The 72089-nt window shown below is 49.2% G+C and overlaps 1 protein-coding gene across 1 annotated transcript; it reads left to right on the forward strand.

Annotated features, from left to right (window-relative positions):
* Positions 1–10459: 10459 nt before the first annotated feature.
* LOC140406311 (lysophosphatidic acid receptor 6-like) lies at positions 10460–51358 on the forward strand. Its single transcript, XM_072494425.1, has 2 exons — positions 10460–10525; positions 50303–51358. The coding sequence occupies exon 2, from the start codon at positions 50357–50359 to the stop codon at positions 51356–51358; it is 1002 nt and encodes a 333-aa protein (XP_072350526.1). The 5' UTR covers positions 10460–10525; positions 50303–50356.
* Positions 51359–72089: the final 20731 nt, after the last annotated feature.

Genomic DNA, 72089 nt, shown 5'->3' on the forward strand with positions numbered 1-72089 from the left:
CGCTCACCTCCTCGTCCGCCAACAGCCCCACCTCCAAACGCCACAGCGGGCGCTGGTCCCTCTCCTCCCCCATCTCCAAGTCCACCCAATGCGGGGCGTGGTCCAAAATGGCTATTGCCGAATACTCGGTATCCTCTACTCTCGCTATCAGCGCCCTACTCAAAATAAAAAAGTCGATTCGAGAATAAGCCTTATGGACATGTGAGCAGAATGAAAATTCCCTAGCCCCCGGCCTTGCAAATCTCCAAGGGTCCACGCCTCCCATTTGGTCCATAAATCCCCTCAGCACTCTAGCCGCCGCCGGCTTCCTATCCGTCCTAAACCTGGAGCGATCCAGTGCAGGATCCAACACGTGTTAAAGTCTCCCCCCATTATCAGGCCCCCCACTTCCAAGTCTGGGATCCGACCCAACATACGCCGCATAAAACCCGCATCGTCCTAGTTCGGAGCATACACATTGACCAGTACCACCCTCTCTCCTGCAACTTACCACTTACCATTATGTACCTGCCGCCATTATCTGCCACAATGCTCGATGCCTCGAATGACACCTACTTTCCCACCAAGATCGCCACCCCTCGATTTTTGGCATCTAGCCCCGAGTGAAACACCTGACCTACCCACCCTTTCCTCAGTCTTACCTTGTCTGCCACCTTCAGGTGTGTCTCCTGGAGCATAACCACATCCGCCTTGAGCCCCTTCAGGTGCGCGAACACGCGGGCCCGCTTAACCGGCCCATTCAGTCCCCCTTACATTCCAGGTTATCAGCCGGATCAGGGGACTACCCGCACCCCTCCCCCGCCGACTAGCCATGACCCCTCCTCGGCCAGCCACGCGCCCGCACCCCACACCCGGCCCGTTCCCCACAGCAGCATACCCCCGTCTCGACCCACCCCACTCGCTCCAGCTCCTCCCTGATCTTAGCAGCAGCAACTCGATTCCCCCCCCCCACCCCCCCACGGGCCTGGCTAGGACCCATCCTAGCTGGTTTACTCCCCCCATTGCACTTCCGAAAGTCAGCTGACTCCTGCTGACCCCGGCCACTCCCGCCTCCCCTTCGACTCCTCCCATTGTGTGGCACACCCCTCCTCTCCCGCTCCCCATTCACAGGCTCTCCCCCTCCGTTCTAAGCGCCGGAAACAATCCTCGCTTCCCCGCCCCGGTCCCCCCCCCCCCACCCCCCCACTCCCCCACCCCCCACCCCCCCCCAGTCTTCGGCGCGGGAAAAAAATCCCCGCTCTCCACCTACCAGGCCCCGCCACCAACCAAAACAGTACCCAACCCGCCCCATCCACCCTCCCCAACCCGAAAGAGAAAAACACAGAGAAAAACAAACCCAAAACAATGCAGAGGCCCCCCCCCCCGAACCAGAAATAGGCATAACATATCCACCGCAGTCCACAATCGCCCATCCCGACCCCCAGTCTGTGTCCAGCTTCTCGGCCTGAACAAAGGCCCACGCCTCTTCCGGAGACTCAAAATAATGGTGCCGGTCCTTGTAGGCAACCCACAGTCTCGTCGACTGCAACATGCCAAACTTCACCCCCTTCCTGTGCAGCACCGCCTTCGCTCGATTGTACCCGGCCCTCCTCTTCGCCACCTCTGCACTCCAGTCCTGATATATCCGAACCTCTGCGTTCTCCCCACCTGCTGCTCCTCTCCTTCTTGGCCCACCTGAGCACTCCCGATCGACGAACCGATGGAACCGCACCAGCACCGCCCGCGGAGGCTCGTTAGCCTTGGGCCTCCTCGCCAACACTCTATGGGCCCCTTCCAGCTCCAGGGGCCCCTGGAAGGACCCCGCTTCCATCAGCAAGTTTAACACGGTGACCACATAGGCCCCCACGTCCGGCCCGTCCAGCCCCTCCGGGAGGCCCAGAATCCGCAGATTCTTCCGCCTCGACCGATTTTCCATCTCCTCGAACCGCTCCTGCCATTTCTTGTGGAGCGCCTCGTGCGCCTCCACCTTTACCGCCAGGACTAAGATCTCGTCCTTATTGTCAGAGATCTTTTGTTGTGCCCCTCGGATCGCCACCCCTTGGGCCGTCTGTGTCTCCAGCAGCTTATCAATAGAAGCCTTCATCGGCTCTAGCAGGTCCGTTTTAATCTCTCTGAGGCAACGCTGGATACCCTCCTGTTGCTCCTCCGCCCACTGCCTCCACGCTGCCTGGTCTCCGCCCGCCGCCATTTTGTCCTTCTTCCCTCCCTTCTTCTGGTCCACCACCACCTTTTTTGTCACCCCGCTCCTAGTTAAAGCCATATACTGACGGGGAGCTATTATTAACTCCTTCCCACACCGGGAAACGTCAAAAAACTGCCCTTGGGGGCCAGAAAAGAGTACAAAAGTCCGTTTTTGTGGGAGCCGCCGAATGTGCGACTTAGCTCCGCATAGCCGCAACCGGAAGTCTCGAGAGGGAATCCTTTTGGCAGTGTTCGCTTCACCAATCTGCCCCAAAATGTCTGTGGAAACTCCTGAAAAAGGTCTAAGTGTCCGTTCCAGACGGGAGCTGCCGAATGCGCGACCTACTCCTCCATGGCCGCCACCGGAAGCCTCGTCCCCGCTTCTTCAGTGGCCTTGGTGAGATCTTTTCACAGTTGTTCCCTCTGCAGTTAGAATTCAACTTTGATAAAGGCCCTCAGGTCAGTTTGCAGCTTTAAGCTTGCCCTTCCCCCGCATGCATGCTGGAAGAGGCTCTGTTTATCCTGCAGTTACAGCCAAATCTTTTACTGTTTCTGCCGGGTCTGGTAGCCAAAAGACATAACATTCCTGGGCGACACTGTCAGGGGAATGTTGCAGTCTTCCTGCCACACCGGGAAATGTCAAACTAATGCCGTTGGGGCCCTGTAAAAGAGCCCAAAAGTCCGTTCCAAGCGGGAGCTACCGAATATGCGACTTAGCTCTGCATAGCCGCACCCGGAAGTCTCGTATAGAACCTTAGTTAGGCCACACTTGGAGTATAGTGTTCAATTCTGGTCGCCACACTACCAGAAGGATGTGGAAGCTTTAGAGAGGGTGCAGAAGAGATTTACCAGAATGTTGCCTGGTATGGAGGGCATTAGCTCTGAGGAGCGGTTGAATAAACTCGGTTTGTTCTCACTGGAATGACGGAGGTTGAGGGGTGACCTGATAGAGGTCTACAAAATTATGAGGGGCATAGACAGAGTGGATAGTCAGAGGCTTTTCCCCAGGGTAGAGGGGTCAATTACTAGGGGGCATAGGTTTAAGGTGCGAGGGGCAAGGTTTAGAGTAGATGTACGAGGCAAGTTTTTTAAACAGAGTGTAGTGGGTGCCTGGAACTCGCTACCAGAGGAGGTGGTGGAAGCAGGGACGATAGTGACATTTAAAGGGCATCTTGACAAATACATGAATAGGGTGGGAATAGAGGGATACGAACCCAGGAAGTGTAGAAGATTGTAGTTTAGTTGGGCAGCATGGTCGGCACGGGCTTGGAGGGCCGAAGGGCCTGTTCCTGTGCTGTACTTTTCTTTGTTCTTTGTTCTTTATTCTGTGGGGTGTAAGGTTAGGAACGCGTCCTGGAGTTTAGTTTGACTTATTTTCAATGAGTAGGATAACACTTCGATGCAAGTGATTGAATAATGCCCAAGATCAGGGCAGCACGGTGGCTCAGTGGTTAGCATTGCTGCCTCACGGTGCCGAGGTCCCAGGTTTGATCCCGGCTCTGGGTCACTGTCTGTGTGGAGTTTGCACATTCTCCCCGTGTTTGCGTGGGTTTCACCCCACAACCCAAAAGATGTGCAGGGTAGGTGGATTGGCCACGCTAAATTGCCCCTTAATTGGAAAAAACGAATTGGGTACTCTAAATTTATTTATTTTTTAAATTAAAAAAAATAATGCCCAAGATCAGAAAGGCTGCTGTGTAGAAAACAGATGGACAATCCAGCCTTCTCTCAGCTCTTTTTCTTGATTAGCTCACAACATCTTGGGATTTTACCTTGGTGTTCAATGTAATTTGAGTCAGTTCCAGCAGAGGGAGCTCTGATACTGTTATAAATAAACACAACAGCTTTTTAAAAATTGTACCTCTAACAAATGTTCGGAAGGGTTGGAAGAGGGGGGGGGGGAGGGGGAGGGGGTCGGTGCAGGCACAAATACCCCTGACATAGGGCAAGGCTTTAAGCTGTTTTGTTACAGGAAGAGAGAGAGAAAGAGGGGTGGAGGAGTCCCAGGTTTAGGAAGGAAATTCCAAAGAGCGAGAACTCAGTGACTGACACCACAGCCAGAAATTCAGGCTGATATGAAAAGAGGAAGAATAAAAGGGATGAGAGTTTGTGGGGTCGAGAAAGAGAAGGAGCTAAGACAGAGACGGAGAAGGGGGCTATGAATAGACTTGAGCACAAGGCTGAAAATTTTAAATACAATTCACTGGGGGCCAAAGGGGCTAAACTAGGTTAAGGAAGGAGAGATGTGATGAGGGGTCTGAGTGTGGTGTAGGATTAGGATATTAGCCGCAGAGTTGTGAATGATCTGAAATTTATGGAAGGTAGAGAATAAGAATACATCCTAAAGAGAAATCAGTCAAATGTCTGAAGAGACAAAGGTGTGGTTGAGGATCTTGGAGGTGGAAGTGTAGAATCCCAAGTTTCTTTACCCGTCCGTCTGGCCTCAATAAAAGTCGAGATGGATTTGCAGGTACAGCATTAGTTATTTTATTTAGCTTGCAAGCGTTCCTCAATTCTCAGGAGCACGAAGCACATTGTGCTCCATGCACTTCTGGAATCAAGTGAGGATATGGAACAAAGGAATCTGTACTGATACATTCAAATGGCATCAAGTTTCACATACACGATGCCCATAGGTCATCCTATATCCCTCCTGACCTTTTGATCTATTCTGATTGGCTCACTTCCAATCCCTTCCTCTGGCCCCTATTACCCAGCATCCTTTTCTCCTGCTTTGGTGGACACACCTCTTCTTGTTTTTCCATGCGGTCTGAAATCCTTTGTCTGTGAACTCACCAGAATTAAACTGGCCTACCTCTACATTACATTAACTAATATCTCTAAAGTAACTATTTTATATCACATTCGTCAGAAGTAGCCGGTCTTTGAGATGAGCATGGTGTAGGGTTGGAAATACAGCTTGAGGTCAAGTGGGACATTGAGATGGTGAGCAATCTGATGCAGCCTGAGACAGTGGTCAGCAGAGGAGATGGAGTTGATGGCAAAGACACAGGGTTTATGGCAGGAGCAAAATCCAATGTCTTTGGTCTTTGCAATATCAGGTGCGTCAGATTATTGCAAACCAGAATATTGGAGCATCAGTATGACAATATGCAGATAATGGTGGGTTGGAGAGAACTGCTGGAGCTGGCTGACATCAGCATAAGTGTGGAAAACTCAATTCCTGCGCAGAAAGTTTGACAGTGAAATTGTGATGTTACTGACCTATTAATCCAATAGCTCAGTTGGCTGGACCGCTGGTTTGTGATGCAGAGCGAGGCCAGCCGCGCGGGTTCAAGCCCGGTGCCGGCTGAGGTTATCAATGAAGACCCTCCCTCCTCAACCTTGCCCCCTCATCTGAAGTGTGGTGATCCTCGGGTTACATCACCGCCAGTCAACTCTCCCCCTCAAAGGGGAAAGCAGCCTCTGGTCATCTGGGAACATGGCGACTTTCATCCGGAAAACTGTGAATTCAAGATCCAATGCGATGGTGGCTTAAGTGGTTGAATTCAATGTTAAATCGCTGGAACTGAAAAGATGGAATCAGTAAAAAGTAACCAGATTGTTGTACAAATGCAACTGTTTCATCGATGCCCTGTGGGAAGAAAAATCTGTCATGGTCACCTGGTCTGGTCCCAATGACTCTGGTCCTGTGTCAATGTGGTTGACTTTGGTTGACTGTCCTCTGAAATTGCTCAACAAACCACTAAGTTGCATCACTGTATTCTGTGGGCAATGTGGGATGGGGAATAAATTTCAACAACAGCCACATCGTTAGAATGCACTAAAATGATGATGCCAGTGTAAAAATGAAGAAGTTTTGGACGAGCACATGGGGAACTCCAGAAATGTTGTGGAGAGAAGACATTACTAGAAAGGTTGTGACAAAATGATGACCAGCATTGAAATCATTTCTGCATTTTAACATCTCCATTTGTTTGATTTATTCCTTGGGTTAGAAAATACATTTTTTTAATATTTAAAATATTTATCATAATTGTTTCATGAGGGGTTGGCAACAACTTCCATTTAAATAGTGGATTTAACAAGGCACTTAATGAGAACAATAGGAATAACAGCATTTTTGGCATATTTTTTGAGAGCTCAGGTGGAATTTTCTCATTTTTTGGGTAGAGTGGAGAAATGGGCAGGATAGATGATGTTGAAAGCTGCCAGCCACAAAGGCCGCATCCTCCATCATATTTTAAGAGTCATAGAACGCTAACTGTTAAGGGGCAGGTCCCACGGCATCACGCTTGCAGGGCGCGCTCTGATAGAGCCCCTCACCACAGAACCTTCCCCCATTACGGAACCCACCCCCCCCCAACCACCACCACGGAATTCCACCACCATGGAACACCTCCCCCAAGGTCTGCCAGCACTGCCCCGAGCACTGCTGCCAGGAGAAGTGCCAGAGGGCAGTGCCAGGGGCAGTGCCCAGGCACTGCCAGGGTGCTTCCCAGGCAGGACACACTTCCCCTAGGGGGCTGCAGTTACTCTCGCAACTCTGGCGGGTTCTGCCAGCCAGGTGCACATCTTAGGGCGGCCTGTCGTGATTCGCATCGGCGAACGCGAATGGACAATCTAACGATGAGGGGACTAGCAGGCTTGAAGACCTGATAATTATATTATACAATTAAAATATATTCAAATGGGGTTCCCAACAATGAATGTCACGATTCCCATTATGTAATTGACAGAGGGTGGGGGGCAGGGTGGGGGTGGGGGGGGGGGGGTGGGGTGGTCAATCAGAACATTAAATCCCGCAGCATAAACCAAATGCGTTTACATAAGCTTCACAGATTTTTAAAACTTCAATTCTTTCTCAAAGTTGCAAAGCCAATGCACAGCGCGGACAGGGCCAGCTCTTAATCCATTTCCTGGCTTGCTCCAAAAAACAATTCAAATTCATATTTAATCCAATTCCTGGTCCCCACAAGGGAGATATTCTACATACAAGCTGACAAGAGTAGGCATTACATCAGATCTCGGATTTCATCCTGCACTTGATCTTAGCCAAAAGGCGGAGCTTGACAGGATTTATGAAGCCTTTCACCATAAGTACAAAAATGCAATACGTGATAGCAGGCAGTGGTAGCAGTCGCATTTACTGGGGAACACCAGCCCTCAACCTTCAGTAGACTGTGGCACATGTCTCCCACGTGAAAAAATTCTTCATTGGACTCTGACTTTGAGAGGCTGGAATCCATGTGAACCGATATTCCTATGGCCATTGTACAGTAAACCTCCTTTTCTCTGTCCATACCCCTCCTTTTGTTTTATAAATTTTTTAATTGAATTTTACATTTGTACACTATACAGGTGATGATTGAAACGGTTATTATTTACAACTTACATGCTTTTCCTTTTTTGGCACTCCCTCTCCCCCCACCTTGTGTCTCTCCCGCCTCCCCCATTTCTGCTATTCAGGTTCTGTCCTAGACCCATTCCTCCGCCATGGGTGCTATTATCTATCCTTCATTTTGTTTTTGTTCTTATGGCTTTGTGGGGGGCCCTCTGTCCCCTCTTTGGTCTCTCCCTGGGTGCCCCCTGGTGTTTCCTTGGGTCCCTCCCTCACTGCCCTCACCACCACCTACCACCCCCCCCCCTTCTCCCCCCTCCCCACCTCTCGCTTTGTTCCTGTCTTCTTTGTGTGGCCCTATTGGTTCCTATTCCCACCGCTTCCTATCCATTATTGGCTTCAAACAGGTCATGTAACAGGCTGTTGAATTGTCCCCATGCTTTGTGGAAGCCATCATCTGAACCTCAGATTGTGTATGTGATCTTCTCCAGATGGAGAAATTCCGACAGGTCTGCCAGCCAGTCTGCAGCTGTGGGTGGTGCTGCTGATCGCCAGCTGAGCAGGATTCTCCGGCAGGCGATTAAGGAAGCAAAAGCCTGGGCGTCGGCCCTCTCCCCCATATGAAGTTGTGGCTGGTCCTTTACTGTGTGAATGCAGAGTGGGATCTTGCAGACACTCCTTTTGCGGATTTTGAACTAACCTTCTGAGTTAATCCCGACTTGAGTTTGCTGTGGAATTATTAGTAAAACTGGATCACACAAGAATGGAGGGTGCAATGAGATGCATAAGTAATCATGCAATATAGTGATAGACAAGACCTCCAACCAGCAGGTGGCAGTATGGAAAAACCACATGACACTGTTACCTCAGGGAGCCTGGGCATAGTCTTCGTAGTGGATAGTCACAATTTGTAGTAGCTCTTATGTTATTTGTAATAGTTGGTAGTTTTTGAAAATATTCTCATGGTTATCTAACCCACGTAATTTTTGAATAATAACACTTTAACTAGTCAAGAGCTAGACTTTCTCTAGTGCACTTATTCTGACCGCCAAGCACCAGAACGTAACAGGCGGGTTGGGAAAAGGATACTTCATCACTTATTCTTTAAAATAAACTAGTCCAAAACACCTTCCATTTTTGGATATGTGATAAAAGGAAACAGTGCTGTTTGAACTAACCCCCCTCTCCAGTCCATAACTCTAGGCTGGGAAATAGGAGACTGCCTGGCATGGAAAGCAAGGAATAGTCAATCCTCGAGGTAACAGAGGCGTGGATGAGAGTTTCAGCTTATGAGCTGAGAGAAGCTTGGAGTCACAGAGGTGGAGGCAAGTATCATGGTGATGGTGTGGATAGGTGGACAGAAATTCAACGCAAGGTCAAATCATCCTTAAGGAGATGGAAATGGTGAGGAAATGGTGAGGAATTACCATACCAATGAGAAACTGAGAAATGTCAGGAATGAGAATGACTAAACATGAAAGTGGATGGACATCCACATACTCTGTGCCAATGTGTTACCCAGCTGCTGTGTCCATCTGGTGGTAATTGGTTCCAGTTGGGCGGGGGGAGGGGGTTCTCCCGCACCAGCTGAGAATTCTGAATTCTCCCTCTGTGTACCCGAACAGGCACCGGAATGTGGCGACTCGGGGCTTTTCACAGTAACTTCATTGCAGTGTTCATGTAAGCCTACATGTGACAAAAAAAAGATTATTATTAAAAGGTGCAGGCACCCACACAATCCAAATCTTGGTACAGCGGAAGTAAGTCCTCCGGTAGAGTGCAGGCATCTCGTTTAGCCAGCAGTCTCATTTTGCTGAACTTCCGTAGCACTTCTTGAAACCAAATAAGGAAATAGGAATGAAACAGCTTACAATTATATAGTGTTGAGGACTTTCCAAAGTGCTTTACACTTAATGAAGTCTTTTGAATTGTGGCTACAGTTAAATTTATGTTGAGTTTTTCATTTCCTTTCACATAAATCACTTTGATGAGGATCACTTCCCTTTTTGGCGCTAGTTAAGTACTTTGTTCTGCAGTCACAACTTAATCGAATATGGATACATTTTGGTTTCCAGTGTTAAAGATAAGTGGTTCAAAAGATGTGGTACGTCGGTGGCGCAAAAGTAAGTTGAATCTTTACAAGAATTATAACCCTGGAGATATTTTAACAATGATTTAATTGACACAGAAATAACAAATAAAACTATCAAAAAACTCGCACATGTGTGTTACAGTATTGTATCAATCTCTGCTGAGAGCACAGTTAAGATATTACTGTGCTGCATTAACACTTTAACAAAAATACTTTTGTTAACCCTCATATACTGGATATTCAACTGGACCTACTGAAATAAACTAGAACAGATACTCAATTGATCAGATCATGAAATTAAAATATTTTATGATTTGTATTTTGCATTTGAAAGAAGCCAATCAGCAAGAAAGTTAATGAACTAGAAGTTAAATCAATGCAACATTCAAATTTCAATCGCTCGCAAGACTGGGGCACATGAATGCTGATTACACTCTAGTTTATTACTTGGGGTTACATTTAATGGACAGATCTGATACAGCTGCTGCATTTCAAAATAGTATGGAACTCTTGAGTTATGTCCAGACAGATCTTTCTCCTACTGCAGTCCTCACAGATTGCAAAAAGCAGCACAGGTAAAAACCCAGATGCACAAGATGGACTTTGATTCAGTTGGCCTGGCTTGTTTGAATGAAGTGATCGTAGGACCTTTGTAAGTGTCAGTACTCATGAAGAGATGAGTGCAAATATTTGATCGGAGGGACTTTCAACTAAGAGACATGTTTACACTATTTTTCGAAAGAAAAGGAATGAGGGCCATGATTAGCCTTGCAGTTTGTTGGTTCCAGTGAGGTACGGTTCCAAGCCTTGTAGTGCTAATTAATTGTTATATTCTGTACTTGCTCGCACAGCTGAATGACAATTCCGTTAACTGCATTTCCTGGGGTTCTTTCGCACAGGCTTGTTGACTTTGCTGGCATTATGACAGATAACTACAAAAACCCTATGCTGTAAGTACTGTTTTATTTTTGCCTTTACAGCTACAGGAGCATATCCAGTTCTAAGTTTGTGATGCGTTAATGGTATGCATCTAAAGGGATGATTTCAAGTATTCATGATTTCCATCAAGCACCTAAATCTGTTGTTTTAGAGGACTCCCATCCTTTTGCCGAAAATAATAAGCGTAAACCATTTCCCTGTATCGTTACAATATCACAAACGAATAAGAATCTCAACCCAGTTTGCATGCTGTTGTTTAGTGTCAGGAAAACAGAGGTAGTTTTAGATGAGCAATATTCGTAATGTTAAATATTAGAAATAAGGTATAGTTTTAAGCGGCAGGGTCCCAGGGTCGATTCCCGGCATAGGCCACTGTATGTGCGGAGTTTGCACGTTCTCCCTGTGTCTGCGTGGGTTTCCGCCGGGTGCTCCGGTTTCCTCCCACAAGTCCCGAAAGATGTGCTTGTTAATTAATTTGGACATTCTGAATTCTCCTTCAGTGTTCCCGAACAGTAGCCGAAGGGTGGCGACTAGGAGATTTTCACAGTAACTTCATTGCAGTGTTAATGTTAGCCTATTTGTGACTCAATATCACGAAGATTATTATTATTAATTTAGTGTTGCAGTGTAAGGAAATGTAAACCCATAATTAGATTAATGCCAGAAGTAAGTGTGGGGTTTTGGTCAGCTCAAACGGTGCTTCTATTGTGCTTGGAGAGCATGAAAGGTAAACAAGCTGGGAGAAGTGGAAAGTCGTTGCGAAGTAACCAGGGGCACCTCTCAGTTGGGAAGGCATTTTGCGTTTAGTTTTAACTGGATTTATAGCAATTGGCGCTATGTAGTGAGAGAGAAGGCAGCTCTTACAGACCTGCTGGAAGCAAGAAAGAGCAGTTAGTTCTAGAAGCCAGGGAATGGAAAACAAAAGCCAGGAATATTGAAGTAAAGAGAATCAAAGAAGAACTGCATTTGGAGCAGATTCCTGCTTATGGAAGTCATAGTCAGACCTGGGAACAAAGAGAAAACAAAGAAATGTACAGCACAGGAACAGGCCCTTCGGCCCTCCAAGCCAGTGCCGACCATGCTGCCCGACTAAACTACAATCTTCTACACTTCCTGGGTCCGTATCCCTCTATTCCCATCCTATTCATGTATTTGTCAAGATGCCCCTTAAATGTCACTATCGTCCCTGCTTCCACCACCTCCTCCGGTAGCGAGTTCCAGGCACCCACTACCCTCTGCGTAAAAAACTTGCCTCGTACACCTACTCTAAACCTTGCCCCTCTCACCTTAAACCTATGCCCCCTAGTAATTGACCCCTCTACCCTGGGGAAAAGCCTCTGACTATCCACTCTGTCTATGCCCCTCATAATTTTGTAGACCTCTATCAGGTCGCCCCTCAACCTCCTTCGTTCCATTGAGAACAAACCGAGTTTATTCAACCGCTCCTCATAGCTAATGCCCTCCATACCAGGCAACATTCTGGTAAATCTCTTCTGCACCCTCTCTAAAGCCTCCACATCCTTCTGGTAGTGTGGCGACCAGAATTGAACACTATACTCCAAGTGTGGCCTAACTAAGATTCTATACAGCTGTAACATGACTTGCCAATTCTTATACTCAATGCCCCGGCCAATGAAGGCAAGCATGCCGTATGCCTTCTTGACCACCTTCTCCATCTGTGTTGCCCCTTTCAATGACCTGTGGACCTGTACTCCTAGATCTCTTTGACTTTCAATGCTCTTGAGGGTTCTACCATTCACTGTATATTCCCTACCTGCATTAGACCTTCCAAAATGCCTTACCTCACATTTGTCCGGATTAAACTCCATCTGCCATCTCTCCGCCCAAGTCTCCAAACAATCTAAATCCTGCTGTATCCTCTAACAGTCCTCATCGCTATCCGCAATTCCACCAAGCTTTGTGTCGTCTGCAAACTTACGAATCAGACCAGTTACATTTTCCTCCAAATCATTTATATATACTACAAAGAGCAAAGGTCCCAGCACTGATCCCTGTGGAACACCACTGGTCACAGCCCTCCAATTAGAAAAGCGTCCTTCCATTGCTACTCTCTGCCTTCTATGACCTAGCCAGTTCTGTATCCACCTTGCCAGCTCACCCCTGATCCCGTGTGACTTCACCTTTTGTACTAGTCTACCATGAGGGACCTTGTCAAAGGCCTTACTGAAGTCCATATAGACAACATCCACTGCCCTACCTGCATCAATCATCTTAGTGACCTCCTCAAAAAACTCTATCAAGTTAGTGAGACACGACCTCCCCTTCACAAAACCATGCTGCCTCTCACTAATACGTCCATTTGCTTCCAAATGGGAGTAGATCCTGTCTTGAAGAATTCTCTCCAGTAATTTCCCTACCACTGAAGTAAGGCTCACCGGCCTGTAGTTCCCAGGATTATCCTTGCTACCCTTCTTAAACAGAGGAACAACATTGGCTATTCTCCAGTCCTCCGGGACATCCCCTGAAGACAGTGAGGATCCAAAGATTTCTGTCAAGGCCTCAGCAATTTCCTCTCCAGCCTCCTTCAGTATTCTGGGGTAGATCCCATCAGGCCCTGGGGACTTATCTACCTTAATATTTTTTATGACACCCAACACCTCGTCTTTTTGGATCTCAATGTGACCCAGGCTATCTACACACCCTTCTCCAGACTCAACATCTACCAATTTCTTCTCTTTGGTGAATACTGATGCAAAGTATTCATTTAGTACCTCGCCCATTTCCTCTGGCTCCACACATAGATTCCCTTGCCTATCCTTCAGTGGGCCAACCCTTTCCCTGGCTACCCTCTTGCTTTTTATGTACGTGTAAAAAGCCTTGGGATTTTCCTTAACCCTATTTGCCAATGACTTTTCGTGACCCCTTCTAGCCCTCCTGACTCCTTGCTTAAGTTCCTTCCTACTTTCCTTATATTCCACGCAGGCTTCGTCTGTTCCCAGCCTTTTAGCCCTGACAGATGCCTCCTTTTTCTTTTTGACGAGGCCTACAATATCTCTCGTTATCCAAGGTTCCCGAAAATTGCCGTATTTATCCTTCTTCTCACAGGAACATGCCGGTCCTGAATTCCTTTCAACTGCCACTTGAAAGCCTCCCACATGTCAGATGTTGATTTGCCCTCAAACATCCGCCCCCAATCTATGTTCTTCAGTTCCCGCCTAATATTGTTATAATTAGCCTTCCCCCAATTTAGCACATTCATCCTAGGACCACTCTTATCCTTGTCCACCAGTACTTTAAAACTTACTGAATTGTGGTCACTGTTACCGAAATGCTCCCCTACTGAAACATCTACCACCTGGCCGGGCTCATTCCCCAATACCAGGTCCAGTACCGCCCCTTCCCTAGTTGGACTGTCTACATATTGTTTTAAGAAGCCCTCCTGGATGCTCCTTACAAACTCCGCCCCGTCTAAGCCCCTGGCACTAAGTGAGTCCCAGTCAATATTGGGGAAGTTGAAGTCTCCCATCACCACAACCCTGTTGTTTTTACTCTTTTCCAAAATCTGTCTACCTATCTGCTCCTCTATCTCCCGCTGGCTGTTGGGAGGCCTGTAGTAAACCCCCAACATTGTGACTGCGCCCTTCTTATTCCTGATCTCTACCCATATAGCCTCACTGCCCTCTGAGGTGTCCTCCTGCAGTACAGCTGTGATATTCTCCCGAACCAGTAGCGCAACTCCGCCTCCCCTTTTACATCCCCCTCTATCCCGCCTGAAACATCTAAATCCTGGAACGTTTAGCTGCTAATCCTGCCCTTCCCTCAACCAGGTCTCTGTAATGGCAACAACATCATAGTTCCAAGTACTAATCCAAGCTCTAAGTTCATCTGCCTTACCCGTAATACTTCTTGCATTAAAACATATGCACTTCAGGCCACCAGACCCGCTGTGTTCAGCAACTTCTCCCTGTCTGCTCTGCCTCAGAGCCCCACTGTCCCTATTCCCTAGTTCTCCCTCAATGCTCTCACCTTCTGACCTATTGCTCCCGTGCCCACCCCCCTGCCATACTAGTTTAAACCCTCCCGTGTGACACTAGCAAACCTCGCGGCCAGGATATTTATGCCTCTCCGGTTTAGATGCAACCCGTCCTTCTTATGTAGGTCACACCTGCCCCGGAAGATCTCCCAGTAGTCCAGATAATGGAAACCCTCCCTCCTACACCAGCTGTTTAGCCACGTGTTTAGCTGCTCTATCTTCCTATTTCTAGCCTCACTGGCACGTGGCCCAGGGAGTAATCCCGAGATTACAACCCTAGAGGTCCTGTCTTTTAACTTTCTGCCTAGCTCCCTGAACTCCTGCTGCAGGACCTCATGCCCCTTCCTGCCTATGTCATTAGTACCAATATGTACAACGACCTCTGCCTGTTTGCCCTCCCCCTTCAGGATGCCCTCTACCCGTTTGCAGACATCCTGGACCCTGGCACCAGGGAGGCAACATACCATCCTGGAGTCTCTTTCACGTCCACAGAAGCGCCTATCTGTGCCCCTGACTATAGAGTCCCCTATTACTATTGCTTTTCTGCGCTTTGACCCTCCGTTCTGAACATCAGAGCCAGCCGTGGTGCCACTGCTCTGGCTGCTGCTGTTTTCCCCTGATAGGCTATCCCCCCCGACAGTATCCAAAGGGGTGTATACCTGTTCGAGAGGGGAACAACCACAGGGGATTCCTGCACTGACTGCCTGCCCTTTCTGGTGGTCACCCATTTCTCTGCCTGCACCTTGGGTGTGACCACATTTACATAACAGCGATCTATGACGCTTTCCACCACCTGCATGCTCCTAAGTGCATCCAATTGCTGCTCCAACCGAACCATGCGGTTCATGAGGAGCTCCAGTTGGGTGCACGTTCTGCAGATGAAGCCATCTGGGATGCTGGAAGCCTCCTGGACCTGCCACATCTCACAGTCAGAGCACTGCACCCCTCTAACTGACATTGCATCAATTAATTAAAATTAAAATTTAAAAAAAAAAAAATGTTTTTAATGTATTTTTTTTTAAATTTCAAAGTTACTGCTAACTATCTGTTTCCTAGCACTAGATTTCTAATAGAAATGTGAAAGCTAAATATAGTACTCTCCGATCTCTGGCTTAGATACCCCTCTAAATTATAATTAAGTAATTATGTTTAATTAGTTTACCAATGCTTAATTTTTTTAATTTAGTGTAGATTCCCAACCAGCCACTCAGGTCACAGCTTTTCTGTGATGTCACTTCAGTTTCCCCCGACACACACAATTTGAAAAAGGTATAAAAGTAAAAATGAATAAAAATCACTTACTTACCTTCTTACCTTCTGAGTGTCTTAGATGTTCTCAGGTTCTCCCCCTGACAGAGACTGCTCCTCCCCCTCCGAACCTTGACCTGCACAATGCTAATAATATAATATAATAATAATATAATATGGCACTTACCTCACACCAATGGGTCTTATTATTAGGTTAGAGGAGGAGGGCGGGTGGGAGCCACTACACGTGTAGTGTCTCGTGTTTCCTCTCCACCAGAATTTATTGGTTGGGGGGGGGGGGGTCTTCCCAGAAGTCCGCGGGTCGAAAAAAATAAAACAGAAAAGAAGTGTTTTTTTAAAAGGATACACTTACCTCCCTGAAATCACTTGCGCACCGCTCCCGCTGAAATCGACTGGCCTGCTCCTGTGAAGGTAAGAGTTTTTAAAGGATACACTTACCTCCCAGAAATCACTTGCGCACCACTCCCGCTGAAATCGACTACCCTGCTCCTGTGAAGGTAAGAGTTTTTAAAGGATACACTTACCTCCCAGAAATCACTTGCGCACCGCTCCCGCTGAAATCGACTGGCCTGCTCCTGTGAAGGTAAGAGTTTTTAAAGGATACACTTACCTCCCAGAAATCACTTGCGCACCGCTCCCGCTGAAATCGACTGGCCTGCTCCGGTGAAGGTAAGAGTTTTTAAAGGATACACTTACCTCCCAGAAATCACTTGCGCACCGCTCCCGCTGAAATCGACTGGCCTGCTCCTGTGAAGGTAAGAGTTTTTAAAGGATACACTTACCTCCCAGAAATCACTTGCGCGCCGCTCCCGCTGAAATCGACTCTAGAAGAGAAGAGTTGATGGGGTTGGTTGCAGCCAAGCCACATACCTGAAGCAATCATAAGGTTCGGTGTTATATCGGAATCAAACTTTTCGGGAGCGATTTTCAGCCCATGTTAGCTGTCAATGAGAACGGCAACATGGGTGCAAAATACAGCGAGAATCGGAAAACACTCAGCGGTGAGATCGTGTTTTCTGGTTTTCCAGACCCTTGCTGGTGAGGTAACAAGAATCCTGCCACAGAAGGCCGGTGTTATATTTCTTTGTTGCCGCAAAGAGTACAGGTCTGGAGGTGCCCACACTCCGAATTCTTGTAAAACAGGCTGAGAGATGTTGCTCATACAATCAAGGTGATGATCTGTCCAAAACCCGCGCAAAGACTCATGACACATCACGTGATGCAAAACCAGCAAGAATGTCTTCTGGGATACACAGCACCCCTCCCTCGTTACTTCATTATTGCAATGACAACGATTAACATTCATACAACAGATCGCCTTATGTATTATTTCTATACATATAAGACAGTCTCCATGGTGGATGTTTGTCGCTTTCAGTGTTCTTGAACTTGGCTCCTTGCCACCTCAGAAGTGTCCTCATTCCTTTCTGTAGATGGTACTTCATGAGTAGTTCTTTCAGTATCTGTCACTATAGGCATTAGAAAGTCCTCAGAAACAGAATGTAAACTCGCTCAGTTTCTAGTCTCTGTTCCAAAGTATAGCTCTCTAGATCTTCAAAAGGTAGAACCCTTGATAAGTTTGTACAAACTTACTGATTAAGTAACGATCAGCATGTCGTCAGCAAAATCTTTCATCGTCTGTCTGTATGGTGGTTATTGGACCTGTCTTTTCTCGGAAGGTAACTGGTACCCATTTCTCATTGGTGGTAATTCCTAGCTAACTCCCTCTCTCCCTGATTGAATACTATTTTTTAGAGATTCTCTCCCTCCGAGCAATTTGTGTTGTTGTCATTTGACAATCTCTGAAGTATCAGATGGAGTTAACAAATAAAACTGTGTTTGTAGTTTCCTCTTGAACAGCAGCATTGCCGATGAACTTTGCGTGGTAGCATGTACAGTGTTCCAATAAGATATTCAAAATTTGTTTACTCTTCTTGATAACATTTCCAGGTCCTTCGATGCTTTCATGATTGTACAAAACGTGCAGCCAATCCATTTGTTGCTGGATGATATGGAGCTGACTTGACTTGATAGGGTGTATATTATTCCCTTTCGAGTAGTCCTCAAACTGAAGTAAACTGGGTATCATTATCATGTCCAGTGTTCCGACTCTTGCAAACACTTCTTCTTGTTTCTTAATTGTCTGCTCAGTCATCGTTAACTTCGCTAAAGCGACTTCTAACCATATCGCGTGTGCGTCCACAATCACTAAGAACATGTGCCCGTCTAATGGGCCAGCATAATCGATGTGTATTCTCTGCCATGGCTGTGTCGGCCATTTTCCTGGATGTAATGGTTGTAATGATAATAATCATCCTTATTAGTGTCACAAGTAGGCTTACATTAACACTGCAATGAAGTTACTATGAAAATCCCCCAGTTGCCACACTCAGGTGCCTTTTCGTATACACTGAAGGAGAATTCAGGATATCCAATTCAGCTAACGAGCATGTCTTTAGACCTGTGGGGGGAAACCGGAACACCCAGAGGAAGTTGACACAGACATTGGGAGAACGTGCAGACTCCGCACAGACAGTGATCCAAGCCGGGAATCGAACCTGGGTCCCTGGCGCTGTGAAGCCACAGTGCTGATGGCATGTTCCTTAGTTTCACACGCGATTGGCATTGCCCAACATTCTCTTCAACTTCAGTATCTAATCCTGGCCATCAAAAATAACAGTGAGCCAATTCCTTCATCCTTACCAGATCAGGATGTCCCTCGTGCAGTTGGTCAAGCACTCTACTGTGCAAGCATGGAGGAATAATCGCACAATAGAATTCCACTGTCAACTCAAGTCTTCATATGATGTAGGGTTTGAGGTCTGGACTTTTCCTATCAACGTCTGACAGCGCTCCTTTTGGACCAAGTTCATCTGCCTCGCCATCACTGGATTGGTTCTTGCATATCTTTGGATTGCAATTAAGTCACAGGTTACACTATTCAAGAGCGAGATAAACAAAATGTTGACTAACTTTCTTCTGGTCATGCTTGACTTATAACAGCATACGTGATGAAGCATCAGCATTTGCATGCTGCTTGGACTTGTGATATTGGATATTGTTGAAAGTTTCTTTATCTAGCTGAGCATAATTTATTTCTGTGGTAGTAAGAGTGCGTGAAGCAAATTCTATCGGCCATTCCACTGCTGAAGCCATAATGTGTGAGATGAGTGCACCAACCTCATAGAGTGAGGCATTGCAAGCAAGTTGCAACTTCAGCTTGCAATTACAACGAACCAACAGCTCTGACTTCAGTAAAGCTTCTTTCCCTTTGTTGTATGCATTCTCACATTCTTCTGACCAGCGCCATGCCTGTTTGATTCATAGCAAAGTGCGTAAGGGCTTCAATCCTATTGCTAACCATCATAATTGTTCAATCAATAGAAACGACCTTAATTGTGTCACATTTTGAGGACGTGGTGCTTCTAAGATTGCTGACATCTTCTTTGGTTCCTTGTGCAAGCCATCGTTGTCAATAATATGACCAAGGTAATTTATGGCCGACTTGAAAAAGTCATACTTTTCCTTCTTAAATTTTAGGTTATGGCTTTGTAAACGCTTAGTGGCAGCTCCCAAATTCTCTAATTGTTCTGGTTCACTCGAAACGGTGATGAGTATGTCATCTAAATAACATTGCATTCCATTAAACCCACTTCGAATTTAGTCTATGGATCTTTTAAAAAGAGCTACTCCGCAAGGAAGTCTTCTGTAATGAAACAGACCTTTGTGCGTTATGATGGTGAGTTGTAGCTGTCATTTGGCAGCCGCATTCATCTGCAGATATGCCCGCGAAACCTCAAATTTGCTGAATTTCCAGAAATTCTAGCAAACAAGTCTTCAATCAACGGCAGTGGATAATGATCTATGCCCAAAACTGGGTTAATAGAAGCTTTAAATTCTCCACAAATTGTCACTGAGCCATTAATGCAGGAACTATTGTTACCCAATGACTTGTAGCAACAGGTTCAATGACTCCTGTTCATACCAATCTTTCTAGTTATTCTTCACCTTTAGGCCCGATGGTGTACGGTATAGTTGTAGCTTTGAGACATTTGGATGTGCATTCTGGCTTGATTTTTCGGTACCTCAACTGCAGTGAACCTTTGAAAACTTTTTATGCCAATCAAGCTCTGCCAAATAGAGCAGGGAAGTTTCCATGGGCTGGTTTAGCACAGGGCTAAATCGCTGGCTTTTAAAGCAGACCAAGGCAGGCCAGCAGCGAGGGTTCAATTCCCATACCAGCCTCCCTGAACAGGTGCCGGAATGTGGTGACTAGGGGCTTTTCACAGTAACTTCATTTGAAGCCTACTTGTGACAATAAGCAATTTTCATTTCATTTCACAATGTGAAGAGGCAAGTTCACTGTCTGTCCATTTGCTTCTACTTTCACCATAATGCATCCTTTTAATGGTACAACCTCTTCGGTGCACATCTTTAGGATCACATTTGGTGGTTTTCAAGGCAGATGCCTCAGCTTTTGATGATAAATTGCTCGGGTATTAATGGTACTGCTGCGCCCCTATCCACTTCCATTTTAATTTCATGCTATTCAAGTTTTGGATATGTCCAATAACGTTGCTGATCTCCCTGCATTGACAAAGCACCCACCTTAAGCTCTTGCAGTAGCTCAGTTTCATTGTCTTTTGAGTGATCTTGAGAAAATCATCCACAAATTTGTAGACATGATCAAATTGTTTGACTGTGCTTTCCTTCTCTCACTTTCTTGGTGTAGAAAGGTTTTTCTGAGCCCAACGTCCTTGGCAATGTGGCCCTTCTTGCCACAGTACGTGGATGTGATCGATTTACTCCAGCATTCCTCCTGTTGTGTGTCCAACCTGTGTACAATGGTGACATGGTTGCACCTTTGCCGCCTTGTTCCATGAGGTATCCATTTTGTGGATCTTCGCTCCAGCCCCTGGGCGGGATTCTCCGGGAATTGGCGGGGCGGGCCATACCGGTGCCAAGGAGTGGTGTGAACCACTCCGGCGTCGGGCCGCCAAGAAGGTGCGGAATCCTCTGCACCTCCGGGGGCTAGGCCGGCGCTGGAGTGGTTGGCGCCGTGCCAACAAGCGCCGAATGGCCACCGCTGGCCAGCGCGAGTTGGCGCATGTGCAGGATCGACAGCGTGTTCTGGCACATGCGCAGATCCGCTGGCGTGTTTCCTGAACATGCATGGGGGGTTTCTTCTCCGCGCCGGCCATCGCGGAGCTTTGCAGAGGCCGGCTCGGAGGGAAAGAGTGCCCCCACGGCACAGGCCCGCCCACAGATTGATGGGCCCCGATCGCGGGCCTGGCCACCGTGGGGGCCCCCCGGGGTCGGATCCCCCCGCGCCTCCACCGAGGACTCCGCAGGCCGCCCTCAAAGCCAGGTCCTGCCGGTATGGACCTGGTCTAATGCACGCCGGCGGGACTGGCCAAAAACGGGTGGCCGCTCAGCCCATCGTGGCCCGGAGAATCCTGCCCCCTATCGGGATTGAAGACGTATGCTGTTATAAGTCAAGCATGACCAGAAGAAAGTTAGTCAACATTTTGTTTATCTCGCTCTTGAATAGTGTAACCTGTGACTTAATTGCAATCCAAAGATATGCAAAACGACGCCGGTGAATTTGGCAGCCGTCGTCGGAGTGGCGGGGCGGGATTCATGCCGCCCCCCGGCGATTCTCCAACCCGGCGGGGGGGGGGGGGGGGGTTGTCTGAGAATCCTGCCCCTATCGGTGAAGCTTCTCTTGTTGCCAGCTCCATAGATGTGTCAACCTCCACAGCAGCTTTCAGAGTTACATCACTTACAGTTCGCAGTTCCTCTGAAGAGCATCACTGCAGAGTCCACAAACGAGCCTACCATGAAGAGTATCATCAAGTATTGTACCAAATTCACAATATCTAGCTAACCTTCTTAAGGATGCTACAAACTAGTAGCACCAAAACCTTTCTGCATTTAATAACGGTTTATAAGATAAATGTCCCTCTAAGTTTTTCAGTAATTCACTGAAGGACTTGTCTCCTGGTTTTGCAGGGTAATGAAGCAGCCTAAATTGTTTACAGGCAACTGAGCTGAGATATGTTGCGACCTTTAGGTCCTGCAGTGTCTGATTAGCAATTGGAAACAATTGGAATCTTTCCTCATATGAATTCCATGTTTCATAATCCTCATCAAATGCGTCCAAGGCGCATGTTTTTCTCACCATTTAGCGTATTCCTCCTTTCCCACTGTGTTGAACATTATGACATAAACAATCCCTTGAACAAGCAACTAGAAAATCTCTCCACTTTTTGCCTGGCTATTTTTTGACTTTTTCCCCCCCCCCAAGTAGTGGCCCTTGCAGAGTCGGCAGACTTTGAAATCCCCATTCCCCACAGTCTGTTTAGATTTGCCATGTGTGTGGCCCCAGCAGCCCAGACCCCACTCACTTCAATGCAAGCAAGCCTTCCCCAACTGTCGGTCTTCCTGCTCACAGTTGCTGTTGAAATTTGTTTATACCTTCTGCCTCGGCGACAGTGCTTTGCCCAACGTCTGTTTGTGTGTGAGTCCGGTCCCGAGATTCCTCTATTGCTCCCGATGCCGCCCCACAATTAGTTGTTGAAAATCTTCTTTCGAGCAAATTTTTTTTTGCCATCATCAGTCCTCATCGCCAGTTTTATCTTCTGTTATATTTCTTTGTTACCGCAAAGAGAAAAGCTATGGAGATGCCCACACTCTGGATTCCTGTAACACACGATGAGAGGTTTATTAAGAGATGATGCTCATACAATCAAGACGGTGATCTGTGCAAAGTCCCGCAAACACTCACTACACATCATGTGACGCATAACCAGCAGTAGTGTATTCCCTCATACATAGCAGTCGGGAGCCTCATTTAAGTACATTAGCATCTTATTAGCGAGTCCTCCCGGCGGGAATTTCCCCCTTACTGAATATTCATTAGGTGTTGGTGTAATAACAGCTGTATAAAAACAAACACCTGACATCTCGCCTTCAAAGGGGCAATCGGAGGTGAGTGCTCAGGTTGTCATCACCTTCCTGGTGCCAATTGCAGAGGGGACATGGAGAGGATGTGGGGGATCCAGATAAGTGAAACTCTGGGTCTGGGGGAAGGGGGGGGGGGGCATTCAGTTGCAGCATCTCGGGGGAAGGATTGCTCTCAGGCCTTAGCGACCCTTCATTCTGTGAGCCTCTAATTTAATGGGGTCTGTCTGGCGACTGGTTTGCAGCATCACCTCCCATGTCCTCCTTGCTGTGATAGCACCACTGAGGGATTTCCCTTCCAGAGTGGCAGCTGGAAGGTGGGTGGGAGCAGATGATCAGGGTCAGCATGTGAGGTCAATGATTGGAGTCCAATGAGATGCCAGGCTGCCCGGACAGAGTGAGGGACTCTGAAAAAGAGTGATTCACAGACTCATGAGGGCTGCAGAACCGCCCGGAGGGGAGGACAGGGGGGGGGGGGGGATGAGTGGGGTAAGAATGATCCCCGTACTCAGGCAGCACTGTGAAGCCAGAGGCCATGAGATGTCTGGAAGCTCAAAGCCGCTGCTTATGGAGGCCAGGCTGTCAGGGGTTAAAGTATGGATGCCTGCCTGTTCAAATCGGAAGGCTTGGTCAAATTGCAGCCCTTGAGAGCTGGGGGATTTGGCGGTGCCATTTAAGGATGAAGTTGACATGCTAATTTCAAGGTTCACATGCATCACCGTACCACCATCCACCCGGACCATCCCTGCATGCGGTTGTGACACTGCAGCGCGCGGTCCTGTCCTCTGCCCGGGGGCATGTTGATGGCGGCCCAGGGGGAAGGGGGCAGACTCACCTGGGGCTGAGGTAAGACCACCCCTCACACACACACTTGCGCTCAACGTACATGACAACCCCCGCACGCTTTGGACAGAGCACAAAGGCAGATTCTGTAGGTGCAACATTGACTTTAATAACGAAAGGAGTTCATGCACGTGCCCTAGCCCCTAAAACTCATCTGTGCCCTGCACCCGTGCCAACTTACTCAGTGTCTAATTGTTTGGCCTTACGGGCCCTTTGACTACGCCTAGGTGGTTCCCCAGACGGTACAGCAGAACTGGAGGTGGACTCCTGTGATTCCTGCCCTCTGACACGGGATCCCTTTGGCGGCCGTTTCCTTGGGCGTCCTGGCCTAGATGAGCCAGGCTGCGGCACGGGTGACTGGGATGGCGAGCTGCCAGCCTTTCCTGCCCGTTGCCCACCCGATGCACCTTGGACGGAAGGGGGGGAGCCCGAGGTGTTGAGGTGTTCCGGGACCTCCCCTACAATGGGACCCGGAACGGGCCCCAGCACCTCCTCCTCCCTCGGGGTGCCCGATGGCCCCCAGGCCTCTACATGGGTGGAGGATGCGAACAGACTGGCCATCCGACGCCCCCCCGACATCTGCCGCTGCCAGTCCTGGAGGCCTGTGCTGGTATCGACAGGGGTCTGCAGGTTTGCAGCCATGGAGCTCAGGGGGTTGGCAATCCCTGTCTGTGACTGTGCGATGCCGACTCTCACATGGGCAATGGCGCCAATGCCTCAGCGATGGCCTGCTGAGACTGGGCCATGGCCTGCTGAGACTGGGCCATGGCCTGCAGAGATTGGGCTACGGACTGCTGAGACTGGGCCATGGCCTGCAGAGACTGGGCCATGGCCTTCAGAGACTGTGCCACGGAGTTGAGCCCCTCTGCCATCTGCCGCTGGCGCTGGCTCATGGCCTCCTGTGAGAGGGCAGCCATGTCCTGGGCCACAGACGCCGCCTGCACGGAAAGCCCCAGGCTTCGCAAACCGCTCCCCATGTCTGACACCGTCGCACCCATTGCCTCCACCGCGGACGCCACCCGTGCGGTGTCGGCCTGGGTGGCACGCATGACCGGCACCACTGCCAGCTCCTGGACGCGGGTGGACTCCTCCACCTACGACTGCAGCTGCCGCAAGCTGGCCGTCACCCTCTTCGCTCGTCTCAGGTTCGGTGGTTGCATCGGACCTATGGGTGGGTGTGGTAACTCCAGGAACCCGGGATCCATCTGGGCGGCTGATGTTCGCATGCGCCGGGCTGCCCTCCCACCGCCCGGCCCCTCTGCTGCTCCTACCTCCACCTGCTGTACCAGGACGGCTGTGTTGTGACCACCAGTGAGTGTACCAGACGCCTCATCACTAAAGTGCCCAACCGAGGTGAGCGTCTCTGCGATGGTGGAGGGTGTTGGTGACAGCAGTGGCGTTGTGTCGTGCGCATCGTCCGACTCTGAGTCCGTGGCACTTTGGGGTGGGGGTTCGTCTCCGCCCATCCAATCTGTGTCACTGTCATGTATTTCAGTTTCCTGGGTAGGGGTGTCCTGGGTAGTGGTGTCCTGGCTCGGCTGTGACGGGGGCCTGTGGCTGCCCCTCTCGTCACTGGGTGGCACACGCCTGCATCGCCGCACCCGCATGAGACGGGGGCGTCGTCTCCCTGTTGCTCCAGGTCACTCCGTCTCCCGTGGCCTCCGAGGGGCATCATGCGGGCGGTCTGCATCTGCGGGGATGGGTGCCTCGACGTTTGCTCCTGTGATACACAATGAAGCATGCATGGTTAGACACGCAGGCTGTGATCAGGTGATATGGGGGAGGGGGGATATGGGGGAGGGGGGATATGGGGGATATGGGAGAGGGGGTACGGGCTGTCGGTGGCTCACTTGCTGGTGGGCCCCCGACCTCTGCATCAGCAACCTCCCGGTCCTCAGGTCCGCCGGCCAGTTCCAGGGCCCTTTCCTCATTTTCGGTCAGTGGCCTCTCATCAGGTGGGCCTCCTCCAGTCCTCACATGCTCCTGGTGTTGTGTGCGCGCTTCTCCTGTGGGGGGTGGTGGCAGGAGTAAAAGGCAACAGTGTTAGACAGGTATATGAATGCACGCCATCGGTTGCGCGTGTATTGCAAAGGTTAAGGTTCGGGCTGGATTCACTTGGGGATATGGGGGATAGGGGGGAGGGGGGATATGGGGGATATGGAAGAGGGGGGATATGGGGGCTGGGTGATATGGGGAGGGGGGATATGGGGGAGGGGGATATGGGGAGGGGGATATGGTGAATGGGGAGGGGGGATATGGGGAGGGGGGATAGGGGGGAGGGGGATATGGGGGATGGGGGATATGAGGGGGGATATGGGGGAGGGGGGATATGGGGAGGGGGGATATGGGGAAGGGGGGATATGGGGGATATGGGGAAGGGGGATATGAGGGAGGGGGATGTGGGGGAGGGGGATATGGGGGAGGGGGGATATGGGGGAGGGGGGATATGGGGGATATGGGAGAGGGGGGATATGGGGAGGGGGATATGGGGGATATGGAGGATATGGGGGTGGGGGATATGGGGGAGGGGGGATATGGATATCGGGCAGGGAGGGGGGACTCACCCTGGCTGCCCTGACGAGGTCGTTTACCTTCTTGTGGCACTGGGTGCCTGTCCGTGGTGTCAGGGCCACAGCGCTGATGGCCTCTGCCACCTCCCTCCACAGACGCCGGCTGTGGCGTGGGGCAACTCTGCGGCCGTGTCCGGGATGCAGGACCTCCCTCCTCTGCTCCACTGCATCCAGGAGCGCCTCAATGTCGCGGGACTGGAACCTCGGGGATGAGCGGCGGGCGGCCACCCGGTCGGGTCTTCTGGTCGGGTGGGGGAGCAGCGCGTCTTATGAGCCGCCACGCCGTGCGGCGTGAACCACGTGAGCCTCCTCCAGTCCTTTGGGGCAGCACGACGCTGGAGTGGTTCCCGCCACTCCATCCCGCCGGTCCCCCCCATCCCGCCGGGTAGGGGAGAATCCCGGCCCTTATATTTCATTAGTGAATTTGTTTCTGAGACGGTCTACCATTATAGCGATGAACTCATTGTGGGTTTGGTGCGTTAAAGTGTTGGTCTCCTTAAGCGACGATATTGATAACTTTTCAAATGCTCTTTGAGAATCTTCTCAAATTCACTGAGATATTCAAGGCAGGTTAAAAAATTACCTCTTTAATTTGACAATGATGACTTATCATGTACTCTTAGAAGACAGCAGTTTGACTGTGGCTACAACACATCTCAGCAATTCCTCCAATAAGAACACTCCTTTTCACACTGAACCGCTACCACAGAATCAATTCTTCCAGATAAATAACGGGCGGGATTCTCCACTCCCGCGCCGAAGTGCCCACGCCGTCGTGAACGCCCTGATACCGACCCCCCCAGGCCCCGACAATGGGCTAGGATCGGGGCCGCGTCATCTACACGCGCCAGGCCTTGTCGCTGCGTAAAGGCGGCACCGCATAGATGACGCGGCCGGCGCCGCATAACTGGCATCACCCGCGCATGCGCGGGTCGGCCGGCGCCAACCCGCGCATGCGTGGTTGCCGTCCTCTCTGAGTCCGCCCCGCAAAAGATGGCAGATGGATCTTGCGGGGCCGCGGAAGGAAGGAGGTCCTCCTTCATAGAGGACGGCCCGACGATGGTGTGCACCGATCGTGGGCCATGCCACATTTGAGGTACCCCCAGTGTAGGATCCCTCCCCCCCCCCGGCAGGCCGCCCCCCCCAGCGCTCCCGCGCTGTTCCCGACGGCAGCGACCAGGTGTGGACGGCGCCGGGGGGAACCCGCCGTTTTGGCCTGGCCGCTCGGCCCATCCGGGCCTGAGAATAGCGGGGGTGCCGGAGAGTCGCCATTTTGGGTGTCTCCGGCAATTCCCCGGCCTGCAGCCCGCGGAACGCAACGGGGCCGTTCCCGCCGCTTGGGAGAATTGCGGGAGGGCGTCGGACCGTCATCCCGGGAAATATTGGCGGCCCAGGCGATTCTCCCAACCGGCGCGGGAGTGAAGAATCTCGCCCAAAATGTTTGAACAAACTCACAGATAGTTTTAATTTGAGCTCTGGAAGTTTCAAGATCAGTACTATCTCTCCCAACATCTCTCCAGTTAGAGCACCCAGCGGTGAATACCTGTTTCCCTTTAATACGGTCAGGGAGTATTTTGGAAACATAACAGTAGTCTGCCTTCGATGTTTCGGGAAATAAGTCAACCAATTTCTAATTTCCATCATCCCATTTCTCTTCACCCTCAGAAAATGGGACTCATGAAGATTTCTAACCAGCTTTCGCCTCCAACCTCAAACCTTTTTCTCAAATTTCCCATGATACCTTTGTTTTCTGGTTTATTTAGTACAAAATATTCTATCATACCCAGTGGAACATATTTTGGCGTTAAGGCAATGTGTTCAGGGAAGATTTCTCCCCTCATTTCAACAGAATATCTTGTAGTTCTGTTACCATTTCAGAGCCCAGGTTCGCCCTCTTTCCTCTCCTTCAATTTTCTGTGTTTTTGACAGCCAGATTGATAGTGTTGCTTCATATTGAGAAAGAAACTGACCTTGATTTTAGGCAGACAATAAAATGTCTGAAAGTGCAGGCCTTTCCTCAGTTAGGTTCATGCTTTACAAAAATGGGATTCATCTTTTTATTATGAGGATGAGATTCTGATCATGGAATTCAAACAACACTCACTCGATTCTCCTCCTGCCTATTCCTCCCTCGCAAATTCACAAAATCACCCTCCCCGTGGACCCTGCAACCCCATCAGAAGCTTTCCCTCCATGCAACCCGACCCTCAAACGCTCTCCCTCCCTGCAAAGCTGCAACCCAACCCCCTCACACACTCTCCCTTCCTCCCACACCCTCACACTCTTTCCCTCCTCCGCCATCCCCTCACAGACTCCCCTCACTCCTCACACCCTCCCATTCTCACTCACCTCACTCGCCTGGGAGCTTCAAGTTAGCCTGCCTCATCCACGTTGTGTCTTCGCTATGGCCGCCATGGCCGCCGAGCCTCTCCCTCACCTCGGGGTGTTGTTGTATGCCTGTTGCTCGCCTGGGGGGGGTGGGGGGTTCTACTGTGCTGCGAGCGCAAACACAACGTTCAGTTCCTCGTGGCTGAAGTGTCATAGAATCAGGGAATCAGAGAATTTACAGTGTAGAAGGAGGCCATTCGGCCCATCGAGTCTACACCGGCATCCTACAGAAGCCCACACCTCCGCCCTAGCCCTGTAACCCAGTAACCCCATCCCACCTTTTTGGATATTAAGGCTAATTTAGCATGGCCAATCCACCTAACCTGCACATCTTTGGACTGTGGGAGGAAACCGGAGCACCCGGGAAGGAAACCCACACAGACACAGGGAGAACGTGCAGACTCCACACAGTGACCCAAGCCAGGAATCGAACCTGGGACCCTGGAACTGTGAAGCAACTGTGCTAATCACTGTGCTACCGTGTTGCCCTCTCACAGTGAAGGTGTGATGGGTGTGTGTGAAGGGGCGCAGCTGGCGACGAGAAAAAATGTGGGAAAATTCCACCTTTCATGATTATTAAATGTTCTTTTTCTTGTTAAATTAGCTGTCTTGTAACTCTGATACTCCACGTTGCTTGAAATAAAGTAGAAGTTACATTCCTTTGAGTCAGGGTTCCATTCTGGAATCTTCCTGTCCAGTAATAACACCAAATGGGATTATTAGCAAATGTATGATGGCAATAAAGTTACTTCTATCTCAATGGTCTGGTCTCCTGAATGCAAAATGCGTGGCCTCTTTTGCTTCATAATCGACCACATCAGCTGCCTGTCCTGAAACACCGGTTAAAACAGCTTCGTGCTGGGTGAAATTGGAGTGTCAACATCACAACAGCCTCCTGAAAATGGTCCTACAGAAACACCACAGGAAATATGAAAGCACGGTGGCACAGTGCTTAGCACTACTGCCTCACAGCGCCAGGGTCCCGGGTTTAATTCCGGCATTGGGTAACTGTGTGGAGTTTGCACGTTCTCCCGTGTCTGCATGGGTTTCCTCCGGGTGCTCCGGTTTCCACCCACAGTCCAAAGATGTGCAGATGAAGTAATTGGCCATGCTAAATTGCCCCTTAAGGTGGGGTCATAGGATGGGGGGATTGGGCCTGGGTAGGGTGTTCATTTGAAGAGTTGGTACAGACTCGATGGGCCGAATTGTCTCTTTCTGCACTGGAGGCTGTAGGGGTTCTATTTATGATTCAATGAAGTTGGGTGATCCTGCTTGTATAAGGCTTGTACAAGGCGAGGGGCTTTTCACAGTAACTTCATTGAAGCCTACTTGTGATAATAAGTGATTATTATTATTACAAGGCCTTGAAGTCCACTCAAACCAGAATATGGAAGCAGATCTAATTGAAGAGGCAGCAGGTGTAAGCCTCAGACACATACTGGACACAGACCACTTTATGCAGATCTTTACAACTAGGTGTTTATTTCGGGACCAACTCTGTAACTGAGTCACAATTGGCCACTTGTGTTCCCCCATAGTCCACCCACACAACACCATTTCATATATAAGAGCACCAGGCAACACCGCAGCTCACATTCAAGACTCGCACTTGGTTACAACGTATGAATAACTGCGAAGCCATAAGCAAAGACTCGAGTCAAGAAAGCTGTTCTGCTGTTGATGCAGGCTTTTTTTACAGTGAGTCATTAGCTGAAAGGTGATGATCTGTATCAATTAGATATTGAATGTTGACATTTGCTGTGAAAGTGAACTACAAGATGAACTAAAGCTTTATCAAATGATGCCCGGCATGAGCGTGCTGAAGTGGGAAGTAATATGAGGACAGGTCTGAACGTATTCATTAACATTGCTACAAAAGCAGTGCAATAAAGCCCTTTCATTTAGATTTACTAAATTGAAGCAAATTGGCAGTACAGAATAATATTGAGATATACATTTCAATTGTTAATGTGTGTAATACGGCTTCCTATTTGTTTGTCAATAAGTTTTCAGATTCAACGTACTTCAGGGTCACTCACTATTTTCCAACTCTGGTTACGGGCGTTTGTGTAAAGTTATTCAAATATGTTAATTATCTGCAAAATAACTTTTCAATTTCTATTCATTGGGTGTGGGTGTCACCGGCTGGTCCTGTATTTACTACCCATCCCTAATTGCCCTTGAACTTCGTGACTTGCGAGGCCATTTCGGTGTCAATTGAATTGCTGTGGGTCTGGAGTCACATGTAGGCCTGACCAGACAAGGGTGGTAGATTTCCATCCCTAAAGGGCAACCTGATGAGTTTTTAAGACAATTGACAGTGGTTTCATGGTCGTCATTAGACTCTTAATTACAGATTTTTATTGAAATCAGATTTCACTATCTACTGCGGTGAGGTTGGAACCTGTGCTCCTCAGGCAGTGCCCCATGGTCTCTGAATTGTAACTGATCCAGTGACAATGCCAGGTTGCCCACTGTCTCCCCCTCTGTTCTGGTTCAACTTTTTGCACTGTGTCCTTCAATGATTTGGATATTGACCTTGGGAGGAATGACATTATGGTGACCATAAAACCATTATCGATTGTTGTAAAAACCCGTGTGGTTCATTAATATTAATGTCGTCCTTACCTGGTCTGTCCTACATGTGATCCCAGACAGCAATGTGGTTGACTCTTAAATGTCCTCAGGGATGGGCAACAAATGTTGGCCCAGCCAGCGAAGCCCAGATCCGATGAACGAATAAAGGAAGTGTTGTCTGGATTTGCAGACCATACCAGAATGGGAAGCTGATTAAATGATTGAAGGCAAGAGGGATATTGAGATCGAAGGTTGGGCAGGCTAGCAAGAAATAGATGGAATTTAACATCAGCAAAATGAGACGCCCCATTTTGGTCCAAAAATATAAAAGTAACTGTACTTTGAAGGGAAGCTTTGATGATGGTGATGAGCAGAGGGATTTGGAAGTTCCAATTCACAAAACGTTAAAACTAGCAGCTGGTAGAAAAGATTATTTTAAAAATGCAAAATGGTTTGTTTTATTGGAAGAGGTATAGAACATGAAGGTTGAGAAATGATAGTAAATCTATATAAGATCTTTGTTCAGAGTTGGTCTCAACACAATTGGAGGAAAGTTGAGACGAGGATACAATTCCAAATCACCGAGTTGTTGTCTGGCATCAACAAATACTTTCATTCTAACAGAAAAGGTTACCTGATAGAGGCATTTCAAACAATGGAGGGATCAGACACGTAGAAATAAACTATTTCACTGGTGGAGAGTCTAGAATGAGAGAAGAAAGATAGGCTTGCGTTTATATAGCGTCTTTCATTGCCAATGGATGTCGCCAAGGTCTTTACAGTAGTGTGGTCACTGTTGTAAAGGTGGAAAGGTGGCTGCTAATTTGCACTCAGTACAGCAATGTGACAAATGACCAGATAATCTGCTCTCTGTCATGTTGAATGAGGAATGAAATTTGGGACGAGGACACTGGAGGCAACTTCTCTCTTCTTCTTTGTAATAGTACCGTGATAGCTTTTACATTCACCTGAGAAGGAAAATCGAGCCTCGGTTTAATATTCCATCTGAAAAGTGGCACCTCTAACACTGCAGCGCTCCCTCAGTAGTGCACTATAGTATCAGCCTTAATTTTCGTGCTCAAGCCCTGCAGGGTACATGAACCGGGAACCTTGTGATTCAGAGAAAAGAGTGGGGCAACAGATTGAAAAAACAAATGTAAGAGATTTAGGAAAGTGAGAAGGAGACACCACTATACGTAGAGAATTACGAGGTTGTACTTATAATGGTGGTTGGAGCAGAGACCATGGCTTGGATATTTACACCCACGTCGGGAGTGTAGATTCATAACATTTCCCGTCTCCGGAAAACCGACCCGGGTAAAAGTGGCCAAGAGTTGGAATTTTCGTTTTGGGGGAGCAGGATGAAATACGAGTTGGCTGTGCCTCTCCACATCCCAGAACAAGTGCACCAGCTAGCAGGAGCGGAGGCAGGCTGGCCGGAAGGACTGCCTCAGGGTTCTGGCACTGTCAAAAAGCCCTCTAATCCTCCCCTCTCACCCCCACCACACTTGCTCCCCAAGTCCTCCCCATACCAACCTGTGCCACGTCATTCCCTGTACCCACCATCCATAGCCCCTCATGTGTTCCATGCCACCTCAGGCTTCCCCCATACCCTCAATGCCACCTCATTCCCGTATCCACCCACCCCTTAAAACCCATCCCCATCATGTCAAACAATGCCCCCGGTATCCACAGCAGACAAACATTTTAACACTCAAGACATTTTCTTCCAAACATTTAAAGGGTGGGACTTGTAAATGCCTCAACAACTCCCTGTGACAATTAGTCTTGACCTGCCTTCTTGACAGTCTGACAGATCCTCCTGACAGTACTGAAATCTACCTTTAGCAAGTTTCAATGAGCTTGACAGTAATGCATTGAAGTACTTTTTATACGCATTTATCCCTACTTTTAACAATTCCAAATGACACCTGACATAGAAATATAAGAAATAGGAGCAGGAGTAGGTCACCTGGACCTTTGACCTTGCTCCACCATTCAATATGATCATGGCTGATGCCCGATCTCAACACCATACTCCCGTGCTCTACACATACACCTTGGGGTCTTTAACAACAATCCTGCTTTCCCAGGAATCAGTCTAGTGAACCTTCACTGCACTCCCTCTATGGCCAGTATATCCTTTCTTAGATCAGGAGACCAAAACTTTTTTTTTTAAATATGTTTTATTGAAATTTTTTCGATCAAAATTTTTTTCCCCTTACAGAACAAACATAACAGTAAAGAAAGTTTAACAATAAACAAATGGCTAATCAACATGGTAATCTAATCATTTACCATAAGCTAAAACTTCCACCCCCCCCCCCTTCCCCCTGGGTTGCTGCTGCTGGTCATCTGTCTTCCTTCTAACGTTCCTCTAGGTAGTCGTGGAATGGCTGCCACCGCCTGGTGAACCCTTGAGCCGATCCTCTCAGGGCAAACTTTATCTGCTCCAGTTTTATGAACCTCGCCATATCGTTTACCCAGGCCTCCAGTCCGGGGGGTTTCGCCTCCTTCCACATGAGTAGAATCCTACGCCGGGCTACTAGGGACGCAAAGGCCACAACGTCGGCCTCTTTCGCCTCCTGCACTCCCGGCTCATCCGCAACTCCAAATAGAGCTAGCCCCCAGCCTGGTTTGACCCGGGCCTTCACCACCTTAGAATACCCCTCCAGTGCCGGGCACGACCAAAACATATGTGCGTGGTTTGCCGGGCTTCCGCCGCACCTCCCACACTTGTCCTCCACTCCAAAGAACCTGCTCAGTCTTGCTCCCGTTATGTGTGCTCTATGTAGCACCTTAAATTGAATCAGGCTAAGCCTGGCGCATGAGGAAGAGGAATTTACCCTGCTTAGGGCATCAGCCCACATACCCTCCTCTATCTCCTCCCCTAGCTCTTCTTCCCACTTTCCTTTTAGTTCGCCCACCAACTCCTCCCCCTCTTCCCTCATCTCTCGGTATATCTCTGACACCTTGCCCTCTCCGACCCACACCCCCGAAAGCACTCTGTCCTGAATCCCCTGTACCGGGAGCAGCGGAAATTCCCTCACCTGTTGTCTAGTGAACGCCCTCACCTGCATATATCCAAGGAAGTTTCCCCGGGGCAACTTATACTTTTCCTCCAATGCTCCCAAGCTCGCAAACGTCCCATCCATAAATAAATCTCCCACCCTCCTAATTCCCAACTGGTGCCAGCTCTGAAATCCTCCATCCATTCTTCCTGGGGCAAACCTATGGTTGTTCCTGATTGGGGACCCCACCAGGGCTCCCCGCACACCTCTCTGTCACCTCCATTGTCCCCAGATATTCAATGTTGCCGCCACCACCGGGTTCGTGGTAAACCTTTTTGATGAGAACAGTAGCGGCGCCGTCACCAGCGCCTCTAAGCTCTTCCCTTTACAGGACTTTCTCTCCAGTCTTTTCCACGCTGCTCCCTCTCCCTCCATCATCCATTTACGAATCATCGCCACATTGGCGGCCCAATAGTAGTCGCCCAAATTCAGTAGCGCCAATCCTCCTCTGTCCCTGCCACGTTGTAGGAACCCCCTCATTACCCTCGGGACTTTCCCTGCCCACACGAAGCTCGTGATGCTCCTGTCTACTTTTTTGAAAAAGGTCTTAGTGATTAGTATAGGGAGACATTGAAATACAAATAAGAACCTCGGGAGGACCATCATCTTAATTGCCTGCACTCTGCCCGCCAACGACAGAGGCTGCATGTCCCACCTCTTGAAGTCCTCCTCCATTTGTTCTACCAATCGTGTCAGATTAAGTCTGTGCAAGGTTCCCCAGCTCCTAGCGATCTGAATCCCCAGGTATCGGAAGTTTCTTTCCACTTTCCTTAGAGGCAGGCCTTCTATCTCTCTACTCTGGTCCCCTGGGTGTATCACAAATAGTTCACTCTTCCCCATGTTAAGCCTATATCCCGAGAAATCTCCGAACTCCCTCAACATCCGCATAACCTCTATCATCCCCCCCGCTGGTTCCGACACATACAACAGTAGGTCATCCGCGTATAGCGAGACTCGGTGTTCTTCTCCCCCTCTAATCACCCCTCTCCATTTCCTGGAGTCTCTCAACGCCATGGCCAGAGGTTCAATTGCCAACGCGGACAACAGTGGAGACAGCGGGCATCCCTGTCTTGTTCCCCTATATAATCGGAAATACTCCGATCTTTGCCGACCCGTGACTACACTTGCCGTTGGGGCCCCATAAAGAAGTTTGACCCAGCTAATAAACCCGTTCCCGAACCCAAACCTCCTTAAAACCTCCCATAAATACTCCCACTCCACCCTATCAAATGCCTTCTCTGCATCCATTGCCGCCACTATCTCTGCCTCCCCCTCCACTGGGGGCATCATTATCACCCCTAATAGTCGTAGCATGTTAACATTCAGTTGTCTCCCTTTTACGAACCCTGTCTGGTCTTCGTGCACCACCCCCGGGACACAGTCCTCTATCCTCGATGCCAGTACCTTTGCCAGCAATTTGGCGTCCACGTTCAATAATGAAATAGGTCTATAAGACCCGCACTGCAACGGATCTTTATCCCTCTTTAAAATTAGCGATATCGTCGCCTACGACATTGTCAGCGGTAAAGTCCCTCCTTCCCTGGCCTCATTGAACGTCCTCACCAACAACGGGGCCAACAAGTCCACATATTTTCTATAAAATTCCACCGGGAACCCGTCTGGTCCCGGAGCCTTCCCTGCTTGCATGTTCCCCAGCCCCTTAATAACCTCGTCCACCCCAATCGGTGCCCCCAGGCCTTCCACCTCCTGCTCCTCCACCCTCGGGAACCTCAATTGATCCAGGAACTGCCGCATCCCCTCCTCTCCCTCTGGGGGTTGGGACCTATACAGTCCCTCATAAAAGGTCTTGAACACCTCATTTATCTTCCCTGCTCTTCGCACCGTGGCTCCCTTTTCGTCTCTAATTCCCCCTATCTCCCTCGCCGCTGTCCTCTTTCGCAACTGATGGGCCAGCAGGCGACTAGCCTTTTCCCCATATTCATACCTCCTCCCCTGTGCCTTCCTCCACAGCACCTCCGCCTTTCTGGTGGTCAGGAGGTCAAACTCCGTCTGGAGTCGTCTCCTCTCCCTGTACAGTCCCTCCTCCGGGGTCTCTGCAAATTCCCTATCCACCCTTAAAATCTCCCCCAGTAATCTTTCCCTTTCCTTGGCCTCTGTTTTCCCTTTGTGGGCCCCAATGGAGATCAGCTCTCCTCTGACCACCGCTTTTAGTGCTTCCCATACCACTCCCACACAGACCTCCCCGTCGTCATTGACCTCCAGGTATCTCTTGATACACCCCCGCACTCCTCCACACACTCCCTCGTCCGCCATCAATCCCACATCTAATCGCCAGAGTGCTCTCTGCTCCCTTTCCTCTCCTAGTTCCAGGTCCACCCAGTGTGGGGCATGGTCCGAAACCGCTATGGCTGAATACTCAGCTTCTTCCACCCTCGAGATCAACGACCTTCCCAAAACAAAAAAATCTATCCGGGAGTACAGTTTATGGACATGGGAGAAGAAGAACTCCCTGGCCCTCGGTCTAAGAAATCGTCATGGATCCACTCTCCCCATTTGGTCCATAAACCCCTTGAGCACCTTGGCCGCTGCCGGCCTTCTTCCGGTCTTTGAGCTGGATCTATCTAGCCCTGGGTCCAACACGGTATTGAAGTCCCCTCCCAATATCAAGTTTCCTACCTCCAGGTCCGGTAGACGACCCAGCATCCGTCTCATAAATCCCGCATCGTCCCAATTCGGGGCATATACATTAACCAACACGACCTCCATTCCCTCCAGCCTGCCACTCACCATTACATATCTACCTCCGCTATCTGCTACGATGTTCTTTGCTTCTAATGCTACCCGTTTCCCCACCAATATGGCCACCCCTCTATTCTTTGCATCTAGTCCTGAGTGGAACACCTGTCCCACCCATCCTTTCCTTAACCTAACTTGGTCCGCCACCTTCAGGTGCATCTCTTGGAGCATAGCCACGTCTGCCCTTAGTCCTTTCAAATGCGTGAGCACTCGGGCCCTTTTAATCGGTCCGTTCAGGCCTCTCACGTTCCACGTGATCAGCCTCACTAGGGGGCTACCTGCCCCCCTCCTGTGTCGACTAGCCATCGCCTTCTCTAGGCCAGTCCCATATCCCGCCTCCGCGCTCCCACTCGCTCCCCAGGCGTCGCATTCCATCCCCGTCCACCCACTCTTTAGCCATTTCCTTTTTGATTTCCGCAGCAGCAACCCAGTTGTCGTTCCCCCCCCCCCGCTAGATCCCTTTCTAGCGTGATTGCTCCCCCCATATTACTTCCGCAAGTCAGCTGACTTCAACTGACCCCGGATACTCCTGCTCACTCCTTGACCCCCCCGTGTGGGGAACTCCCATCCGCCTTGCGCCTGTCTTCCCGCCATAATCTTTCTGGCGCGGGAACATCCCTTTATCTGACCCGCCTCTTGTGGCGCAGCTCCCTTTCCTCTCCCCCTCCCATTCCTCATTCTCCGCCCATGTCCCTTCTGTCCCCCCTCACCGGCGCCCACATTTCCTAGTGTGTCCCCCCATCCCAATTTACTTCTCTATTTACATCAACCATAACAATAACAATAACATTCCCTACAGTATCAGTCCCTCAGTTCCGATCCAATTTCTCCTCTTTCATAAAGGTCCATGCTTCTTCCGTCGTATCGAAATAATGGTGTCTCTCCTGGTACGTGACCCATAGTCGTGCCGGCTGCAGCATCCCGAACTTCACCTTTTTGTGCAACACCTCCTTGGCTCGGTTAAAACTCACCCTCCTTCTCGCCACCTCCGCACTCCAATCATGGTACACCCGTACCACTGCATTCTCCCATCTGCTACTCCGCACCTTTTTAGCCCATCTCAGGACCTCTTCTCTATCTTTAAGGCGGTGAAATCGCACGATTGTCGCCCTGGGTGGTTCTCCCGCTTTTGGTCTTCTCGCCGGGATCCGATATGCCCACTCCACCTCCAAGGGGCCCGCAGGGGCCTCAGCACCCATCAATGAGCATAGCATCGTACTTACATAAGCTCCACAGTCCGCTCCTTCCACTCCCTCAGGGAGACCCAGTATCCGAAGGTTCTTCCTTCGCGCTCTGTTTTCTAGGGCCTCGATCCTTTCAATACACTTTTTATGGAGTGCCTCGTGCGTCTGTGTTTTGACCGCCAGGCCCAGGATCTCGTCCTCATTATCCGTCACCTTCTGCTCCACCACGCGGAGCTCTGTCTCCTGGGTCCTTTGTGCCTCCTTGAGCCCCTCAATTGCCTGTAGCATCGGGGTCAGCACCTCCCTCTTTAGTAGCTCCACACACCGCCTCAAAAATCCGTCTTGCTCGGGCCCCCATGTCGCCTGAGCTTTCTCCGCCGCCATCTTGTGTCTTCTCCCTTTCTGTCCCTTTCGTCGACGATTCCTCGCGCTGCAGCCGCCACCGCCAATATTTTCCTCCCCAAGGCCCTTTTCCATTCAATAGACAAGATGATTATGGTGTTTTAGTGGGGCGGTGGGGGGGGGAATCCAACAATCACCAAAATAGTACTACAAAGAAGAAGAAATATGGGGGTCCTGGCCCTCCCGAACTTGCAATACTACCACTGGACAGCCACGGTGGAAAGAGTGAGGGGATGGGTGAAGGACCCAGACACAGAATGGATGAGGATGGAGGAGTCCTCCTGTACAGCAACAACCTTCTGGGCCCCGCTCACCAAGCGAAGCACTGTACAGGGTCAACTCCTCCTGCGCAAGGCTAAGCCTCATGCAGCCGAAAGTGGAGCACACCTGACAAGAACCCGAATGAGCAGCTTCTTCCCGGATGTGGAGGACAAATGTGAACGGTGCCAGGGAGGCCCAGCCAACCACACCCACATGTTCTGGGCATGTCCCAGAAATGTGGGGTTCTGGACAGCCTTCCTTGAGGCAATGTCCAAAGTTCTGGGTGTGAGGGTGGAGCCGTGCCTAGGAGTGGCAGTCTTCATGGTATCGAACCAGCCTCAACTATTCATGGGGAAGAGGGCTGATACGCTTGCCTTTGCTTCTCTAGTCGCCCACTGGAGAATCCTGCTTTGCTGACAATCAGCAGCACCACCCACAGCTGCAGACTGGCTGGCCGACCTGTCGGAAATTCTCTATCTGGAGATCAAGTTCACCATTCAAGGACAACCTTCTCGCAAAATTGGTTATAGTTAAAGTCCAAATGTGGAGGCCATTCACAAACTTGTTCCAGGACTTGTTCGAAGCCAACAGCGGGATTGGGTGGAAGCATGGGAGACAATGGGACCACAGGGAACAGACGGGAAAGGGAAGCGGGGGAAGGAGGGGGGTCTGGGGAAAAAGGAGGGGTAACCAGAAAACAGCCGATACAGAGGCCAGGGGGCCTAGAACATGGCCATAACAAAAGGAACCACCGAGAAAAGACTGAGAATAGTGGAGAGAAGAAAAGGGGGGTGGCCAAATGACACAATGGGGGAGAGAAAGGAAGGGCACCGCCCACAGGTAAATAGCAGATAACTGCCCATTGTGCAGTGAGGCACACAGGAAAGGACCCAGAAACAACAAATGAAGCGGGGGGGGGGGGAATCGACACAAAGGAAAATGACATGTACATTGTAACCGGTGCATTTATGGGTGGCAAGGTAACACAGTAGTTAGCACTGTTGCTTCACAGCGCCCGGGACTCGGGTTCGATTCCCGACTTGGGTCACTGTCTGTGCGGAGTCTGCACGTTCTCCCGTGTCCAGCATGGGTTTCCTCTGGGTGTTCCGGTTTCCTCCCACAAGTCCCGAAAGACATGCTTGTTAGGTGAATTGGAATTCTGAATTCTCCCTCAGTGCACCCGAACAGGTGCTGGAGTGTGGCGACTAGGGGATTTTCACAGTAGTTTTGTTGCAGTGTTAATGTAAGCCTACTTGTGACATTAAGAAAGATTCTTATTATTATTTATCCTTACCAAATGTATAGTGCATAAAATGCGAAAATTTCAATAAGAACATTTTAAAAAAAGGAAGTGCCATATTCGGGGGCAGGATTTAGGATTTTCACCAATTCCACCATTTTCAGAGGATCTCCATCTTGGTGAAAATTCAGGCCCACATCAACTCTTAGTAGATTAGATATGTGGTTGAAGAAAAGGTGCAAAGCAACAGTGTGACCATAGAGGTTAAGGACCACTGTTGGTGCAGATGATTAAACACTAACCTGATGTGCTGTGCTCATTGTGTGTTGTATTTTATGTGTACTTGCATGTTGAATATATTATTACAGCATGTAAGAAAGAGGAAGTTACTGGAACCAGGATGTGATTCTTATTTAGTGAAAGATTCACACTGGGTCGCAGCCAATGGGTTACCGCACCAGGCCCAGTTTTGGGCCTGCTTTTATGTTAGCTCATAGCGAGCCCCAGGTGGTTGACCACCATCCCTTGGAAACTCGTACTCCATGGGTCCCACGGGGAGATCAACGATGGATGATAGGGGCAGCACGGTAGCATTGTGGATAGCACAATTGCTTCACAGCTCCAGGGTCCCAGGTTCGATTCCGGCTTGGGTCTCTGTCTGTGCGGAGTCTGCACATCCTCCCCGTGTGTGCGTGGGTTTCCTCCGGGTGCTCCGGTTTCCTCCCACAGTCCAAAGATGTGCAGGTTAGGTGGATTGGCCATGATAAATTGCCCTTAGTGTCCAAAATTGCCCTTAGTGTTGGGTGGGGTTACTGGGTTATGGGGATAGAATGGAGGTGTTGACCTTGGGTAGGGTGCTCTTTCCAAGAGCCGGTGCAGACTCGATGGGCCGAATGGCCTCCTTCTGCACTGTAAATTCTATGAAAATTCTATGATTCCCCGTGGTCCATGTGGGGGTTATGGCAATCAGATTTGTAACCGTGCCCTATTCAAGACAATCTTCTCGTGAAATTGGTTATAGTTGAAGTCCAAGGACATTTCATTTTTCTGCTGAAAGCTTGAAATCTTGAAACCGTGAAAGTCATCCCACACTAACATCCTGCTTCTTTGTGGCTTACCCAATAAACCTGTCACAATTGAATGAATTCCAAATGTTAGTTTTTTTTGTGGCCGCAATAATTTTAAGACTGTTCAATTGCTCATTTAGTTCAAGTATCTTTCTGCCATTGAAGTGGGTTTTTTTTCAAATTGGGCATTACAGACTAAAATTAATTCAACATTGAATGTTCCTTTATGTATACATAATATATGTGTACCTGTAAGTACAGTTGGCCTTTCAGACTGTTGGGATGGCTGTGGTTTAGAGTTCCTTCGTAAAATAACCAGTTCATCAGATAATTAGCAGTGGAAATATGTACGTGGATGCAGTGCAGTAATCATTAGTGCAGTGCAGAAGTCAGAATGAATGCAGGAAGTCAATGTGTTATTCCTAGAACTGCCACTTCATACTCATCCCAATGCATCATAACTGCATCTCTAATAAAAGCAAAGTACTGCGGATGCTGGAAATCGGAAATAAAAACAGAAAATGTTCGATAAACTCAGCAGGTCTGGCAGCATCTGTTGCTGCGAGAAACACGGTTAACGTTTTGGATCTAAATGATCCTTCTACAGACTGTAGACTGGCTGGGTTTTGGGCGATTGCTGGTCTCTATGGAACTTTGCCACAGCACCTTGAGGGGAGGAAATGGAGAAAAGAAAGTCGTAAATGGTCAGAGCAAGAGAGGGAGTCTTTCCCTTTAAGAATGTCTTAAAACTCTTTTGCCTGTCAAGTAAAACAACTGAAGTGGGGATTCCATTTTGAAATTTACGTGTGCCTGTTAATTGTGCTATAGGCAGCAATATTCTCCCCGTGTCTGCGTGTGTTTCTTCCGGGACTCCGGTTTCTTCCCACATTCAAAAGATATGCAGGTTAGGTGGATTGTACATGACAAATTGACCCTTAGTGTGGGTTTACAGGGAGGGGGATTGGGCCTAGGTATGGTGGTTTTTCGAAGTGTTGAGCAGACTCAATGGGCCGAATGGCCTCTTTCTGCAATGTAGGGATTCTATGATTCTATGTTAACTGGAGCTTCTTCCTGTTTTAAATGATTGATGTGTCTGGCTGCGCTTTTCAGTCATTGAAAGCATCAGCAAGGGCCTAATATTGCACATGGTTCACGCTGCTTAAAGGCAGCTTGCACTTCTTAAAGTGGTGATGCATTGTGGCGGCAAGAAATAGATGGAGTTGAATCTATACACTGGTACTTTAAGGAATGGTTGAGCATGGAACAGGACAAGCACCAAGGTTTCTAACAATGTATTGGAGGTCTTGTTGTGAGACTTGGCGAGAGGAGAGTGGGATCCTATCCGGAAAGGGGAGGATGCCCCCAGACACACTCAGGAGGCGTTGGGAAAAAGCAGCCATGGAGTTATCTGTCCTCAACCAGGCCAGTGTGCAGGTATAAATGATTGTACACCCTTGGGTGTTAGAAGGGAAATGGTTCAAGATTCCCTCTTCATCTAGTTCAGGGGAGGGGAGAGTGAGGTGGTGTTACGAGTGGAGATGGGAAGAGACGTTTGCTCCAGTATGAGTGCAGCGGGTGGGGTAGAGGAAGCGGACTGATGTGGCATGCACACGTGCCTCCTATCCAGCAGGCTCGGGGCTCCGAGGCTGGGGGCCGGGAAGGTGGCATGTAGGCAGAGAGGCGAAAACATCATTCCAAAATTGCCAGGAGAAAGTTGATTGCATCATTTGTGTTATCTGGCTGAAAATAAATCGTGAAACCTTGGCAAGGTACAAAGAAAAAGTCATCATGGCAGTGGAGCTCACTGCAAATAAGATGATTTTGATTGTTGTCAAGGAAACTTGAGGCTTCCATCAACACTCCTCGCATAATACCTCACCCTCTTCGCCACCCCATGTGTTAAAACTCAAATACGTCGGCAAGTACACAATCCCACACTTCAATGAAGCTACGATTGGCCCTTAAATTATCTCTGTTGATGAGAACTGGGGAAGTACCAAAGAGCTACCCGTGTGCATGGAGAAGGGAAGAAAAATATAAGTGAACAGGAAGTGAACTAAAACCAGTTGTACCCATATTGATTCTGCACCACCCGGCGGGAAATATCGGGGCAGTAATCTTTATATCAGGTTCTGTGGTCCCTCAATAAACTGTTATCCACTATTCTTGGTATCCACAGTCTTACAAAGTAAATGTAAATTATCTATAGCTCATCACTATTTCTGTGAAATAAAAAGGAAACCAGTCTTTGCTGTTGAATCAGACTGGCACAAATGAAATCAATAGCACTATAATTACTTTCTGCAGATCTTGCTGAATTAAACCATTAAAATGCTTGACTTTTATATATTTATCCATATTTATATCATCATATTATTTACATCATATATTTATGAACACCTTTAGATACTTCCCCCTTTTTAATTGTTCAACAACTGAGTTTTTGTGGAGCAATGAGTAGTGAGCCTGCTTCAGAGCCAGAGAAGTTCTGGGTTCACGTCGAACTCGAGGACTTAGTGGCCAAGGAATGTTCATTCATAACGAGGCCAAAGAGATTGAGTATGAACCTGCAAACCCTTCCAACATAAGCCAATAGCAGGCGCTAAGAGTGCGACCGATTCTTCGTCAGCCATGAAATGGAAAGACAATTGGAGCCTTTGCCATCACTATTTTGAGCTTGAGACTGCAATACGCACATTAGAAGAGCATGTTGCCAAATGTCAGTTGGCTGTACAGCCGGTATGGATCAGACTGGTACTAACAGCATGGGGTTCGATATCTATTCAGGCTGGGGTGGATGTGGGAGCAGCCCCCTTGCCCCACATGTGGCAGATATTGCGGCACTGTATGTCAGGCTTGCCTTCAGACAGATTAATCGACGAAAACGGAAGTTGTCCAAAATCATATATTGCAGTGTGGTTCTGTACAATTTACCAATATTCGATCATGGGAGGGACAATTTCCTAAGAACCACTGATCTTGACTTTAAGCAATGATATGGGACAGCTGCTCATTGTACATCTCTCCTGATTTTTATTTGCATTGAAGTCAGTGGAAATAAATATGGAGTTAATCAGACTGCTGACACGCTGGCACTTATTTTACAAAGCCAAGATCTAACCGATTGCCTCTGCCACTCAGTAACCAGTGGTTGGGTGACGCATATTCTCTTGCAGGCACTTTCTCAAAATACTTGTCCGAGATTAACAACTTGACTGCTCCCGTGTTGTACCAAAGAATTGTCTTGCCATTCAACATTACTAACTTGGGCTATGAAAATTCAAACAACAATATTATTGTTTTCTGAAATACGATAAGGTGCATTTTGAAACTTGGAACAGCATTTTTGGCACACCGATAATCATTGAAAGACTTTTGCTTTAGTCAGGTCCAAACAGCAATCACCAAAATTTAGCATACTCCTTCGAGCAATATGTCACTCACTGATATTTGACAGCAATGTGCCTGCTTTTGAGGCATGGAATGGGCGTGGTAGCACAGTGGTTAGCACTGTTGCTTCACAGCTCCAGGGTTCCAGGTTCGATTCCCGGCTGGGTCACTGTCCAGAGTCTGCATGCTCTCCACGTGTCTGCGTGGGTTCCCTCCGGGTGCTCCGGTTTCTTCCCACAGTCCAAAGATGTGCAGGTTAGGTGGATTGGCCATGGTAAATTGCCCCTTAGTGTCCAAGAAAGGTTAGGTGGACTTACTGGGTTACGGGGATATGGTGAAGGTGTGGGCTTAAGTAGGGTGCTCTTTCCAAGGGTCGGTGCAGATTCGATGGGCCGAATCGCCTCCTTCTGCACTGTAAATTCCACAATTCGATGATTCTATGATATCGTGGGTAGAAAGTGTGCACTCATTATGTGCGGGATGTACATTGCCCACCATACTGGGGATGGCAGGAGAAGAATTAACCAGTGCCCATGCATGGAATCAATGTTCAGATAAGCATCCACAAATTGGGGGTCCAAAGCCTCTTTGAAATTTTCATTCTAGAATTGACCATATCCAACGTTAGCCCAGCTGTGTTCATGAAAATACAGTCTCCACGCAGCCCATCATAAAATGAAAATGTACTTACCTGGATTTGAAGTCAGAGAGCTCCACTGCAGGGTCGAAGGCCATTGTTTTCCCCCATTTATCGCTCTCCTGATTGCTTGCATCCTTCCCCCAGCCCCTTGAAACCACGCCCCCTTCTCCGCATAACATCCCTGAGGGTTGCTGATGCAACGGAGCTGTCAGAAATTCAAATCCTTTTCGTCTGTGGTGTCCAGCAGGCAACTTTGGCTCACCAACCTGACCTAAATGGGACCCTAGCTTCAATCCCAAGTGAGCCTGGTGTGAGGGTGTTAGACCTCACATTGGACCTCACATTGTATCCCTTACGAAACCAGACAATGCAGTTTGCAGGGGATGTGTGTGTGCAAATTGGCTGCTGTGTTTTCTGCATTGTGACAGAGACTACACCTCAAAGGCTCTTTGGGATTTGTTAGATCATCCCACGGTTATATCAGGTTACATAAATGCCATTTATTTTTCCTTCATCGCAAGTAATTGATTTTTTTACCTCACTTTCAACAGAACCTGGCAAGTTGAAACACTTTGTAGAGGTGTTTCTCTGGGGTTCATATTTCTGTATGGACACAGTTAGGGTCGAAGTGTCCTGGTTGTACTATACTGCATACAAGGAACCCAAAAACCATCTCATCGGGTATACAATTCAACTCTTAGTCCTTCAACTCGAAGATAATCTGGAAACAGAATTTTTCTTTTCATTCTACACTCAATAGTGGGGTTAAGCTAGATGTAATGCAAAGCTCCTCAGTAGAAAACCTGGGCAGGATTCCCTCAGCCCATGCCAGACCGGAGAATCGCCGGGCCAGGCGCGAATCGCGCGACACCGCCCCGACGGCGGTCCGCCGATTCTCCGAATAGGGCTCAGAATAGCTGTTCCTGGGGGCCTGTTGACGCCGTCGTACAACGCGACGGCATTTCTGACGGCATCAACACTTAGCCTCAGGATCAGAGAATCCCGCCCCTATGTCTTGCTTTATTATCTTTCCATTTTATTATCTGGATCTTGACCCAAATGTGATTCGGAAATCAGCGCCAACTACAGGGCAAGCTCTATCCAATTTATTCAGGAGAACCATGATGCTATTACCTAAACACGGTTTAGCCAACAAAACCTAAATAATTTCCCCCACATCTAGGTTCGACAACTGTGATTAATTGTGCTCCAGGAGATTTCATCACGTGTCTTACCCCCATGCTCTTTCATTAGTCAGTGAACACATTCATCCTTGTGACAAACTGTCTTTCTTCGCCAATTGAAAAAAAATAATTTTACAGAATGTGGATGTCGCTGGGTAGGCCAGCATTTATTGCCCATCCCTGGTTGCCCTGCAGAAGGTGGTGGTGAGTTGCCCTCTTGAACCTCTGCAGTCTTGAGGTCTAGGTACACCCACAATGCTGTTAGCGAGGGAGTTCCAGGATTTTGACCCAGCGATAGTGAAGGAACAGTGATATATTTCCAAGTCAGGGTGCTGTGACTTGGAGGGGACCCTCTAGGTGGTGTGGTTCCCTGATATCTGCTGCTCTTGTCCTTCTAGAAAGTAGCGGTCATTGGTTTGGTAGGTGCTGCTGAAGGAACCTTGGCGAGTTCCTGCAGTGCATCTTGTAGATGGTCCACACAGCTGTCACTGTTCGCGGTTGTGGAGGGTTTGAATGTTTGTGGAAGAGGGAGCAATCAAGCAGGCTGCTTTGTTCTGGATGGTGTTGAGCTTCTTAAGTGTTGTTGGAGCTGCACTCATCCAGGCAAGTGGAGAGTATTCCATTACACTCCTGACTTGTGCCTTGTAGATGGCGGACAGGCTTTGGAGGGGCTCAGGAGGTCAGTTAATGCCATAGGATTCCTAGCTATTCAATGGCATTGCCATCGCTAAATCCCCCACAATCAACATCCTGGGGGTTACCATTGATCAGAAACTGAACTGCACTAGCCACATTAATACTGTGGCTACCAGTGCAGGTCATTAAAAATCCCTCCACCACCGACGAACAGTGACAGCCGTGTGTACCATCTACAAGATACGCTGCAGTAACTCACCAAGGTTCCTCAGAGAGCACCTCAGAGAGGATGGGAATAGAGGGATATGGATCCCAGAAGTGTAGAAGATTTTAGTTTAGACAGGCAGAATGGTCGGCGCAGGCTTGGAGGGCCGAAGGGCCTGTTCCTGTGCTGTACTTTTCTTTGTTCTTTGTTCCAAATCCACAACCACTACCATCTAGAAGGACAAGAGCTGCACATACCTGGTAACCCCACCATCTGGAGGTTCCACTCCAAGTCACAGCACCCAAACTTGGAAATATATCGCCGTTCCTTCACTGTCGCTGGAGCAAAGTCCTGGAACTCCCTCCTTAACAGCACAGTGCGTGTACCTACACCTCAAGGACTGTAGTGGTTCAAGAAAGCAACTCATCACCACCTTCTGAAAGGCAATTAAGGATGGGCAATAAATGCTGGCCTAACCAGCAATGCCACATCCAGTAAATTAATTTTAAAAAATTCACTCTCACCTCACCTCTGGCATTCATCTCTTTTGTCCATATTTGAACCAAGTCTGTAATGAGGTCAGGAACTGAGTGAACCTGACGGAACCCAAACTGAGCATCCGTGAGCAGGTTATTGCTGAGTAAGTGCCACTTGATAGCACTGTTGATGACTCCTTCCATCACTTTGCTGATGATGGAGAGTAGACTGATCCGGCGGTAATCGGTTGTATTAGATTTGCCCTGTTTCTTGTGTACAGGACAAACTTGGGCAATTTTCCACATTGCCGGGTAGATGCCAGTGTTGTAACTGCACTGGAACAGCTTGGCTAGGGGTGCAGCAAGCTCTGTAGCACTAGTCTTCAATACTATTGCCAGAATATTGTCAAGGCCCATAGCCTTTGCAGTATCCAGTGCCTTCAGCCATTTTTTAATATCACGTGGAGTGAATTGTATTGGTTGAAGACTGACATCTGTGCTGCTGCGGTCCTCCAGAGGAGACCAAGACAGATCATCCACACAAACCTTCTGGCTGAAGATTGTTACGAATGCTTCAGCTTTGTCTTTTGCACAGATGTGCAATGAGGATGGGGATATTTGTGGAACCTCCTTCTCCAGTGAGTTGTTCAATTGGCTACCACCATTCACAGCAGGACTGCAGAGCTTCGATCTGATGCGTTTGTTGTGGAATCGAATAACTCTGTTTATTACTCGCTGCTTATGCTGTTTGGCACACAAGTAATCCTGTGTTGTAGCTTCATCAGGTTGACACCTCATTTTGTTGCTCCTGGCATGCTCTTCTGCACTCTTCCTTGAACCAGGGTTGATCCCCTGGCTTGGTTGTAAGGTAGAGTGGGAGATATGCCAATTCTGCTGCTGCTGATGGCCCCCAGCGCCTCATGGATGCCCACACTTGAGTTGCTAGATCTGTTCAAAGTCTTTTCCATTTAGCACGGTGGTAGTGCGACACAACACAATGGAGGGATCCTCAATGTAAAGACGGGACTTTGTCTCCACAAGGACTGTGCGGTGGTCATTTCTACCGATACTGTCATGGACAGAGGCATCTGCAGCAGGCAGGTTGGTGAGGATGAGGTCAAGTATTTCCATCTGCTACAGTCCCAGTCTAGCAGTTACCTTAGGACCCGGCCAGCCCGGTCTGTGGTGGTACCAAGCCACTCTTGGTAGAAGTCCCCAACCCAGAGCATTTTCTGTGCCCTTGCCACCCTTAGTGCTTCCTCCAATTGGTGTTCAACATGGAGGGAGTACTCATTCATCAGCTGATGGTGGACAATATGTGGTAATCAGCAGAAGGTTTCCTTGCCCATCCTTAACCTGAAACCATGGGACCTCATGGGGTCCAGGGTTGATGTTGAGGGCTCCCAAAGCAACTCTCTCCAGACTATGCTTCCACCTCTGCTAGGTCTGTCCTGATAGTGAGACAGGACATACCAAAGAATGGTGATGGTGGTGTCTGGGACATTGTCTGTAAGGTATGACTCTATCCATATGACTATGTCAGACTGTTGCTTAATTAGTCTGTGAGACAGCTCTCCGAACTTTGGCACAAGCCCCCAGATGTTGGTAAGGAGGACTTAGCAGGTTCGACCGGGCTGTGTTTGTCCTTGTCGTTTCCGATGCCTGGGTCATCCGGTTTCATCCCTTTTTTGTGGTTTCATAGTGGTTGAATAGAACTGAGTGGCTTGCCAGGCCAATTAAGAGTCAACCACATTGCGGTGGGTCTGGAGTCTCTGGAGTCACATGTAAGTCAGACAAGGTAAGGTTGGCAGATTTCCTTCCCTAAAGGACATTAGCTAGCCAGATGGTTTTTTTACGTCAATCGTATCATGAGGCCAATTCCAGATATTTTATTGAGTTTAAATTCCACCATCTGCCGTGGTGGGATTCGAAACCTGGTCCTCAGAAATCCTGGGTCTCTGGATTTCTAGTCCAGCGACAATACCACTACACTACGCCACTGCCTCCTCATTCATGCTCGTCTGTCGGCCAAATATTTTTGTATCTGGCAAAGAGAAATGTTCAAAGAAAAGAAAAAAGACAAACAATCTTTTAAACCTCCCTGTGATTTTTCTCCAGGGTTGCACACAGCAATGACCGAGAGATTGAGCATCAATTCCAGGCCAATCCAGGTTTGGCAACCTTATCTACATCTGAGAAGATTATCATAGATTATCATAGAATTTACAGTGCAGAAGGAGGCCATTCGGCCCATCGAGTCTGCACCGGTTCTTGGAAACAGCACACTACCCAAGGTCAACACCTCCACCCTATCCCCATAACCCAGTAACCCCACCCAACACTAAGGGCAATTTATCATGGCCAATCCACCTAACCTGCACATCTTTGGACTGTGGGAGGAAACCGGAGCACCCGGAGGAAACCCACGCACACATGGGGAGGATGTGCAGACTCCGCACAGACAGTGATCCAAGCCGGAATCGAACCTGGGACCCTGGAGCTGTGAAGCAATTGTGCTATCCACAATGCTACTGTGCTGCCCTACAATGCTACCGTGCTGCCCAGGGTTGATCCACATTTCTAATTTCATATTTAATGTGCATTTCAAAACGCTGCAATGGTTGCAATTTTGTATTTCAATTTAAATATGTGTATTTGCTTATTTTCCTAGGTAAATGAACCGAGGGACCAGATGTGACAGCTCTACTACTCTCAATGCAAAACAATGACCTTTAATACTTCAATCAGTAATCCTGCATGCAAACTTCAGAAGCTGGTTATTTTCATCCCTACTTTTCTAGGTGTAGTTTTTATCATTGGTTTTGTTCTGAGTGCCTTAAGCCTTTATACGTTTTGGTTTCGCTTCAAGAAATGGAAAACCGGAATGATCATCCAGTTTAATCTGGCTTTATCGGACATTAGCATTGCTCCAGCAGCACCACTTATGATCACCTACTTCTCAATGGCGAATCATTGGCCCTTTGGACAGTTCCTCTGTCAGCTAAAAGTGTTCTTATTATTCATACACATGTACGGCAGCATCTACTTTCTCACTTTGGTGAGTTTGCATAGGTATATCACAGTTGTGCGCCTGACTGAACACAGTATTTTTAAGAACCAACGGTTTATGAAAGCAGTTTGCATTGGCGTATGGATTTTCCTCTTTATTAACGCATTGCCATTCTTTTTTATCCTCAAAACATCTGAAATGAGCAATGTTACCCAATGCTTACGTATACACCAAACTGAAATGTCATCTGTATACTTCACATGGAGTATGGTCAATATATTCCCTGGCTTCATCATCCCATTTCTGGTTTCGGTCACTTGCTATATTTTACTTGGCTCTTATATAGTCAAAATGGATACCAGCCTTTCGAGGAGAACAGCGATGAAGGTGAAATCAATGGGAATGATTGCCGTGTCTCTGGTTATATTCCTTGTGTGCTGCTTGCCGGTACAAGTCTCACGTTCAGTTGGTGTCATAGTGAAACAGTTCTATCCTGAGAAGTGCCAGTGGCTTTACAAGATTGAAAACATTTATTATGCATCTATTGTGCTAGCCAATGTGAACTGTTGCCTCGATCCTCTACTCTACTGGTTTTCCAGTCGGAAATTTCAAGAAGCTTTCAAAGGAACTCTAAGTCTATTCAGGTGTCGTTGCAAACAGTGGAATCCAAGTTCCCATGCAGATAATTCAATTGCAGCAGCAAGACCCACTGTTTAGATACTGAAATGTTTCTGCTGCAGTTGTAGTCATGTAAAATCAGGTGAGGCAGTGGTATAATGGCATTGTCACTCGACTAGTAATCCAGAGACCCAGAGTAATGATCTGGGGTCCCAGGTTCAAATCCTGCCGCTGTCGATGGTAAAATTTGAATTCAATAAAAATCTGTCTATGATGACATGAAACCATTGTTGGAAAAGCTTATCTGGTTCACTCATGTCCTTAGAATGAAAATCTGCATGTGACTCCAGATCCACAGCAATGTTGACTCTTAACTGCCTTTTCAAGGGCAATTAGGGATGGGCAATAAATGTTGTCCAGCCAGCGATGCCAACGTCCCATGAACCCATAAATAACTATCCTGGGGCTTCGAACTATATTTTGCTTCAAAACAACCATGTGCCTTTAAATGAATCTATCATAACCAGACAACTGGTTTTAGTCTGTGAGGCAGCTTATTTTACGTGCTTTAAAAGAACATCATATCATTAGCTGTGATTGTTTCTGCCATCTGGAGGTGGTGAAAGTTGCTGCTTAAATGCAAATTCTTTCTTTAAGACCATAAGAAATATGAACAGGAGCAGGCCATTCAGCCCCTCAAGCCAGCTTCGCCATTTAATAAGATCACGGCTGATCTAACACTCACTCAGTCCACTTTCCTGTCCTCTCTCCGCGACCCTTCACCCCCCCTACTGATTAAAAACCTATCGACCTCAGCCTTGAAAATGTTCAAGGACTCGGCCTCCACAGCTTCCTGGGGTAAAGGATTCCAAAGATTCACCATTCTTTGAGAGAAGAAATTCTTCCTCAAATCCATCTTAAAGGAGCTCCCCTTTATTCTGCGATTATGTCCTCTGGTTCTACACTCTTCCATGAGTAGAAATTTTCTCCCAATATTTATCCTGTCTAATCCCCTGAGAATCTTACATGGTTCAATCATATAACCTCTCATTCTTCTGATCTTCAAGAAGTGCAAACCCAATGGGCTGGATTCTCCGACGGCGGGACCTCCGTTTTGCCAGCAGCGCACTCACGCCCGCGGATTTCCCAGATGCGTGTGGGTGCCCACAATGGGAAACTCCCATTGGATGGCTGCGGGGACGGAGAATCCCGCTGCCAGCAGGGGCGCATCGTACCAGAAAATGGGAGTGGCGGGACGGAGCATGCTGCCAAATCTATTTAATCTTTCCTCATATGGTGGTCCCTCCCTACCCGGGATCATCATCCTAGAAAACCTCCTCTGTTGCACAACCTCCAATGGAAGTAAATCTTTCCTTAAATATGGGAATGAAAACTATACACGGTGTTCTAAGTATGTATTAGTGTATGGTGCAAGCTAAAAGCATTTTGTCAAATATTTCCTCTCTCCACTTTGTGTATTCAAATTGCAAATGCAAATGAGTTCATTTTGAATGTCACCACACTTACTGCAGAAAAAAAATCTTCCTCAGCATACTTAGCATTGATAAGGGCAGCATTTAGTTAATTGTTTCAGAGGCTGTTCAATGGGCTGTGGATGAAAGGCATGTAGGTTTTCTGGTGCTATGGTTTTGAGTCAAGATGACTACCTCTGATATTTGGCAGGGTGGGGTTTCAGAGTGTAGAAAGTTGAGAAACTCCAGAAGTATGGACTTTCCCCAAAAGCTTTGAAAGTTTGAGTCCACAGTAATTCTTTTACTCCTCAGCCCTGTCAGGCAAGAAAGATTCCAGAAATGGCCACCGCCAAGGTATTTGTAGTTTAAAGTGATGAAGGAAGGGATTGGACGGATGAAGTGTGTTTGGGAAAGATGGATAATTGCAGGGGTCGAGGATGAATGTGGGGGCTTTAGCGAAGCTGACAGGTCGCAGGGTTGAGTATGGACATTGACAAGATGGTGGAAGAGGTTTGTGGGGGTTGGGTAGGGGGGAATGGAGGAGGTGGTATCAGGAGGTTCAGTGGGTGGGGTGACAAACTGAGAGATCGCAGGGAGATTGAGGAAGGATTGGGTTATCAGTGATGATAGGATCAGAGGAGATCACGAATGTGGGAGAGAGACTTTAAACGCTAAATCCATCAGGCCTGTAGGAAATAATGCTGCGCCTGTTGCCTCACTAGCAGTGCTGTAAAGGCACTTAACTGATAAATCAAGCATTGTTGTCTCCTTTTACCTACTGAGGTTTCCCAATACCCCGGCAATCTGATGGATTTGAGTTAAAAATATAAACATTGTTAAAATGGAGGAATGCAATCTTCTTAAAAGTTTTCAATGATCTCCCCCTGCTGAGAGTGGATTGATCATGTACCCACATCCAATCTTCATTAAAGCCAAGTAGGCAAGTTCAAAACAAACAAAGAACAAAGAACAAAGAAATGTACAGCACAGGAACAGGCCCTTCGGCCCTCCAAGCCCGTGCCGACCATACTGCCCGACTAAACTACAATCTTCTACACTTCCTGGGTCCGTATCCTTCTATTCCCATCCTATTCATATATTTGTCAAGATGCCCCTTAAATGTCCCTATCGTCCCTGCTTCCACTACCTCCTCCGGTAGTGAGTTCCAGGCACCCACTACCCTCTGCGTAAAAAACTTGCCTCGTACATCTACTTTAAACTTTGCCCCTCTCATCTTAAACCTATGCCCCCTAGTAATTGACCCCTCTACCCTGGGGAAAAGCCTCTGACTATCCACTCTGTCTATGCCCCTCATAATTTTGTATACCTCTATCAGGTCGCCCCTCAACCTCCTTCGTTCCAGTGAGAACAAACCGAGTTTATTCAATCGCTCCTCATAGCTTATGCCCTCCATACCAGGCAACATTCTGGTAAATCTCTTCTGCACCCTCTCTAAAGCCTCCACATCCTTCTGGTAGTGTGGCGACCAGAATTGAACACTATACTCCAAGTGTGGCCTAACTAAGGTTCTATACAGCTGCAACATGACTTGCCAATTCTTATACTCAATGCCCCGGCCAATGAAGGCAAGCATGCCGTATGCCTTCTTGACTACCTTCTCCACCTGTGTTGCCCCTTTCAATGACCTGTGGACCTGTACTCCTAGATCTCTTTGACTTTCAATACTCTTGAGGGTTCTACCATTCACTGTATATTCCCTACCTGCATTAGCCCTTCCAAAATGCATTACCACACATTTGTCCGGATTAAACTCCATCTGCCATCTCTCCGCCCAAGTCTCCAGACAATCTAAATCCTGCTGTATCCTCAGACAGTCCTCATCGCTATCCGCAATTCCACCAACCTTTGTGTCGTCTGCAAACTTACTAATCAGACCAGTTACATTTTCCTCCAAATCATTTATATATACTACAAAGAGCAAAGGTCCCAGCACTGATCCCTGTGGAACACCACTGGTCACAGCCCTCCAATGAGAAAAGCATCCCTCCATTGCTACCCTCTGCCTTCTATGGCCTAGCCAGATTGGGTACGATCTGCTCTGGGGTATTTAAATGACCCCCTAACTGAGTCTCTGCTATTACATTTTATAAAGCCTTTATGCACTTAATAGTTCTCATTTAAAATAACTACCAAAACTAGTTTCTATGAATAACCAAGAAGCTTTGGAAGATTTCAGGCTCCTAAATGCTCATACAAACAGTGTGTTTGGTATCAGTGATAGTGTTAAATAAATAATATCTCTTCGGCCACCATTCTATGCCTCTCTAGATTTTACTTTCCATTGACTTCAATTTATAACTGACAAATGATAGGATATTGTCCCGGTTACATTATTGCCCAAAGTCACAATGACTCTTGTGGGTCATTTTGGGGGATAAATCTAGTGGAGAAGTAAGGCAGAAGCTAAAAGTTAAGGCCTGATTTTACATTTCATTGTTTCTGTTGTTGTTTTTCTTCCCACACCCAATGGTGCACAAGGCAGTTATACATATGACAAAAGAGGATGCTGGAAAAACTCAGCAGGTTTGCCAGGGGAGAAACAGAGTTAGCATTTCTAGTCCTTTGGCTCTTCGTCAGAACTGAAAGGAAGGAGAATGTGTTAGATTTGTATAAAGTGCAACAAAAAGTAGCAACTTTAAGAACAAAGGACAGATAGCCAGGTGTGGAAGTGAGGGGAGTGGTTGGTTGCATTGAGGCAATACATGTATGGGATATGTAAAAAAAAAGGACTTTTAAGATGGAGGAGAAAGTTTGATATCTAAAGTTGCCAAACTAAATGTTGAATCCTGAAGGCTGCAACGTATCCCATGCATGTATAACCCCACACCCCATACCAGGCTATCCGTCTTTTGTTCTTAAAGTTGCAACATTCTGTTGTAGTTTCTACAGTATTAACATATTCTCACTCTCTTCAGTTCTGATGAAGACTCAAAGAACACAAAACCTTGGGTGAAATTCTCCGTTATCGGCGCAAAGTCCGCCGATCGGCGCAAATCCGACTTGCGTCACGCCGCAAAAATCGTCGCGAAGTCTCCGGCCCGAAATGGGCTAGCAGCGACGTGACGGGATCCGCGCTTGCGCACGTGGTTGACGCCGTGCAGCGTCATACACGACGCACGGCGTGACGGCTCATAACGACGCGCTGCTCCCCCCCACCCGACCGGAACACCCGACCGGAACACCCGACCGGATGGCCGGCCGCCGCTCAGCCCCGAGGTTCCAGTCACGGGATGTGGAGAGGCTCCTGGACGCAGTGGAGCAGAGGAGGGAGGCCCTGTATCCCGGGCACGGCCGCAGAGTTGCCCCACGCCACAGCCGGCGTCTGTGGAGGGAGGTGGCAGAGGCCATCACCGCTGCGGCCCTGACACCACGGACAGGCACAAGAAGGTGAACGACCTCGTCAGATCAGGCAGGGCGAGCCTCCCGCCCCCCCTGCCCGATATCCATATCCCCCCTCCCGCATACCCCCCATATCCCCCCTCCCCCATATCCCCCATATCCCCCTCCCCCATATCCCCCTCCCCCATATCCCCCCTCCCCCATATCCCCCTTCCCCCATATCCCCCATATCCCCAAGTGAATCCAGCCCTAACCTTAACCTCTGCAATGCACGCGCAACCGATGGCGTGCATTCATATACCTGTCTAACACTGTTGCCTTTTACCCCTGCCACCCCCCACCCCCCCTCCCCACCCCCGCCACAGGAGAAACGCGCACACAACACCAGGGAGCATGTGAGGACTGGAGGAGGCCCCGCTGATGAGAGGCCACTGACCGAACACGAGGAAAGAGCCCTGGAACTGGCTGGCGGACCTGAGGACCGGGAGGTTGCTGATGCAGAGGTCGGGGGCGTACTAGCAAGTGAGCCGCCGACAGCCCGTCCCCATATCCCCCCTCCCCTAAATCCCCCTCCCCATATCACCTGATCACTGCCTGCGTGTCTAACCATGCATGCTTCATTGAGCAAACGTCGAGGCACCCATCCCCGCAGATGCAGACCGCCCGCAGGATGCCCCTCGGAGACCACGGGAGACGGAGAGACCCGGACCCTCCGGCATGCGACGTCCGCAGGATGCCCCTCGCACACCATGGGAGACGGAGAGACCCGGACCCTCCGGCATGCGACGCCCGCAGGATGCCCCTCGCACACCACGGGAGACGGAGAGACCCGGACCCTCCGGCATGCGACGCCCGCAGGATGCCCCTCGCACACCACGGGAGACGGAGAGACCCGGACCCTCCGGCATGCGACGCCCGCAGGATGCACCTCGCACACCACGGGAGACGGAGAGACCCGGACCCTCCGGCATGCGACGCCCGCAGGATGCCCCTCGCACACCACGGGAGACGGAGAGACCCGGACCCTCCGGCATGCGACACCCGCAGGATGTCCCTTGGAGACCACAGGAGACGGAGAGACGTGGAGCAACAGGGAGACGACGCCCCCGTCACGTGCGGGTGCGACGGCGCAGGCGTGTGCCACCCAGCGACGAGAGGGGCAGCCACAGGCCCCTGTCACAGCCGAGCCAGGACACCACTACCCAGGACACCCCTACCCAGGACACCCCTACCCGGGACACCCCTACCCGGGACAGCACTACCCAGGAAGACGAAATACCGGACAGTGACACAGAGTGGATGGGTGGAGACGAACCCCCACCCCAAAGTACCATGGACTCAGAGTGGGACGAAGAGCACGACACAACGCCACTGCTGTCACCAACACCCTCCACCATCGCAGAAACACTGCCTCGGTTGGGCACTTTAGTGATGAGGCGTCTGGTACACTCACTGGTGCACACAACACAGCCGTCCCGGTACAGCAGGTGGAGGTAGGAGCAGCAGATGGGGCCGGGCGTTTGGAGGGCAGCCCAGCCCAAGCGAACATCTGCTGCCCAGATGAATCCCGGGTTCCTGGAGTTACCACACCCACCCATTGATCCGATGCAACCACAGACCCGGAGACGAGCGAAGAGGGTGACGGCCGGCTTGCGGCGGCTGCAGTCCACCCGCGTCCAGGAGCTGGGAGTGGTGCCGGTCATACGTGCCACCCAGGCCGACACCGCACGGGTGGCGTCCACGGTGGAGGCAATGGGTGCCCTCTCACAGGAGGCCATGAGCCAGTGCCAGCGCCAGATGGCAGAGGCGCTCAACACCATGGCCCAGTCTCAGCAGGCCATAGCCCAGTCTCAGCAGTCCATGGCCCAGTCTCAGCAGGCCATCGCTGAGGTCATCGGCGCCATTGGCCATGTGCGAGCCGGTGTTGCACAGTCACAGACAGGGTTTGCCAACCCCCTGGGCTCCAGGGCTGCAAACCTGCAGACCCCTGTCGATACCAGCACGGGCCTCCAGGACTGGCAGCGCCAGATGTCAGGGGGGCGTCGGATGGCCAGTCCGTTCGCATCCCCCACCCATGTAGAGGCCTGGGGGCCATCGGGCACCCCGAGGGAGGAGGAGGTGGTGTGGTCCGTCCCGGGTCCCTCTGTAGGGGAGGTCCCGGAACACCGCGACACCTCGGACTCCCCCCCTTCCGTCCCAGGTGCATCGGGTGGGCAACGGGCAGGACAGGCTGGCAGCTCGCCATCCCAGTCGCCCGGGCCGCAGCCTGGCCCATCTAGGCCAGGACGCCCCAGGAAACGCGCCAAAGGGATCCCGTGTCAGAGGGCAGGAATCACAGGAGTCCACCTCCAGTTCTGCTGTACCGTCTGGGGAACCACGTAGACGTAGTCAAAGGGCCCGTAAGGCCAAACAATTAGACACTGAGTAAGTTGGCACAGGTGCAGGGCACAGATGAGTTTTAGGGGCTAGGGCACGTGCATGAACTCCTTTGGTTATTAAAGTCAATGTTACACCTACAGAAGCTGCCTTTGTGCTCTGTCCAAAGCGTGCGGGGGTGTCATGTACGTTGAGCGCAAGTGTGTGTATGAGGGGTTGTCTTACCTCAGCCCCAGGTGAGTCTGCCCCTCCCCCTGGGCCGCCATCAACATCCCCCCGGGCAGAGGACGGGACCGTGCGCTGCAGTGTCACAGCCGCATGCAGGGATGGTCCGGGTGGATGGTGGTACTGTGGCCATTGGTCAGACATAGTTCAACGATGTGGAGCCAGGAGCTCATCGCAGGGCGGGTTGTCATCATCCTTCATGGCCTGCAATAGACACGCGTCCACCCGCAACTGTGTGAGCCCGGCCATTGTGCCGTAGGTGGATCGGCAATGGGGGTGGTGGTGTGCATGCGGGTGGGGTGGGTGGGGTTGGGGAGGGGGGTGAGGGTGCTGGGTGGATGGATGGGTGGGGGCTGTGGGTGGTCGGCTGTTGCCATGGTGTGCGGTCTGTGGCCGTACTACCCGATTCCCACGCCCATCTAGTCAGTGAAGCGGGCGGCTATCAGCCTGTCCCGTGCCCGCTGGGCCAGCCGGTAACGGTGGACAGCCACCCACCTGTGTATAGCCCGTCTGCCCTGACCATTGCCCCCATCCCCCTCATCTGGGGAGGACTGCGCCTCTTCCTGCTGCTCCTCCACTCCGCCCTCCTCTGCCTGCGGCACATCGCCCCTCTGCTGGGCTATGTTGTGCAGGACGCAGCACACCACAATGATGCGGCCGACCCTATCTGACCGATACTGGAGGGCGCCCCCAGAGAGGTCCAGGCACCTGAAACGCATCTTCAGCACGCCAAAGCACCTCTCGATCACTCCCCTACATGGGCATCATTGTAGCGGTTCTCCGCCTCATTGCGTGGCCTCCGTATAGGCGTCATCAGCCACGATCACAATGGGTAGCCCCTGTCGCCCAGCAACCAGCCCCTCAGCCGGGGATGGCGTCCCTCGTACATGCCGGGGATGGATGACCGCGACAACACGTATGAATCGTGTACACTGCCTGGGTAACGGGCGCAGACGTGCAGGATCATCATGCGGTGGTCGCAGACCACCTGTATGTTCATCGAATAGGTCCCCTTCCTATTGGTGAACACGGCCCTGTTATCTGCAGGTGGCCGCACGGCGACGTGCATCCCATCAATCACGCCCTGGACCATGGGGAACCCGGCAACGGCAGAGAAGCCCACGGCCCGGGCATCTTGGCTGGCCCGGTCCACAGGGAAGCGGATGTAGCGGTGCGCCATGGCATATAGGGCATCTGTCACTGCCCGGATGCACCGATGCACCGATGTCTGCGATATGACGGACAGGTCCCCACTCGGTGCCTGGAATGACCCCGTTGCATAAAAGTTCAGGGCCACCGTAACCTTGACGGACACGGGGAGAGGGTGTCCCCTGCCAGTGCCACGCGGTGACAGGTGTGCCAGTAGGTGGCAGATGTGTGCCACGGTTTCCCGCCTCATCCGGAGTCTCCTCCTGCATTCCCGGTCCGTGAGGTCCTGGTATGACTGCCGGGGCCGGTACACACGGGGCCCCCTCGGGTGCCTCCGTTGCCGTGGGGCCGCGACGTCCTCCTCCCTCTCCTCGTCCTGTCGGTCAGGTGTCCCTCCAGCCTGGGCGGCTGCCGCCTGCCCCTCTGCGGCAGCCTGCGCCGCCTCTCTGGCACGCTCCTCCTCCTTCTCCTCCTCCTCATCCAGGGCAACATAGACATTAGCGGCTGCCGCCACGGCGGCCAACATCGCTGAATGATCGGAAAACATGACGGCCTGGTGGGGGGGGGGGGGGGACATGTCATCATTGCCCATATCTCCTCCTCCCCCAGCCAGGTGGCATGGACCACATGGGTCCAACTGTTGGAGGCTGGCACCTGGCCAAGTGGACCAACTCACTTGCCCTCGCATCCCCCTCCCCGGCACGGGCCCCCCATCCTCCTCCCCGGCACGGGCCCCCCATCCTCTTCCCCGGCACGGACCCCCCCCCCAATCCTCCTCCCCGGCACGGGCCCCCCATCCTCCTCCCCGGCATGGACCCCAACCTCCTCCCTGGCACGGGGAGGACCCCCCCGCTGGGGGGTCGGAGAATGACGCCCCTTAACTCTGTTTCTCTCCTGATGCTCACATACTAGCTGAGGTTTTCCAGCACCCTGTTCCTGTTTCAGATTCCAGTATTTTGCTTATTACGTCAATGTCTATACGTCAGTTTCCATAGCTAGTTTCTCCTGTCGCCTGAGGCTTACAGCTTGAGGGTTGCCACTCCGCACCAAGCATAGCTGGCCAGGTGCCGCTCCCACTCTTACCACCAGCTATTGTCATTTTTGGGGAGAATTCTGCAGGTTCACACTCAACCAGTTTGGTCGCATTATGAACGCACCTTCCTTGGCCATCAAGTCCTGGGTGGGGCTCGAATCACAAGCATCTGGCTAAGAGGCAGGGGCACCACCCGCTGCGCCACATGACCATCATGGTTTCTGTACCCTGTATTGACGACTGCTTGTTCTTGGTCTTTCTGCTGACGTGCATAAGAAAAATCCGTAAAGTTAACAGGCAGGATGGAGCAATTTCTGATAACCATTTTTGACGCGACATTACTAACATGCTGAGCATAGCGGTGTAAATTTATTCTGTTTCTTTGCTTCAAGACAAACATGTGCTGTGACTTGCTATGGCGTGACAAGTCAAAATAGCAATCTGAGAAAAGAATAGCTTTGAGATATTGGCATGTAATAAGTTCTCAATGACTTTTGTAAATGATGTCCAATCATGTTTCAAATACCTGTACACCAAATAAACTTGCAAATATCTGCTGAAGTTACAGAAGGTTGTGAGTTGATTCATTTTGCTGAGATGCCTTAAATATTCACCCTGCAGGGTTTGATTATTATCTGATGGATGAATGCTAAAGGTGTATGTTACCTTCAACTTAATTTTTAAAAATAGTTTTATTCATTAGCGTCATGACAAGGTTGTATGAGACAAATGTGAATATTTCCGAACATTAGTTTTCCCTCTTAATCATAGATTTGAATTCTCACATTGTTATGAATCTTCAGTTCAACATTTTTTCTGGCATGTCGGGGATGGCCTTGACTTCGTTAAATCCAAATACCTTCCTTTCCTTTTAAGTATTCGGTTTTCTCTGTTCTTCCCTTGTTGCCCAGTCAAAATACCTGGGGCGGGATTCTCTGTCCCGCCAGACCTGTTTTCTGGCACGGAGTGGCGCACCCCTGCCAGCAGCAGGATCCTCTGTCCCGGCAGCTGGCCAATGGGGTTTCCCATTGTGGCCACCGCCATGCTCTCAGGAAATCCGCGGGCGAGAGTGCGGTGCCGGCGAAGCGGGGGATCCTGCTGACGGAGAATCCCACCCCTGATGTCAGAGATAACTGCCTTCATTCATGAAACTTTCCTCTTAATGTGTCTTTTAACTCAATGTCAGGAGATGTGAAAAAATTGGAATGACATGCTGCCAGATTTTTCACCCCTTTTCTCCTGAGCGCTTGGCGAGCATTTTACAGAGCAGCGGCAGCCCCAGTCCACTGGCCAGGAAGTCGAGAACAACCCTGCCCTAAAAGTCCCAACTGAATTTTACCACCCTCAGACAGGTAAGAACTGCAGTTGGGGACTCCACGACCTAAGAAAGCCAACCTCGCGGGGTGAGGGTTGTCACATGTAAGGGTTCCCCTCTGTGGGCCTTACATAGAACATAGAACATAGAACATTACAGCGCAGTACAGGCCCTTCGGCCCTCGATGTTGCGCCGACCTGTGAAACCACTCTAAAGCCCATCTACACTATTCCCTTATCATCCATATGTCTATCCAATGACCATTTGAATGCCCTTAGTGTTGGCGAGTCCACTACTGTTGCAGGCAGGGCATTCCATGCCCTTACTACTCTCTGAGTAAAGAACCTACCTCTGACATCTGTCTTATATCTATCTCCCCTCAATTTAAAGCTATGTCCCCTCGTGCTAGACATCACCATCCGAGGAAAAAGGCTCTCACTGTCCACCCTATCCAATCCTCTGATCATCTTGTATGCCTCAATTAAGTCACCTCTTAACTTTCTTCTCTTTCATGAAAACAGCCTCAAGTCCCTCAGCCCTTCTTCATAAGATCTTCCCTCCATACCAGGCAACATTCTGGTAAATCTCCTCTGCACCCTTTCCAATGCTTCCACATCCTTCCTATAATGCGGCGACCAGAATTGCACGCAATACTCCAAATGCGGCCGCACCAGAGTTTTGTACAGCTGCAACATGACCTCATGGCTCCGAAACTCAATCCCTCTACCAATAAAAGCTAACACACCGTACGCCTTCTTAACAACCCTCTCAACTTGGGTGGCAACTTTCAGGGATCTATGTACATGGACACCGAGATTCTCTGCTCATCCACACTGCCAAGAATCTTACCATTAGCCCAGTACTCTGTCTTCCTGTTATTCCTTCCAAAATGAATCACCTCACACTTTTTTGCATTAATCTCCATTTGCCACCTCTCAGCCCATGCTGCCGCTTATCTATGTCCCTCTGTAACTTGTAACATCCTTCCGCACTGTCCACAACTCCGCCGACTTTAGTGTCATCTGCAAATTTACTCACCCATCCTTCTACGCCCTCCTCCAGGTCATTTATAAAAATGACAAACAGCAGTGGCCCCAAAACAGATCCTTGTGGTACACCACTAGTAACTGGACTCCAGTCTGAACGTTACAACGCGTTACGTTGGTGGAGGTATTACTGCTACTGTAGGCCCAGACAAATGTAGGTCTCTTACAGGGGAGTATATAATAGGGGCCAAAGAAATGGCTGAAATGAAATGAAATGAAATAAAAATAAAATGTAAATGAAAATCGCTTATTGTCACAAGTAGGCTTCAAATGAAGTTACTGTGAAAAGCCCCTAGTCGCCACATTCCGGCGCCTGTTCGGGGAGGCTGGGACGGGAATTGAACAGTGCCCTGCCTTGATCTACTTTCAAAGCCAGCGATTTAGCTGTGTGCTAAACCAGCTGAGCAACTAAACACATACTTTGCTTCTGTCTTCACAAACGAGAGTACAAATCAGATACCAAAAATGTTGGGAATGCAGGGATTAGTGATAGTGCGGAACTGGAATGAGATCTATGTTAGTAGAGAAATGGTGTTGGGGAAATTGATGGGATTGAAGGCTGATAAACCCTCAGGATGCATTGGTGGCCATCTTCCAGGATTCTATAGACTCTGGAACAGTTCCTGCAGATTGGAGGGCAGCTAATATAACACCACTATTTAAAAAAGGAGATAGAAAGAAAACAGGGAATTATAGACCCATAAGCCTGACATCGGTAGTGAGGAAAATTCTAGAATTCATTATTAAAGATTTTATAGCAGAGCACTTGGAACATCGTGGCAGGATCAGACAGAGTCAGCATGGATTTATGAAGAGGCAATATTGCTTGACAAATCTATTTGGATTCTTCGGGGATGTAACTAGTAGAGTTGATGAGGAGAAGCCAGTGGATGTGGTATATTTGGACTTTCAGAAGGCTTTTGACAAAATCCCGCATAAGAGATTAGCATGTAAATTAAAGCGCATGGGATTAGGGGTACTGTATTGAGATGGATAGAAAACTAGTTGGCAGACAGGAAACAAAGAGTAGGAATGAACGGGTCTTTTTCCAATTAGCAGGATGTGACTAGTGGGATACCGTAGGAATCAGTGCTAGGACACCAGCTATTCACAATATATTCTAATGATTTAGATGAGAGAACAAAATGTAATATCTCCAAATTTGCAGATGACACCAAGTTATGTAGAAGGGTAAGCTGCGAGGAGGATGCAGAGGTCCTTCAGTGTGATTTGAACAAGTTGAGTGAGTGGGCAAATGAATGGTAGATGCAGTATAATGGAGAAATGCAAGGTTACCTACTTTGGTAGCAAGAACGAGAAGACAGACTATTATCTGCATGGCCTCTCATAGGAGAGGGGAATGTGAAATCAGGCCTGGGTGTCTTCCTACACCAGTCACTGAAGATAAGCATGAAGCTACAGCAGGCGGTAAAGAAGGCAAATGATGCTAGCCTTCATATCAAGAGGATTTGATTACAGGAGCAAGGATCCCTTGCTGCAATTATACAGGACCTTGGTGAGGCCACATCTGAAATATGTGCAGTTTTGGTTTCCTTATCTGAGGAAGAATGTTCTTACTCTCGAGGGAGTGCAGCGATGGTTTACCAGACTGATTCCTGGGATGGCGAGACTGATGTATGAGGACTGATTGAATTGGTTAGGATTGTATTCTCTGGAGTTCAGAAGAATGAGAGGGGGGATATCATAGAAACCTATAAAATTCCAACAGGACTAGACACGGTAGACAGGAAGGATGCCTGATGGCTGTTGCCGATGGTGGGTGTGTCCAGAACAAGCATCACAGTCTGAGGCAGACCATTTAAGACAGAGATGACGAGAAATGTCTTCACCCAGAGAGTGGTTGGCCTGTGGAATTTGTTACCACAGGAAATAGTTAAGGCCAAAACATTGCATGTTTTCATGAAACAGTTAGATGTAGCACTTAAGGCGAAGGGATCAAAGGATTTTGGGGGAAAGCTGGATTAGGCTATTGAGTTGGATGATCAGCCATGATCATAACGAATGGCGGAGCTTGCACGAGGGGTTGAATGGCCTCCTCCTGCTCCTATTTTCCATTTTTCTATGGTGACAGAGAAATAAGTATGGCAAGAGGTGAAATGAGTAGAGAGATGGGACAACGCAGCGGATTGTAGTCGGGTAGGGGAGAGAAGATGGTGCAGAGATAGGGGAACGGAGAAGTTGCAAACTATTTAAACATGGAGATCATAATATTAAATTGGAGGTGATGGGGATTGGAAGCAGCTTTTCATGTTCAGAAATCAGTGAGAACAGGCGGCGGGATTCTCTGTCTGGTTTCGGTGCGCTGGCAGCGGGATTCCCAATGGGGTTTCCCATTGTGGGCACCCCCATGCGGTCGGGAAATCCACGAGTGTGAGTCCGCTGCCGGCGAAATGGAGGATCCCGCCGACGGAGAAACCAGCCAAATATATTTACCTAATTTATTCCTATTTTCTCCTAAAACAGAGGACTCGTGCTTGAGTACAGCATGAGATCAGATTAATGCCTCTCTATGTTTTATGTAAAGGTCACCACATGAAACGTGTTTAGATCTTTGTGCACATTGGTGACGTGAAGCGTAATGAGTTTTACTCTGCCTTTACGCAGAGGGTAGTGGGTGCCTGGAACTCGCTACCGGAGGAGGTGGTGGAAGCAGGGACGATAGTGACATTTAAGGGGCATCTTGACAAATACATGAATAGGATGGGAATAGAGGGGTTACGGACCCAGGAAGTGTAGAAGATTGTAGTTTAGTCGGGCAGCATGGTCGGCACGGGCTTGGAGGGCCGAAGGGCCTGTTCCTGTGCTGTACATTTCTTTGTTCTTTGTTCTTTAGCCATGGTGTTATGATATATATACATTCTTCCAGTTCTCTTTAATTGCACAAATAAGCATAACAACCCTGCGAATTGGGAACTGAAACCAGAAATACAGGACACACCTTAGAGACGATGTATGAGTCAGTGTTTTGGACCAAGCCTTTTATCAGCTCTTGAAAATGAAAGATTGACAAACCTTTTAACAGCATTTGCAAAAGAGGAGTAGGGAGGGGGAAAAATAGAAGCATTAGGCCGTGATATAGCCAAAACAAAAAGGCTGTTCTGGGCGGGAATCGAGGAGTCGTTCCTGGCGGCACAAGCTTTTTTTTTTTTTTTTGGTGGCCCAGCAAGGACCCCACCCCTGCATTTCCTGCACTATGGAACTGCGCTTGCCGGAAAACACCTCTGGCACACCATGGCTTTCCTTAACTTTTCTATTGTTGTCAAAGAAGTTGTGGATTTCATTTCATAGATGTCTAGCCACTTTGAGTGTACATCCAATGTAAGTAAGAACATGGTGCCCATGAATGGAGGATTGGGATGTTCAAGGGTTTAGGTTTCCTTTGCAGAGGGAGGGATTGGGGATTTTTGGTTCTTTTCTTTGACCCATTTGATGTGGGCCCTGGTGTGGGTGGGGTTACTTCACTAGCAGGCAGAGCTTAGCTCGTGAACGGGAGTAAGATGAGGGGAGGGACTGTGGCCTATTGGACCTGCTCAGTCAGGTTTCAGTGTGAATGTGATGGTGAGGAGAGATAATAGTTCTCAAGGAAGTAGTTGGGGGATTTCTTGACTGGGGGAAAGGGGGGAGGGAGGGTAGATTGCTCACGGTAAGATGTTTTTTTTTCTTTGTCTGATCCTGTGGGTGGAGCTGGTGGCCAACTTGGTGTGCCCTGGCATATGGAGCCTGGAAGATGGAGGGAGTAATCCCTTGAGTGTGAGGGAAGGTGAGAGACTCCCGATTAGATTGTTCATGTGGAATGTTTGGGATTTGGGGTTTGGGGGGTCCAGTGAAGCGAGCGAGAGTTTTCTCTCATTTGAAGAATTTACGGTCCGATGTGTTGCTTTTGCAGGAGACCCACCTGCGGGTGAGGAATCAAACTAGGCTTCGGAATGGTTGGGTGAGTCAGGTGTTCCACTCGGGCTTCGATCGCAGGGGTAGCAATTTTAATTAATAAAATAATCCGGTTTCAGGTGCAGAAGGTTGTGGCAGATCAGGGAGATAGGTATGTATTAGTTACCGGGATTTTCGAAGGCAAATTTGAGGCTCCAAACTGGGATGACGTAACATTTATGGAGAGGATGTTGGCTGCCATGCCAGACTTGGACACGCACCAGTTAATCTTGGGGAGGGGGATTTGAAATGTGTTTTGAATCCAAAGCTAGACCGGTCTAAAATGAAGTTGTTGACCTATTCCAGATAGCAAAGGTATTGACAGCGTTCATGAAGGAGATGGGAGGAGTGGATCCGTGGCGGTCTCTGCACCTGGGGGTAGTGATTTCTCCTTTTTATTCTCCAGTGCATAAAGTATATTCGGGGATTCACATCTTCATGATGGGGAGGTCTCTGCTGCCAGGGGAATGGAAAGCGGAATATTCCGCAATAGATATTTTGGATCATGCTCCACATCTGGTAAATGCTGTATTGGAGGCAATCGGCGCGGAGGTTACATATGGGTTTGTTGGCAGATCTGGGGTTTTCTTAAGGATATCAATAATAATAATAATCTTTATTGTCACAAGTAGGCTTACATTAACACTGCAATGAAGTTACTGTGAAAATCCCCTAGTCGCCACACTCCGGCGCCTGTTCGGGTACACAGAGGGAGAATTCAGAATGTCCAATTCACCGAACAAGCACGTCTTTTGGGATTTGTGGGAGGAAACCGGTGCAGACATGGGGAGAATGTACAGACTCCGCAAAGACAGTGATCCAAACCGGGAATCGAACTGAAGTCCCTGGCGCTGTGAAGCAACAATGCTAACCACTGTTAATCACGGGGTTTTTAAATAGTATATTTTTATTCCAAACCAAAGTATACAAATCACATATTCTTCTAAAAACATAACATAATCCAACCAGTTAGCCATTTTCCCCCCTTTTTCTCTCCTCCACACTCCCTCCCTTCTCCCCCTTCCTCCCCCCTTCGCTCCCCCACCACCCCCTGGCGACGAACAAATCCTTGAATAGTGACAAGAAGACCCTCCATTTTACGAATGAACCTCTAAGAGCAAACTTAATTTTTACCAACTTAAGACCACCACATTCCCCAGCCTCACCGGCACCCTCGGTTTCTCCACCGTACTCCACCGCAATAGCATTCACCTCCAGGTAATCAGAATGGCGAAGGCCGTGACATCGTCCCCCGCCCCTCCCCTCCAGTGGCTCCGGCAGCTCCGGCAGTCCAAAGATCGGCACCAGTGGCCACATCATCACCCCCACGATCTCCAACAGTACCCCAAACAAATCAAGTTTTAAAAACCCACAAGTCTCGGTCATGACCAAAACATATGGGCATGATTTGCTGGCCCCGTCCACATCTCTCGCACTTATCCCGTATTGCTGGAAGAACCCACTCATACGAGCCTGCGTCATATGCACTCAAAGCACCACTTTAAACTGTACCAGACTGATCCTAGGATTCTCCCGGTGCATAATTTCACTTCCAGAACCCCCATCCCAATTCCACTCCCAGCTCCTCCTCCCACTTCTGCTTTATCTCCTCAATTGGCACCTTCTCTGTATCCACAAACCACCCATAAATGTCCACAATCTTCCCATCCCCAGCTCATCCTGCATTAACCACCTGTCCAGCTAGGTATGCTCCGACAGTTGAGGGAACAAAGGTAGCTCCTTCCGCACAAAGTCCCACACCTGCATATACCTGAACTCCCCCCCCCCCCCCCCCCAACTCCGCAACGGGTATCTCTCCTCCAGCCTTGCGAACCTCCCTTCCATGAACAGATCCTTAACCCCCTCCACCCTTTCCTCCTGCCAATGCTTATACGTTGTGTCCATCTCCGCCGGAGCGCATCTCTGATTCCCTCATATTGGGGCCGGAACCAACTCCACTGTGCCTTGCCTGCCCATGCAAATGCTGAAAATAATTTGTCCACTTTCCGGAAGAATGCCTTCAGCAGGAATATCGGGCGGGACTGAGAAACAAACAGATAGCTTGGAAGGATGTTCACTTTGACCATCTGTACCCTCCTGGCCGATGACAGCAGAGGGCATCCCACCTCTTCAAATCCCCTGTTACCCTCTCCACCAAACCGGCCAATTTCCACTTATGCATTGTTGCTAACTTTTGGTTGGTTCAATTGGCTCTGTTTTATAACCTTTGCTCTCGAGTCGCCGGGTATCTTTATGATACTGCCACGAGGTTCAACTTCAAGTAATGACCAATAACCCAACACACCAATTAGTAAGATTCAAATTAATACACATTTATTATACACAGTAAATCGCTACTCAAGCATAAACTCTACTTCCTATGCTATTTCTACCACTAACAGGCCTATACTTAGCTTCGGACTGGCCCACCAGGTCAGGGGAACAAATGGCCTTTTGTTCGGGTTCTGAAACTGCAGGATTCAAAAGCTGGTATAGACTGGTAGCTAGGAGCGCCTATCTCGTAGCGAGCGTTGACTTAAGACTTACTTCTTTGGAGGCCGCCGGACAGGTCACTGTCAAGGGTTGCTTCGCGTTGCTGAGTGACCCTGTCAAGAAGGACGATTTGAACTTGGGGGCTTTACTTTATAGTCCCCAGGGGCTTCCCGCCTTTCGGGGCGGACCCCGTACCTGGTTTCAAGTGATTGGACTTCGTTCTAATCGCTTGGTTCGATTTCTCCAATACTAGAGCGGTTCCCTGATCGATGGGCGGTCTTTAAGTGTCCGTTAACCTCTTTTGTGTTGGCTCCTGCTGGCCGAGGAGTCTGGCTTGGCTTTGTTTACCTCAAAATGTTTCGATTGTTTCCGGGGATCGCTCATTACTATGTAGATGGCTGCTACATTACTATGCAGATGGCTGCTTGTATCGATGCTGTCTGGATTTTTTTGCAGAGTCTAATACACAGTAACTTGCGCCTGCTCGTTTTTGCCTGTGTTGGCTGAATTTCCCTTCAGCCTTTGCAGTTCTCCATTTTAAGTCGAGAAGTGGCCAACTCAGGTGGCTACAGTATCATGGCCCAATCGTGGCCCACCTGAGTACCCACATATCTAAATCTGTTTTTGACTAGCTTGAGTGGTAGGGCACTCAAATTTGCACTCCTCCCCTGTCCCCTGGGCGTTCACTGGAAAGATTTCCCTTTCTGCCACATTCAATTTGTATCCCGAAAAAGCGCCAAAATTCCCCAATATACCCATTATCTTATCCATACACTCCAACGGATTCAAAATATACAGCAGCAAGTCAACCACATACAGCGAAACCCTATGCTCCCTGCCTCTCGTTTCAATGCCCGACCACTCTCTCGATGCCCGGAGCACAATGGCCAAATGTTCGATAGCCAGCGCAAACAGCAGCAGAGACAGCGGACACTCCTGCCTCGTGCCCCTATATAGCCAATAATCCCTTGAGCTCATTGGGTCCGTCCTTACACTAGCCATGGGGATGGCATACAATAACTGCACCCAGGAAATAAACATAGGCCCGAACACGAACCTACCCAGGACCTCGAACAGATACTTCCACTCTACCCTATCAAACGTCTTCTCTGCATCCATGGACACAACATCCTCCGGCACCTTACCCTTCGATGGAATCATAACCACATTCAACAATGGTCTAATGTAGCTCAACAACTGCCGCCCATTAACAAAACCCGTCTGATCCCCAGAAACCACCTCCGGCACACACCCCTCCAGCCGCCTAGCTAATACCCTAGCCAGAACCTTCACATCTTTGTTTAAAAGGGAGGTGGGCCTGTATGGCCCACACTCCACCGGGTCCTTATCCTCTGTGGGATTAAAGAAACCTATGTCTGAGCCAACGTGGCAGGCAGCTCTCCTCCCATGTCAACAAACCATTAAACATCCCCAAAAGATGTGGGGTCAACTCTGCCGAAAACTGTTTGAAAAATCTACCATGAAACCATCCAGCCCAGGTGCCTTACCCGACTGCATCAAGCCAATCAACACCATTAGCTCCTGAAGTCCCAGTGACACCTCCAGTTCCTGTCCCTTCCCCCTCTGTACATCCAGAAACACCAGCTCGTCCAAAGGCGCCCCATCCCCACCAGCTCCCCTTGGGGCTCGGACCTGTACAGCCCCCTGTAGAAGGCCTCCAATGCCTCCGTAATTTTCTCCAGTGGCTACACCAACCCTCCCCCCCTCATATCTTGCATGGCTCTTGTTGTCTCAACTGGTGCGCTAACAGATGGTTTGTCTTCTCCCCATACTCATACAGAACCCCCCACCCCGATTGCTGGAGCTGGCCCACCGCCTTAACCATCATCAGCAAATCAAATTCCCCTTGCAACTTCTTCCTCTCTGCCAATAGCTCCCTGTTCGGTGCCACTGAGTACCAAAAGTCCACTTCCAAAATTGTCCCCACCAACCTCTGTCTCTCCATCTTATCTCTATGGATCTTGTAAGGTATCACCTCCCCCTTCACAGCTGACTTCAACCCCTCCCAAAACATGGAGGGCAAGACTTCCCCGCTTTGGTTGAACTCCACATACTCCTTTATCATTAAAATCACCTTTCAACAACACTTATTATGCGCCAGCAGCGCCGAATCAATCCTCCACGAGGGTCCCTGTCCCCGGCCCATTCTGAGCCTTACATCCATGTAGTGCGGCAGATGGTCCGAGACCACGATCGCTGCATATTTCACCCCCACCATCCCTAGGAGCACCAATTTCTGCACCACTAAAAAATCTATCCGGGAATATACACGCCGCACATGGGAGAAATAGGAAGACTCCCTCTCTCCTGGATGTCTAAACCTCCACGGATCCAACCCCCTATCTGGACAATGAACACCCCCAGCTCCTTCGCCACTCCCGGCCTGACCAGT

The sequence above is a fragment of the Scyliorhinus torazame genome, unplaced genomic scaffold, assembly GCF_047496885.1.
Source record: "Scyliorhinus torazame isolate Kashiwa2021f unplaced genomic scaffold, sScyTor2.1 scaffold_462, whole genome shotgun sequence".
Classification (NCBI taxonomy): Eukaryota; Metazoa; Chordata; class Chondrichthyes; order Carcharhiniformes; family Scyliorhinidae; genus Scyliorhinus; species Scyliorhinus torazame.

What these genes read in the sequence shown, in the direction of transcription:
- LOC140406311 (XM_072494425.1), top strand. Translation starts at nt 50,357, where the DNA reads ATGACCTTTAATACTTCAATCAGTAATCCTGCATGCAAACTTCAGAAG.